Genomic DNA, 52,691 nt, shown 5'->3' with positions numbered 1-52,691 from the left:
AGATGCATGAGGGAGGAGAAAGATCTAATCAAAACGGCATCGAAAATCAACAATCTATCTATGTGCTCTATATAAATTACTTTAACATTTATAATATTTCACCATATATTAATGCCTTAAATTATCACTGTGAGCTGTGGAACAGTCTGCAGCTAAACAATAGCCATATGTTTAAATCAGTTAGTTAAGTCCTCTCTGGCTGACGTTAATGTAGCTCTTACTCTTCAACTGTTACGGTCTAATCTCAAACTCTGGCTGACGGCACCTGATCTGAGAGCCCTATGTAAAAACCACCCACACATGAACAAAAACTGATTCAAATTTCCTCAGTATCCCATAATAATGTTATTGATAGGATGTAGTGAGCGTGACTATAACCACCCCCAGCCATAATAAATCTGTGGGCACTGATTGCGAGCAAATCAAAATGCTAGAGAACCCAAAGTTTTCTTTGTCATTATGTCTGAATCTGGTCTAAAGTCAACAAGGAATCAAACTTGATCATATTAACTTTCATAATGCATGTTCCTTGTCTTAAATGAATAGAAATAAAGGGGGAAAAAATGCTGAAAATTTACTCACCCTCAGGCCACCCAAAACGTGGAGGACTTTGTTTCTTTATTGGAACAGATTTGGAGAAATGTAGCATCACATCATTTGCTCAAGAACGGATCCTCTGCAGTGAATGGGTGCCGTCAGAATGAGAGTCAATAGAAACTGATAAAAACATCACAATAATCCACACCACTCCAGTCCATCAATTAACATCTTGTGAAGTGAAAATCCATCGCTTTCGCCAAAATAAGAGTCCATAATCGATAATAAAAGTACTCTTGTCCTCTCACATAAAAATCCACCCACATATTTGTTTAGAAACATTTTGGATTGTTTTAGCTTGTAAACAGTGCTTGATCTGTGCATTATTTCTCTCTTAATTCAGATTAGATTACTTTTTCACTGAAGGAAACAATATAATTGAGGAATAAGAGAGGACTCATATTTTAGCCGGGAGCAATGTTTTGACATTGAAAATGTCTTAATGATGGGTTTGTTTCTTACAAACACAGATTTTTGCTCGGCAAGTCATTTATTCATGGCCTGGAGTGGTGTGGATTATTTGTGATGTTTTTATCAGCTGTTTAGACTCTCATTCTGACGGCACCCATTCACTGCAGAGGATCCGCTGGTGAGCAAGTAATGGAATGCTACATTTCTCCACATCTGTTCTGAAGAAGAAACAAACTCATCTACATCTTAGATGGCCTGATGGTGAGTACATTTACATCAAATTTTCATTTTTAGGTGAACTTTTCCTTTAACGTGAATATTTTATCGGTGCATGTTATCCCAAAGGTAACACCATAACTTGTTTTGTGTTTTAATGAGTTCACTGACGTCACTTATGCAGCACATGGCAAATATTTTTACTCAGTCAATAGCCTATTTCACTATTATGGAAGAAAAATGGCTTGTAAACTGCAACAACTGTTGACTTCATGCTTGAGTTTTTAAAACACTGGCTCATGTTTTTCTTCTAAGTGTAATCTATTTTGCCTTGTGATTTTTAGTACTTCAAACACACTCTCGCTCATTTGCACACACACACACACACACACACGCCTGTCGCCGAGTTTGTTGTGATTGCTCAGTGAGAACACGCATGTACACGCATGACCCCCATCGGCTGATACCATAGCTGCACGGGAAGGGAGGGAGGGTCTCCTCAGTGACCCGGCCATGTGAGGTAGATGATTTTGTGTCCGGGCTTCATCTGGGTGAGGAACCTTTCGGTTGCTTTCAGTCCCGGCTTTTCCTCCAGCGCTGGGAGTGACTCCCCCTTTGAGATGCTTCCTCCGGAGAGGATGACGAGCCCGACCGGCTCCCCTCTTCCTGGGACTGAGAGGAGGTGGAGGGGCGTTGGGGGTCCTGAGACGTGGAGGGGGACAGCGCCCTCTTGTGGGGACACTGGGCCACCATGTGTGTGACACTCTGACAGTAGTGACACTTCTTTGGCTGGGGCGGAAGGCCACACTCTTTAGCGTGGTGGTCCAGACCTCCACAGTTGTAACACCTACAGAGGGATGAAAAATGCGTGATTATATTAAAACATTATAGAAATGATACTTCTAAATTTTAGTATTTAGTATTTGAAACATAAATATTTTGTAACATTGTAAATGTCTTTTCAATTTATAGCATAAGAGACTTCTCTCAAAGACATTTAAAAATATCTTATTTATTTATTATTTTCAACCAGAGTTGTTTAAAGAAAATAAAAATATATATATATATAAAACAACTTAATTATTCCCATTTTTATTTTTTACATAACCATGGATTGAGTTTGTTTTTGGTGATTGTGACCAGAATAATGCTTGTTGTTAAGATAATGAAAATTATGGAGGAAAGTTTAATTATGAAAACAAAAACATATTATTCCTAAAAACAAGCTTTTTAATGCAAAACATTATTTTTCTTCCTTTTTTTTTTTTTTTTGGAATGTGACCTGGACTTTTCTGAGACTTTCTCAAACCCAGTGTTGGTCACTAGAGGGCAGTACAGGATAGGACTTCCTCCAATAACAAACATCCCTCATAGAAATACTCTTCTTCTTCTTCATGGAAAATAGGCACTGCAATATTTAATACATATTGTTTTAATCATATAAGAGTCAAAAATAAACCCAGCCCAGTAATTCCTACATTAAAATGTAACACTACAAATAAAAACACATGATTCACAGCCACAAACAATACAAATAAGATTCAAGAATACAGTTTGCAGTTCTTTTGTTAGATATGAGGGAACTAAGTGACTGTGAGGAATTGTCTAGTAGTTAACAGGAACCTTGTATGTTACCATGGAGCCTTCGGTTGCCAAGGAAATTCCAGTGCATGGAAACGAGAGAGTAGGAAATTACATTATAGATCTAAATATAGAGAATCAGATCTCTCAGTGCCACTAATGTGTGTGTGTGTGTGTGTGAGAGAGAGAGAGGGATATATTATTACACTGCTCTCTGGAATACTTGATTCTGATTGGTCGATCACAGCATTCTGCAGTCACAGTATTTTTGTACAATAATGGCAAATTACATCTGACTGCTGTCAAAGACAAAATATTTCTTACAAAACTGTTGCACGTCTCTCATACAAGTGCTCTTTTAATATTCAATGAATATTAATTTTGGGGAAAAGAAGGATTATATGAAGATCTTACACAACATATCTGCATCAAAATATGTGTGTATAAATATCTATTACAGATAAAACTATTATTTTATCAAAAATGTAAATGTAAACAATGTTTTGTTTGTTTGTTTGTTTAAAAAACATGGGACAACTTGCCCCAACCTGCATTTACGAGGAATCGAATTATTTTAATATGTTACAAGGTATTTTAAGGTGACGTTTTTACCGTGTAATTAGACAAATAAGAACGGAGTTATATTAATTAACTACATAACTTATAGGGTTAGGGTTAATTGCTTGCAATTATTCATAATTTACTGTTATTGCTATAGTAAGTACGTGTAACGTGTGTAACTACGTCTTAAAATAAAATATTACCTTATAATTTAATAGGGTTTAAACTAGGTGCTTGAAACCAACATACAATAAGCACTGCTTGAAAAACACAAATATTTGATTAAATTGGACTTTTGACGCTATCTGTCTGTCTGTATGTGCACTGACTGTTTTCAGCCTGTAGGTGGCGGAGTGGGTCAACTACAGCATAACAAACTTTACAAAACTCACATCAGTAATGAAAAAAAAAATTTTTTATGAATGACATTTGGATCATTTTGACTCCTCTCACATTCACATCTAAAAACACTATGTGCTCATGGAAAATGGAAAATGACCATATGCATAATTTTTTTTTACCTTCAATATCATAACATTGAAACATGAAAACTGTGGGAAAAACATCTTGACAGTATCATTTTCCTTATCACATCAACATGCAAAAACAAAACAAATAAACACTGATATAAAGATTTCTATTAACCTCATAATTATATTTAAAACAATTATTACATACTTTCAGCTACATATTTCAGCTACGTATTCACTGAAGATACAAGCAATATTTCTGTATTTTAACTGAAAAACTGACAGTTTTTTTCATTTTTGACATTCAGAGTACATCAAAAGAAAGAACTGTTAAACTAAACAATTAATTACCCTTATGTAACTTAATCTAAACATTTCTATTAATTTAATGATTGTATTTAAGACGATTATTACATGATCTTGAACTAACATAAAATCGGTTGTCTAAAGGTTGTGCAGTTAAATTTACACCATAAAATAACAGCATATTTGTTCTACATTATTTAATTTAATCTAAAACTAAAGATTTATTAAACTCATGTATTTAAGATGATAATTACATGATCTTGAAATTTGAGCTACAAATATTCAGTATTTGCCAAAAACACTGAAAATTATTGACATAAAATCAGCTGTCTGATGGTTTTTAGTGAAATTGACACGGTCATTGATTAGCTAGCATGTTTAATTCAATTATTCAGTGACTTTAGGGAATAAACAGTTTTTTACACATTTAGCAAGGTCATGTTTTAAGCCAATTTTATGAGCTGTCCTAATACACCTGTTCAGTTTCCAACAGATTAACGAAATCTGTCACCTGGCATTTCACTGTGGTCTTCAACAAAACTTCCATCACCTCATGTCTAGTATTTTGTTAAGCGTCTATAGTGATGGACTATGTGATAAATGGCTCACCCACACACAGGCGCATGTATATATGCTTATAAATAGCTTTAACACAACAGACTGAAAAGACTTATTCAGCTTGTTTTTTTTGCTTTGCTCTGATCACTACGGCAACAGGAAGTAGAAGACAGACTCCCAATGAATGAGTCCTGAACAGAAAAACTATGAGCCGTCTACATTGAAAAGTACAAGCTGTAATTCATGTGGCTTCACAGACCATCATCAATACTGGAACAGAGAAAAGGAGAGAATTTGAACCCTGAAACACGTCTACATCAAATCAAAAGCAGCGAGTCTGATGAAAATGCTTGTGTAAGATAGAAATAAAAGTTTTTAGATAAATAATCCTGTCTGCATATCAATCGTAAAATATCAAATTAATCATAAACAAATCAATTATTTTATATTAAGGAATATTTTAAATAAAGTAAATGCAGTATGTCATTATATAATTCCCCTGCTCTATTTTATATATTCATGTATTATTATTTATTAATATTATTATTATGCAATTTTGAATTAGAAACATTTAATACAAAATAAAATAAAACATTATTTTGGGTAATACTTTACAATAAAGGTCTCATTTGTTAACATTAGTTAATGCATTCACTAACATCAATTAACAATTAGAAATATATTTAATTAGCATCAAGTAATTTTACTTAACAAAATTTTACTGACATGTATTTTAGGTTTTGATTAAGATTTTAAATCAGTTTTTACTAATTAAGAAATTCCAATAGTTCCAATTCCTTAAATTAATCACTGCTATACTAAACAACACTAGTAGGTTAGTACTACTGCTATTATTATTATTATTATTAAAAGCAGACTATTGTTGTGACATATTCTGAACCACCTAAAGGTTTATAAAGACCGGTAAAGGCAAACTATAAATTTAAAGAACAAACTGTAAAGTTGACCTTCAGTTTAGCACATATTTATTATTAAATTGATGCAGAATGAATAGAACACAATATGAACTGTGAATAAATGAACATAATCCAGTTTGGTCCAGAGAAATCGAGACAAAACGTATTAAACTACATATCCCATCATGCTCTGCGCACTCACCGGTCTCCCTTTGGTTTGCGTTTGAGGGGCGGGGCCTTGCCTTTGGGGCGTCGGTCACTGCCGGAGCATGGGCCCCCGCCGGGCCCCGTGACCCTGAGAGACTCCAGACCTTTACTCGACCTCTTGAAGGTGAATTCAACCTGCTCGCCCTCCCGTAAGCTCCTGAAGCCCTCCATCACCAGTTTACTCTGAACACACACACACACTTGATTTAATACAATTACAAACACACTTATATCATCTAGAAAAATCTATATATTTATTTAAACAAAACAGACCAGTCATAGCAACAGAGAATAATAAACATTTCATGGCATATAATAAAATCAGGGAGGTAAAGATATAAAAAAGAGAATCTGTCAAAATCACCTTAATGTGCATTACATGTTAAAAAAATACATTTGACCACTTTTATTGCATTAAATGCACAATTTTTTGAACTTCATTTCTAAAATAAAAAAAATTCTTATTGAAATATTTGTAATAAACCCAGTGATTAAGGCACTAAACCAATGCAAATATCAGAAAATTTAAGAATATGCAAAAAACAACTAAAGTACATTTATTTAGTTTAATCACACCAAATATTAGTGTAATTGTCTTCAAATTGCTGCCTGACAGAATCTAATACATTTGGCTCCTACTTTAACTTTTAGGAGCCAAAAATGATGTAATTCTAAAATATTTATATAGATATCAAACAGACTGGTCATCGCTACAGAAAGATCCATCAAATCTTGAACATTTCACATCTGTCAGGGAGAGAAGGATATATAGATGTTCAAGAAAAGAAATGACTAGAAATAACAACTTGCAATCTGTCAATATCACATTAAGCTGCATTACAAAAGCAATGTTTAAAAACACATTTGATCTTGTTTCTTGCATTAAATGCACAATTTTGAAAACTAACTTTTCCTATTTAAATATTTGCAGTAAAACTTTTATATTGTAGAATATAAAAAAATATCAAAAAAATATTAGAGAACAATTTACAGCAAATATTAGTGTAATTGTCTTTAACTGCCAAATGACAGAATAGTTAAACTTTTTATTTTGATGTACTTACATGTAAAAGGTTATACTACAAAAGTAGATAAGTTGGCAATTCAACAAAATCTAAATATATATATATATTTACATGGTTAATATCACAATTCAGGAGAACTGTATCCATCATTCAAGATGATTGGTAGCAAATATAGTTGCAATACTTGTAACAATACTAAAGTAAACTTTTACATTAAAATAAAATTTGAACAAATGTGAATCATAATTTTTAATGAGTGAAAATGAATTCAAAAATCATCTACACAAAGCACAAAGCAAGAAAAAACCCCACGGATGTACATTTGTATTTAATCGTTCAGCAGTTTTTATCCAAATGAGGAACATTAAAAGCAGCTTATCACATGTATTATTCACAGTCAACACAAAGGTGTTTCTCCATCCTTCAATTTATAAGGTTTTCTGTCAAAGACCCTGAGAAAAGATCAGAAATTATGAATTCTCTTCATTTCAGTCAAATGTAATTAGATCACCACAAAATCTGTAATTTAGCATCGATTTGAACAATTTAGCCGTTTTATTGGATATGAATTGTTTCATCAGGCATTAGAACTGATTTGATGAATTTATTGTTGAAATAAGATCTAGTTTATGATAATGCTAAAAACACTACAAATACTGAATATGTATCTATGTTTAGGCATTTGTTTGTGATTTAATAAATAATCAACGACTTCATCAGTAACGGTGATTTAAGTCATGATTGTGATTCAAATACATGAATACAGAAAGCTGTCTGTGGTCGTCACAGAGGCAGTGCTACATGATCATACAATTTACATTTCAATTATTCATGAAATTAAAACAGCAGTGACGTAATGCATGAATCAAATGCAAGAGGCAAAGCGCAGCTGACATGTATTCTCATCATTTACATTCACGCTTAGAGAAAAGAAGTCAATAGATCAGAGAAATGACACGCTCAGCTTCACAGCTCTGTTTAATAGGTCTTTTTGGAAATATCAGCACTGAATCCACATCTGGACTGATGAATGACATCAAATGCACAGTAAACAGTGTCTTCAGCTCCTCGTTTATTTCAGTCACAGCTCTCACTGATTGCTTTTTGTCACGGCATCACGTTTAATTCAGCCGTGTGGGAAATTAATGCATTTAATTTCTCTTAATTGACATAATGGGCCCAAAAAGCATTCTGATTTAACACTTGCGACGGGGAGAAATTAAAAATCCATAGCATGAGAGAGAACTGCATTTATGAGAAAAGCCAGGAGCAAAACCCTTCCCACGCTCATATATTAGATATTTTCTATTGAAATATCAATCTAAACAGCACAACACACTTAACAGGATTAGATCTTGGTACACACACACACACACACACAAATAAATTAAACAAACACATATAATTTAGGCTATAATAAATACAATCTGTTAGTAATAATGAAGCAAAACCTGCGAATCAGTCATTATTATTATATTTTGTATATTAATATATTAATATAATTATATATTCATTGCAATTAAATATAAATATATTAACATTATCTATCAAATCATAGAATAAAAATGTGTCAGGATGTAGTCCAGTGTGTTCATCTGGCTTTTTTCTTTCTCTCTTTTTTCTTTTTCTTTTTTTTTTCCTATTTATCTTTTTTCTTTCTTTCTCTCTTTCTATCCATCTGTGTTTTCCTAGAATTTTCCCTTTCTATTTTTTCTCTTTTTTCTGTGTCTATTTTCTTTCTTATGTCTATCTTTTTTCTTTTTTCATTCTTTCTGTCAGTTTTTTTCATACTGTCTATCTTTTTTCTCTCTTTTTCTTTCTTTTTTCTCTTTCTATTTCTGTCTATCTATCTGTCTGGATCTGTAGTGTGAAAATAAACTGTAAACACTTAAATATTGTAAATAAAATGTTTTATTAAAATTACTTGTTTTGCAAGAAAATAGTATTTTTTCCCCTTTCTACTTTAAAATTGCACGTGTGATTCAATGCGTTACTTCATTCTTTGTAATGAACTCTTTTCTAGCAATTTCTGAGTGAAAATGGTTTCTACATCAAATGTGTGCTTTTATTTCCAGGTCAAAGTTCAGAGAGAAGCAGTGCGAGCAGGAAGATCAGGCAGCAGCAGACATGTTTCTGTCTGAACTCATCCAATAAAGCATAATTAAGAAATGTAATCCATGAGCACAGGAGAAGATGTGTCACTGCAGGAAAAAAAGCAGAAACACAAGAGACGGAAGACAGAAAACAGGGGGAAGAAATACGGCGCGCACCACCAAAGGGCCGGACGTATCGCACATCACCCCTCCTCTACATGTTTTCATCCTTCATTGTGACCTCTGACCTCTGCCCAACCCCCTTCAAACACACACACAGGCATCCCGTTTCCCTGCGTTAAATTAACAACACACTTCTGCTCTGACTACAAGACGCACACGCAGTATTTGATCTGCTGACACACACTACATCACTCCACACACACTCCTGATAGCAGCCGGATATGAGCTCTCTCTGTGTGTGTGTGTGTGTGTGTGTGTGTGTGTGTGTGTGTGTGTGTGTGTGTGTGTGTGTAAAATGCACACGGTCAACTTAAGTCTGATTGAACTACCTTTACATTTTAAAAATACCTTTGAGGATGATCACAGTGTTTATAAATGAGTGTGAATGTACAGAATAACAACAATTTTATGTTTGTGTCTGTTTATATTATGATGAAGCTTGAAAATAAAACATATGCACAGAAAACAAATAGAAACAGAATCAAACTGCAGTTTATGTTTGTCATGATTTGTTATTTTTTGTGTTTATTCGTTATAATAAAACACACCAATGTAGCTTATTGTCTTTTACTGACAGCTTGCTTATTTTCTTAAAAAGCAAACATAAACAGTTGTCTAAAAAAGTAAAAGAAGTCATAGCTTTTGGTATCTGGTTAATGTTGCCTTTTTCTAATCTGTCCAAACCATTTGACTTTCTAAACAGAACTCACTTTTACATTTGTGCTCTTGGCAGATGTTTTCTTAAAAAAGACACTTCATTTAATGAGTTTGTTATTTACTCAGGTATAGATGTGTCTTATGAGACCACAAATCAAGTCCTAAAATTAAACTAGCAAAATAATAAACAGAGCTTTTTTTCTTCTTTTTTTTCATTCAAGAACCAATTCATCCATTAAGCATTAATCAACAAGTCAAGCATTATTAAGATTATGAAATTATTTTAAAAACAGTTGATAAAAAATACATAAAATACAAAAAAAATATATATATACAAAATAATTATAATCAGATTTCAGTGCTACACAGCTGTGACTGAACTCTTGGAAAGCGAGCATTTGTTTGTGTCAGATCAGCAGCTGGCTCCGCCCACACACTCACTCCTTATATGGGCAGAGCTGAAGGAGGAAGTCATGTGACCTGCAGCTTGTGTTGAGATGGAGAAATGAAGAACTGAACAAATGGAGAAATGGAGAATAAAAGTGCAGGATGCAGAAGAGATCGAGCTCTGGAAGAAAAGAAAAGAAATGACAGTGAACTAAAAAGGTAGAGAGTGAGAGAATACTAAAGACAATAATGGAGAAAACATAGAAAATTAAAGCTCTGCAAGTAAAAGCAGAACTAAAGTTTAGATGAAAACAGAGAAACTATAAAAGTAAGATTAGCAAAGGATAAAATGAGAGAGAATTAAGGCACATAATGAACGGGTCATTCCTGTTATACAGTATTGGCATGTCCTCATTATGGGTCTTAACATACTAAATCAAATATTAAACTCATTTTAAAGATAAAATCATGTTCATTTCTGTTTTGTCACAACTACCATCACAACAGGGAATAGAAAATAAACAAAAAATATATATTTACATTTACTGCTATACATACAAATACCGTATTATTACTAATATTAAATTGGGAGTACATTGAATTTTAAATAAACCTTAGTTTAAGCAGATATTATTTTTGCAGTGCATTATTATTATTATTATTAAAAACATTAAAACAAATAAAAACAATTACCAACTGTTCCTGCATTTTTAGTTTCTCTATTCGAAATATTTCAAACTAAACTTCTCATTTACTTTACTTTAAATTAATTTATTGCTTTTCCTGAGTTCTCAATATCCCGTTCTATCCTGTTGTAAAAACTTACAAAACTGCCAAGATGAAAAAAAGGATTATGAAGGGATTTTACTGCTATTAGTTGGTTTGCATCACACTAAAACATTTAGTCTTTTTTAATGAAAACAAAAGTATGGAACTATAAAAATGTTAAAAGAATATAAAAAATATATATATTAAATTAACTTCAATTGACACTCATGCAAACAAACTTTAACCGTTGCTCTATTGTGTAAATCAAGTTATATTTAATAGTGTAAAGTGCTAATATTTTATAGAAACACTTCCTTAAATGACAACACAAACGTATTCAGTTTTCATGTTACAGAGCACAAACAGGAATGAGCATAAATGTATGCATCCATTATAATCCTGTGATTGTGAACCTGAATTATCTTATACACTCTATAAGACACTTGTCAGCTTGCTTGATTTAAAGAAGTTTAATTATTAGTTTCTTCTTAAATCTCTTTTAAAAATATTGATTTGACATAATAAACATTTTCCACTTTCATTATTTACTATAAGTGCGTTTTAGGAATCTCATCTGTTATCATATATTTCATCCTGCGCTCTAGATATCAGTCTTGGCATCAGCAGTTAAAAAACAAACGGATGGAGCACAGGATGAGGAGAGCAGCGTGTATGTTAGAGGAGGAGTGAGATCTGTGCAGCAGTGAGAGGAGGAGTCTGGTCCTGGATGAGAGCTTAATCTCACTAGGGGCCCAGAGAAACCACAACACACACACACACACACACACTTTAACTTAAGGACATACCACAGAACCCATCCCTAAACGAACAGCATTTCTACAATTAAAAACAGCAAACCATTTTTCAAGATTTTGCACACTTCTGGACATAAATTTGCCTTCAAGATAGCAAAGTGAGAAACAAGTGTAAATGCTGATTACATATTTAAGAACTTCAACCTGTCGGTTCATTCATTTTATTTCATTTAAGGTTCTTTATTGGCATCGACGGTTTCATGAAGAACCTTTAACATCCATGAAACCTTTCCATTACTCCAAAGGTTCTTTAATTAAAGTGAAAAAATTGTTCTTTGGGATTTTAAAATGTTCTTCACACTAAGAAAAAATGGTTCTTTTAAGAACTGTTCACTGAAAGCTTCTTTTTGAAACCCAAAATGGTTCATCTATGACATTGCTGTGCAAAACTCCAATTGGACGCTTTATTTTATAAGCCTATTTATTTTTACAATTGAGCTATAATACAATCTGGTATCGTAGCTCAGTGTAATCGACTACTTTTAACCAACAACCAAGAGATTAATATACAAGATAAAATGCACTGTAAAAAATATTTTTTTAAACTTCTGCCTCTGCCTTAAAATTGTAAGTATCATCAAACGAGTTACTTCAACTCATTTTTTTGAATCTCATATAACTTGCTATGACTTATTGATCATACCATTTCAGAAGAACAAGCCTTTCAGTAAACGGTTCTTAAAATAACCATTTTTACCTAACATTTAAAAAACCTTTTTCCACTTTAAAGAACCTTTTTGTGCAATGGAAAGGTTTCATTGATGTTAAAGGTTCTTCATGCAACCATCAAAGCCAATAAAGAACCTTTTTTTCTAATAGTGTAGAAACACATGAAATGATCGAGTCATACAGAGCGACGCATTTATAAACAACAACATGCATTCATGCAGTTAGACTCTCACACACACAAACACTGCAGGAGGTGCAGCATTCGGAAAAATCAAACACAAAGCTCCTAATGAAACACACACACACACACACACACTGCAGTGCTTGATTCGGAGTGTGAGGGCCGGCCAAAGCCACACCTCCTTTCCCTTTTTTGTCTTTAACGAAATTCCTCTTTTAAAGAATGTTAGAGGACCCCAACCCCCACCACACACACACACTCACGCACTGAAATCCTCTTTACACATACAAACAAAAAAACACACACACACATGCGTTCTCTTTTCTTCTGATTCACACTTTTTCCTGTCCTGGATTGACACAAAGTGCTCATGGATTTGTAGTTGATCTGAAACACAGGACAAACACTGGTGTGTTTCAATGAGGATACTGTATTGATGTACTGGTCGCATTAAAGGAGGCTAATGTAACAACGGTAACACTTTCCTTAAAGCCTTTATATATAATGCATTATAAAAGTATTTGAATGCATTAATTATGCCTTGTAAAGCAATTTATGATGCATTATATGATAACTGTAAACACAATTCTTATACTTATCTATTCATTGTTACACCTTTAGAAAGTGTAATGGATTAGAACATGACAAACAACCAATTTCACATGTAACAAGGAATATGCAAATATTATATGCATTTTAACATTCAACTTTAAAAATAATGCATTATAATGTGCATTATGAATAACTTTATAATGCATTATACATACTTCAAAGTAAATAGTAGCCAACTTTTGGTTCAAAAAACAAATGCATGCACCATAAGTAAAAGTACAATTAATGTACATGCACTGAGAAAGACTGCTTCATCAAATTTAATATATAACAAATTTTAAAAATGTAATTATAGTCAGTGCTGGAACTGTTGTCAGTTGAAAAACAGCAATAACCTACTTTATCTCAAATAATTCACATCACTTATTTGATATGATACTAATTATTTTAGCTATCATTGATGGAAAAAGTCAAATTATATGTTATAATTATCTTCAAAGAAAATATTTAAATTTCATAGCTCTAATAATTTATCAGAACTCAATGTAATCGGCTTCTTTTAACACCTACAGATCAATATACAATATAATATACTATCAATATCAATATACATATTATAAAATATGCAAAGAATTAAAAAAAAATCTCAAAAACAGTTTTAGCTGAAAATTTCTCATAAAGGGGAAAGACATCAATACATTTTCTTAGGCAGACATTACGCAAACAGCAATGCATAGCTACGGTAAGGTCATGGGTTCAATTCCCATAGCTGCATGAACTGATAAAAAAACAACAATAACAATCTGGATAAAAGCGTCTGCCAAATGCATACATGTATTGTGCTAAACCACAAAGTTCATTCTTGTTTGTAAGAAATGTACGGGGTTTTTTTGACGAACTGCCAAACAAAACATTCTGTTTCTATACATAATATCAGGTTTAGACACACACTAAGGGAATAATCAGCTGTACACTCTCTGCTTATCAAACACACACTGCATAACAGCTGCACATCCTAAACAACACACAAACACACACCCTGCGCAGCATAAAAGCTTTTTCATTTTCAATGTAGCATGAAGGCACATGTACATGCAGCATTCAGACACAAAGAACACAAATAAACCTCCGCATAGCAGCGAAATGCAAATCTTTATCAGAGACGTTATGGATTACAGCTTCTTTCTGCCATTAGTCTGTATAACACACGCAAGCAGCCTCAGCATCATGACCTGCGTCTGCATGATGCTAAAATTAGCTAGAAGGTTCAAAACATACAAATAATTAAGCAAATGAATGCTGCAATCAGTGAATACTGCAGCTAACCTGTAATAGACTAATATATTTAAGCATTTTGAGATTATCAAATAATAATTTGCTTACTTGGATGAGTAAAAATGCTCATGGATTTTGCTCATGCAACACCGCTGTGACAAGATAATGCACCAAAGTAAAATGTAAAGGCATCAGTGAAAACTCATTTGCTATCATTAAATAGTTTTATGCAAACATCGCCATTATATTATACACCCTGATCTCTGGAAGCCATTGTGTGTTTGCTGGTTTCAGGATTTTCATATAGAGGAAACACATTGACTGCACACAAAAATAAACCAAACAGCTCTTCCAGATAACAAACATGACTCTAATCAATACACTTTCCCATGCGATGAGGAAAAAGCAGGCTTCGTTTTCCAAATGCATTCGGTGTAATTGTTTACTACATGCGAACAGTATAGTACAAGATGTTCTTATAATAACTACTCTAATGCATGCAAGGTAGGAAATGTTCCATGCTTAACCTATGTACACAAATTTCACATTTAACATCAAGACAGCGTGATTTAACCTGTGCTTTACAACAAAGAGTAGGCCTAACAAGTGTATTAATTGTGTATTCCAACAGATAATTCAGTAGACAATCTGATGAATTTGCAAATACAGATGTGGAGATTTCATTTGATTTCAACCAGCTCATTTCTAACCATTTGCCTTAATTATTTTATATATATATATATATATATATATATATATATATATATATATACATATATATATATATATATTACATAAGCTATCAGTACGTTATTAAACTCAACTGCACGCATAAAAGTCTGACTGTGTATCTGGCTGCTGTTTGTCTTTCAGAATCAGAATCAGAATCAGAATGAGCTTTATTGGCCAGGTATGTTTACACATACAAGGAATTTGTTGTAGTGACAGAAGCTCCACAGTGCAACAGAAAGACAGCAACAGGACACAGATAATAAAGAATAATATACAAATAGGCAATGTACAAAGCAGCAAAAAACACAATATATAATATAGACAACTATGTATGTACAGGTCAAGTATGTGCAAATTAGAAATGAGAAAATAAAAATTAGTGAGTGTGGTGAATGGATAATGTATTATAGTTGTGTGTTCCACGTTTATTGTTGAGTGTTCATGAGATGGATTGCCTGAGGGAAGAAACTGTTCCTGTGTCTGGTCGTTCTGGTGCTCAGAGCTCTGTAGTGTCGACCAGACGGCAGCAGTTCAAGGAGGGAATGTGCTGGATGTGAGGGGTCCAGAGTGATTTTACCAGCCCTTTTGCTCACTCTGGATAAGTACAGCTCTTGGAGAGTGGGGAGGGTTGTACCAATGATTCGCTCAGCAGTACGGACTACCCTCTGTAGTCTTCTGAGGTCAGATTTGGTAGCTGAGCTGAACCAGTGCAGAGGATGGATTCAGTGATGGCAGAGTAGAACTGTTTCAGTAAGTCCTGTGGCAGGTTGAACTTCCTCAGCTGGCGAAGAAAGTATAACCTCTGCTGGGCCTTTCTGACAATGGAGTCTATGTGAATATCCCACTTCAGGTCCTGAGAGATGGTGGTGCCCAGGAATCTGAATGACTCCACTGCAGTCACTGTGCTGTTCATGATGGTGAGTGGGGGGAGAGCAGGGGGGTTTCTCCTGAAGTCCACGATCATCTACACAGTTTTGAGCGTGTTGAGCTCCAGGTTGTTAAGACTGCACCAGACAGCCAGCTCCTTAACCTCCTGTCTGTAAGCAGACTCGTCACCATCCTGGATGAGGCCGATCAGTGTGGTGTCGTCTGCAAACTTCAGGAGCTTGACAGAGGGGTCTTTAGATGTGCAGTCGTTGGTGTAGAGGGAGAAGAGCATTGGGGAGAGTACGCAGCCCTGTGGAGCTCCAGTGCTGATCGTACGAGTGCTGGATGTGAATTTACCAAGCTTTACTAACTGCTGCCTGTCTGTCAGGAAGCTGTTGATACACTGGCAGACGGAGGTGGGGACGGAGAGCTGGGTTAGTTTATTCTGAAGGGTTTCCGTGATGATGGTGTTAAAAGCGAAGCTGAAGTCCACAAACATGATCCTCACATAAGTCCCTGGTCTGTCCAGATGCTGCAGGATGAAGTGCAGTCCCATGTTGACTGCATCATCCACAGACCTGTTTGCTCTGTAGGCAAACTGCAGGGGGTCCAGTAAGGGACCAGTGATGTCCTTCAGATAAGCCAAAACCAGTCTTTCAAATGATTTCATGGCTACAGACGTTAGGGCCACAGGTCTGTAGTCATTAAGTCCAGTAATTTTGGGTTTCTTTGGGACGGGGATGATGGTGGAGCGTTTGAAGCATGAGGGGACTTCACACAGCTCCAGTGATCTGTTGAAGATCTGTTTGAAGATGGGGGCCAGCTGGTCAGCACAGATTTTCAGACAGGCTGGTGACACCGTCTGGGCCTGGTGCTTTCCTTCTTTTGTTCTTTCTGAAGACCTGGCACACATCTTCTTCACTGATCTGAATTGTAGGTGTGGGGGAGAGGTGTTCAGGGCGGGTGTGGGGTGATTTTTCAAAACGACAATAAAACTCGTTCAAGTCGTCTGCCAGGTGTTGATTCTCCAGAGTGCTGGGGGATGGTGTCTTGTAACTGGTGATGTCCTTCATTCCTTTCCAAGCTGAAGAAGGATCACTGGAAGATCTTCTTTGCCGCTCTGATCTCCTTTTCAGTGTGTATTTGGCCTGTTTGTACAAGACTTTATCCCCTTTTTTGAGTCTTTAAGTCTTTTTTGAGAACTGCATTTCCCAGAATGCACTAAGATTTAGGGGCGACTAGAACAAGAGGTTCATGTTTAAGCTCATTCACAAAAATTCATGTCCACACAAAATTTTTATTTAAATAAAAAATTAATGAAATTTGCCTAAAAAAAAATCTTGAAGATATTGTAAAACTGCCTGTTTTAAATCATTTCAAATAATTCTGTACATATTTAGAATGTCTGCTATCAATTTCCTTAACTGTGCTAATTCAAATTTTATTCTCTATTTCAACAATTTTATTTTTTAAACAAAACAATGCATCTAATATATCCATAAAAACACCAATCACAAGATAAATACGTAAAGCAAAATCCCTTTTACTTAAAAATGGTTTTCAGCAATTGGAATTTGGTTATAATAAAAGATTATTAAAACATTGTTGAATTTGAGAAAAGAATAGCACAACTGTAATTTTAATCAATCGAGATATTTACACTGTTTTAAATTATTTAAAAAATACTAGATAGATAGATAGATAGATAGATAGATAGATAGATAGATAGATAGATAGATAGATAGATAGATAGATAGATAGATAGCCACTTGTTTCCTGTGCAAACTAGCTGTTATGTTATTGAATTTCAGATTTAAAGGATTATGCAGATGTGTTTCGTAATAATGGAAATGTTAAGTCCCAGGAATCATTAACATCCAGCAGTCAACATAACACTGCTTGACAATATTATCAGCAACAGATAACAAGAACACATTGTAACAGAAAGCAGCAAAACTGACATCAAAACAACAGTGCAGTGAGCTTGAGTGCTAATAAAACTCAGAAGAAACCTCTGCTTTTGTTCTTTAAGTTTGTGTCTGCAGTCTGCTATTTTAAGGTGGAAAGCCTGGAAAATGATGAAAGGAGATAATTTCCGGTTTAGTACATGTGTCCGTATTGATTTAGCTCTGAAACTGCATGAGAAGAAGAGGAAATATTGTGAAAGGGGGGCTGAACTACACCCATGTAAACACGAGAGCACATGATGTTCAGTACAACAGTTCACACCGAAATCGCTTGCCATTCTTCAAAAGTCTGCTTGTGAACGCCGTCGGATCTTCGTGTGCTCCGTGTGACACGTTTTCCGACATGGTGGCAGGTTTATGAGACATGCTCCTGTGAGCATATACTACTCAACATGCGTTCAATGCAACGATGTGTCTACAACCAGGGCCGTAACCACCACTAGCCTACACAGACGCCCCCTTATATCAAGGGCTACTCTCTCTATTCTCGTCCTAATAAAGGTTCCTTTAAGAGCTGCATCGTAAATACCTCCGTTTACTACTAATAAGCTGTTCGTCTGATAATATCAGTGGAGAGTGAAGATGCGTTTTTGGCGTTCTTAAAGTAACAGGGGATGAAAACACAAGCGCATGTTTACTTCTGCTTTCCTCGAGCACATCTGCTGCTGATGTCAATGAGATGCGACAGATAACGTGAAAAAGAGTCATGAGGAGAACATGCATTTTTGGACTTACTTGGTGAACGAACACGTCTAGTGGAGGGTCCACTGGCTTCCCCTCGCTGCTGGTCATCGATATAAATCCAAACCCCATGCGGACATTAAACCACTTGCAGTAACCCGAGCCAGCCAGAATCTGCGGCGACCCGACACCTTTGCGCGGCCCTCCTGTGCGGTCAAGGGAGAAAAGCCCATGATGTTGTGTGCTGGTGTTTGAGATGTAGCCTATACTTTGTTCTTGGTGTGTACACAATGACCGTGGGTCTGCGTGGCCAGTGTTTCTGAGGGAAATCCCCCAGCTACTACTCAACACCATGCGTTCAAATGCAACGATGTGTCTACAACCAGGGCCGTAACCACCACTAGCCTATACAGACGCCCCCTTTTCTTTATAATCAATAAATATTTGGGGGTTTCCATTGCCAGCCTGTTAAACTTTTACATTTTGGTTCCTTAACCTTATATATATTCTTACACCCTTGTCTACAACCCACCCTCTGGAAAACTGGAGAAACTCAATGAAAAGTATAGAGCTACACTTCAGATGGGATGGCGCAGTGCATTGGTATTGCTCAATATGCCTAGTTAGTAGCTACACTATGTAACTTCTTGCACCTCTACCGTATGTGAACCGCCTGGCGTGGGGCAGGTGTGCACACGGTACCCCCCACCCCCCCACTACCACTGGCTCTTCATTACGCGTACAAACAACGTAAACAAAGCGCGTTGGACAATACGAGTTCGCGTGAAAAGAGATGTTTAAAAAAAAAAAAAGCATCGTAACCTTCGGCCATGTTTCCCCGCGGACCCTTCGTTCCAAAGTTCCAGCGAAATCGTTTCCTCCGTGAAATGGGGTGATGCGCGTCACCGTCGATCCGACATCCCGATTTCCAGCGGGCACAAATTTAGCGCGCATGGTACGGCGTGCGTCTCCTTTTTGGATATTTTGTCATGTCTCTTTTAACATCTCCTATCCCCTCTCTCTTTCCCTCCCTCTCACATTCGCTCTCTCTCTCCGTTTCTCATTCGCTCGCTCGCAGCGCTGCACACGTGACTCCTCCGGGAGCCCGGGAGAGGGAGCGGACTCGGAACCGGGCTGGACTTCAGCTCTACAGCTACGTCACCTAAAAGCATCAGGTTCATCAGGTTTTGACGTCTAAAATCGGTTTTGTGCGTGTTCCTTAAGTCATTCGAGAGACCATAAAAAGTCCAGCATTTTAGTTTTTTTATTTATATGTAACAATTTTAATGATGCGTTATGTAACCAAATTCCAACCGCTGGTAACCACAGTCATAATACTTTATATAGCCTTTTGAAAGTAAATAGTTGTATAACACTTCATTTTTGATGTTCTCGCTTGTTGTAGCGAAATGCAACAACACAAGTTTTCCAGAATTTATCTCTTTATACAGTGGGTAGTAGATTTTTCTAGAAGTGTAGCCTACTATTCCATTAAACTGTAGGCTAGACTAATAATCGTCGTAGCCTATTACATAAAGTTGTTTTAAGCTATACCTTTATGTCATTAACCAAAAAGAGGAAACGTTTCTTATGCACACATTGGATTTCCTTTCAAATGTACAAAAAATATTTTTGTTCTTCTGCTGCTGCTGTCTTTCTGCTTTTGTTTAAACGTTTCCAAAACATTCAGTATTATAGTTTGGGAGAAATGAGATCATCACTAATTATTGTTTGTTGAAGCACACTGCAGTTTGCATTTGTTGTTTGCTGCAGTACAAACGTCAATGAGACTCATTTAGAATAAGAAGATCTTTATTGACCAAGTCCTCACACACATGGATTTTTTTCTGGGTTACATCAGCTTTGCGCACTTGAAAATATATACATGAGGATACCTAGCTACATCAATGTAGAAAGAACAAACATAAAGACATAAAATAAACGTATATAGAGTGTATTGCAACAGTATAGGCTATAAATATGTCTGGCCTCCAAACTACATGATCTGTTGATTCATGAAAACAGAGCATTGATCCAATTAGATTTGCTAAACAACTAGCAAATCACCCCACTTTTTTCCTGGTATATAAAGTGATAAAACACGGTAAACATAGTATGAACCCAAAATGTAATATAGCCCAATTGAATGTTCTAAAAATTTAAGTATGGAACGGATTAAATGCAATCTTACTTTCACAGACTTTTTTTGTTTCTGTGCTTATTGTGTTGTTTTGAATTGTATCTTGAGTGATCAGTACTCAAAAAACTGTAGTCAAATGTGCATTAAACCAACAAGTTGAAATGCAAAGCTTAATAGGAAAATTGACAAGTGAAATAATTGTCTCCTGTTAAAAAAAACGTAATGTTTATGTTTCTACAAGACATTCGTTCAGTAAACGATTCTGACTAGCTCATGATCAAACCTGATGCCTTGGCAGAGGATGTTTTTCTCTGTCTTTGAGTCAGAGGAAAAACACGTTGGAGAAGTGAATCAACAACTACCCCCACCGCTTCTACGCTCCGCCCATTTCACCCACCCATCCATGCCGACCACCCTCCGGAATTCACCCCTGCCCCCAATCCCCCACCCCCTGCACCAGTTCTGCTGTCGGAGATGCTGTGTGTGTGTGTGCATGTTTATGTGGTTTATGAGGACACAAATGTGTATAATGACATGGGTATGACAGAGGTATTACAATATGAAGGTGGTTTATGAGGACACTGCCTATGTCCCCGTAATTCAAAAGGCTTAAAAAACATACTAAATGGTGTGTTTTTGAAAATCTAAAAATGCACAAAGTCTCCTGTGAGGGCTAAGTTTAGGTGTAGGGTTGGTGTAGGGCAATAGCACACACAGTTTGTTCAGTATAAAAACCATTACGCCTATGGAGAGTCCCCATAAACCACAAAAAACAACGCGTGTATGTGTGTGTGTGTGTGTGTGTGTGTGTGTGCTGGTGTGTGGAAGAGATGGATGGTGGTTGTGCCATTACGGCGCAGGTCACGGATGTTATGGAGTTTCTCATTTCCTGCACGAGGGTTTCCCATCCACCATTCATAAAACTGCCCCGCGAGCTCCGGGAAACACGTCCCACGAGGTCACGGACACACCCTAAATGTCCCCGTTTGATCCCGTTAAAGTCCGCAAGCATCGAATAAATTCCAGGGCAGACAGATAGCCTAAAAAAAGATGTTCCTCGGTGGTTTATGTCTAGCTACTGAAACGCAAAACGGGTCCGCATGACTTTAGAAAGTCATTTAAATCAACAGCACTGAGGAATATTGATCTGAAATATAAAAATACGCGTGTGAGTGTAAAATAAAACAGGAAAAAAACTAGGCGTAATTCATTAGCAGGTCATTCAAACTTGTTATTTTTAATTCCGATGAATATTAGGCTACATATAAATGTTAATTGATTTTGACTTGAGTTTAATGCTGGACTGAATAACAACACTCTAAAAACTTTCCTAAATAGATGTACCGATTATATAGGCTATAGACTAACAGTCATGAATGCTTTAAGATTAAATTAAAGCTATATCATTAAATCCATGACATAATACTTTTGTAATTCAATTTACATGTAAAATTGTGCATAAAGGAGATCAACCAGTAATAGTCCACATACTAAATCTAAATATTACTTTCAATTTCAATTGTTTCAGTCCTAAATTGTTCATTAGCAAGAGTTAAACTTTTCAAGTTTAACATCTGAAGGATCTCTTTTTTTCTTTTGAAATAAACAAACCAAAATGTTTCTCTCTATCAGAGCAAAGTTTAGACACTGATTCTTCAAATCCAAACTCATAATCAAACACCAGAAGAATGTTTCCCATGTGAAATGATCTTTTAAATCAGGACTATGCAAATAGGTGCTATTGAAATGCAAAATGGTTCACCAATTGAGTTCATTCATAAACTCCATATATGAAAAACAAAACTGAATTTCACTTACAAGAACTTTCAAACACATACTGAATAAGATTAACCCTAAAAACACTCCCTTGGGTCTTCAGATTAGCCATTTATTTAGACTTTGCATCCAAAGTGAATATGAAAATATTCCTTTAATCTTAAATTAAGATAATGCAATTGAACTCATTTTGTCAACATTGCTAGGAGACAACCCATCTATAAAGTGAGTTTGCAGCTGATTTGTGCTTACCAAACCACCAGATTGGAGGGTCTGTTTGGATGTATTGAGCATACCTTCACCTCACCCACCCCCACCCAGCTGAACCCCAGAGGAAACGCATAGATGTCAATAGAGTTCGCAGAGTTTATTCAGCTCTTCTCCTTTCTTTTGGTTTAATGCTGCATTCTTTCAATTCCTCTATCTCTTCAAAATTATCCACCGAAGCCAATACAAACCCGACGGTTTTTTAAACCGATTTGAAATGAAATATCAAGAATGAGGGGTGGATATTTTTCATTCTCAGTTTTACATGTGAAGCCTGCTTCTACATGTTCTTACAAAGATCAATACAATTGAGGTTTCATTATAAGGTAAGGACTTATTCTATTCAAAACACACACGATATTCGAATTATAATTAGATACATTCATTTTTAAAACAGTTTTATGTGCACTATATGATAAACTGAAGAGAGATCTTCAAAAAGGGATTTTCTACTAAATTCCTATGCAGTGTCTTAATTTTCAGAGCTCGATCATAGTTTAAAATATTAGTCTTTATCGTAATTTTGGCACATTTTTGTCACACAAAAAGAGAGATGATCAGTTGTTTCTTTTGCCAGGCTATATTTTTCGTTTCGATTAAATTGCAAAAACGTTTTAAAACATTATACGATTTCAGGTTTATTTCTGTTTAAAAACGCAAAAGATAATGTTTTAGTAGAGGCTGTGCTTATCACAATTTTTAACTACAAAAAAAAAATGTTACAATTTTTGTCTTCTCGATTTCGGTAGCTACATAAAAATGACCCGTTAAACAAAACCGAAAGCTTGTATTCATTCATTTATGTGTATTTTTTATGATTTTATCCGGGTTAGTCGTTACAACAACAACAAAATCTAAATGAACTGGCTTCATCTATTAGCTATCTTTACTGCAAAATAGCTAATACTCAACAGATAACAGTGAATACTTTTAAAATATTGTATTAAACATTTTAACAGCTTGCAGCAACATTCCCTGTAAAAGAGTAAGATCTAACGTGGCGGCGGAACGCTCCTTTATTACGTCACAATTAAATCATGACGTCGAACGGAAGTGTGAAAGGAGCATTCAGGATTCTTTTCCTCTCCTTCTGTCTTTCATACGCTCCCTGTAAAAGGACCTTTCCCCCGTTTAAATAGTTTAATCACAATATATGATCATGTTATGATTGTGAAAGGTTCAGCTCTCAAACAGGTAGCACTGTTGATCTGCAATGTTCACAGTCTAGAAGACACACTTTATAAACTCACCTGAAATGGAGTGCACGGCCATGCTGTGTGTCTGACCCTGTGAAGAAGTCCAAAATAGTGCAATGGTTATTTTTCTGACGCAACTAAAGTTCTTATGTTGTAGGTTTTATGCTAATGCACCGACCGAGGCTCGTTTGTTTTAGTTTTTTAGTAAAAAATGAATATTTCATAGCGCTTGTGAAATATAAGAGGAGTTTAAATCGCTCCTTTAATCCAAACCGCGAATAATAAATATGGGAAGCACGCGCTTTGATTTCAGACACACCAATTAGCCTACTATTATATTTAAATAGAATTATTATTTTAAGCGGGTGTTTTATAGTGATGCGTTTAAGTTAAAGTCAACAGCTAACATAGCTAGAGTAAGATGAAATTATATACCTGTATATGATGTGATGTGTAAGTTTCAAATCCAGATTGATGGATAATAAAACGAGAAAACTTCTGATAATCTTTGTAAAGCCCATTCGCGTCAGAATATCCCGTCAAATACCTGTAGAACAAAAAAACAACCCAGTCTGGTCATTCCTTCTCTTTTGATACACGATTTCAAAATATTCCGACTTCTTTGTAAACGTCTGCGTTTATAGAAAAGCCACTTTGAATTTCTAGCTCAGCAGAACATTCAGTGTTGCTTATAAACAAATGAAATTATGACATTAATACTGCTATTCTTGTGTTCATAAATATTTGTTTAAACTGTCAAGTCTAATAACCGAACTGTATTCATATTCAAATAAAACGTCAACCACCATTAACAATTTCTCTTATGCTTTTTCAGTGAGGATGTAAAAAATGTCTTTAAGATGATAGACACATGATTGAATGACGGAGTCTGATTGGCAGCCATTTTGTGTGAACCTTCCTTAAATTCAAGACAAAACCCACACAAGGAAAATATCAAACTAACTAAAGGTCACTGGATTTATATTTTAAGCGTAATAAAATCAAAATGACTAGCTTGCGTGTCTTCATCATGTGAGGCCAAATAAAAACACATCATATTGTCAGGGGTTGATGTGGTTCAGTCTGCTGCAAGGTTACAGTAGGAAGGATTTACTTCCAGCAGCGCCCTCTGGCTGTCAATCAGCACAATAACATCAGTGCTTCTGCTATGGCAAGCCGTTTTATCGTAAAATATTCTCAGCGTTACTCGTCGTATTTGCATTTTTACTAGTAACAATTGATTTGTAGAGCTCTCTAATTTTAATTCTTACTAGTAAAAATTCAGTTGTAGAGCTCTGTAGTTAAAAATGAATTGAAGTCAATGGAGACATATGACTAGTAAAAATTAATTTGTAGAGCTCTCTAATTGGAATTGTTGCTAGTAAGAGTTGAATTAGAGAGCTCTGTAATTGGTATTTTACTAGTAATAATTGAATTAGAGAGCTCTGTAATTGGTATTTTACTAGTAATAATTGAATTAGAGAGCTCTATAATTGGTATTTTACTAGTAATAATTGAATTAGAGAGCTCTGTAATTGGTATTTTACTAGTAATAATTGAATTAGAGAGCTCTGTAATTGGTATTTTACTAGTAATAATTGAATTAGAGAGCTCTATAATTGGAATTTTACTAGTAATAATTGAATTAGAGAGCTCTATAATTGGTATTTTACTAGTAATAATTGAATTAGAGAGCTCTGTAATTGGTATTTTACTAGTAATAATTGAATTAGAGAGCTCTATAATTGGAATTTTACTAGTAATAATTGAATTAGAGAGCTCTATAATTGGTATTTTACTAGTAATAATTGAATTAGAGAGCTCTATAATTGGAATTTTACTAGTAATAATTGAATTAGAGAGCTCTATAATTGGTATTTTACTAGTAATAATTGAATTAGAGAGCTCTGTAATTGGTATTTTACTAGTAATAATTGAATTAGAGAGCTCTATAATTGGTATTTTACTAGTAATAATTGAATTAGAGAGCTCTGTAATTGGTATTTTACTAGTAATAATTGAATTAGAGAGCTCTATAATTGGTATTTTACTAGTAATAATTGAATTAGAGAGCTCTATAATTGGTATTTTACTAGTAATAATTGAATTAGAGAGCTCTATAATTGGTATTCTTAATAGTAAAAATTCAGATGTAGAGCTCTGTAATTAAAAAATAATGGAAGTCAATGGAGACATATGATTAGTAAAAATTAATTTGTAGAGCTCTATAATTGGTATTTTACTAGTAATAATTGAATTAGAGAGCTCTATAATTGGTATTTTACTAGTAATAATTGAATTAGAGAGCTCTATAATTGGTATTTTACTAGTAACAATTGATTTGTAGAGCTCTCTAATTTTAATTCTTACTAGTAAAAATTCAGTTGTAGAGCTCTGTAGTTAAAAATGAATTGAAGTCAATGGAGACATATGACTAGTAAAAATTAATTTGTAGAGCTCTGTAATTGGTATTTCACTAGTAATAATTGAATTAGAGAGCTCTGTAATTGGTATTTTACTAGTAATAATTGAATTAGAGAGCTCTATAATTTGAATTTTACTAGTAATAATTGAATTAGAGAGCTCTATAATTGGTATTTTACTAGTAATAATTGAATTAGAGAGCTCTATAATTGGAATTTTACTAGTAATAATTGAATTAGAGAGCTCTATAATTGGTATTTTACTAGTAATAATTGAATTAGAGAGCTCTATAATTGGAATTTTACTAGTAATAATTGAATTAGAGAGCTCTATAATTGGTATTTTACTAGTAATAATTGAATTAGAGAGCTCTGTAATTGGTATTTTACTAGTAATAATTGAATTAGAGAGCTCTATAATTGGTATTTTACTAGTAATAATTGAATTAGAGAGCTCTGTAATTGGTATTTTACTAGTAATAATTGAATTAGAGAGCTCTATAATTGGTATTTTACTAGTAATAATTGAATTAGAGAGCTCTATAATTGGTATTTTACTAGTAATAATTGAATTAGAGAGCTCTATAATTGGTATTCTTAATAGTAAAAATTCAGATGTAGAGCTCTGTAATTAAAAAATAATGGAAGTCAATGGAGACATATGATTAGTAAAAATTAATTTGTAGAGCTCTATAATTGGTATTTTACTAGTAATAATTGAATTAGAGAGCTCTATAATTGGTATTTTACTAGTAATAATTGAATTAGAGAGCTCTATAATTGGTATTTTACTAGTAATAATTGAATTAGAGAGCTCTGTAATTGGTATTTTACTAGTAATAATTGAATTAGAGAGCTCTATAATTGGTATTTTACTAGTAATAATTGAATTAGAGAGCTCTGTAATTGGTATTTTACTAGTAATAATTGAATTAGAGAGCTCTATAATTGGTATTTTACTAGTAATAATTGAATTAGAGAGCTCTATAATTGGTATTTTACTAGTAATAATTGAATTAGAGAGCTCTGTAATTGGTATTTTACTAGTAATAATTGAATTAGAGAGCTCTATAATTGGTATTTTACTAGTAATAATTGAATTAGAGAGCTCTGTAATTGGTATTTTACTAGTAATAATTGAATTAGAGAGCTCTATAATTGGTATTTTACTAGTAATAATTGAATTAGAGAGCTCTATAATTGGTATTTTACTAGTAATAATTGAATTAGAGAGCTCTATAATTGGTATTTTACTAGTAATAATTGAATTAGAGAGCTCTGTAATTGGAATTCTTAATAGTAAAAATTCAGATGTAGAGCTCTGTAATTAAAAAATAATGGAAGTCAATGGAGACATATGATTAGTAAAAATTAATTTGTAGAGCTCTCTAATTGGAATTATTACTAGTAACAATTGAATTAGAGCGCTCTAGAATTCATTTACAGAGCTCTGCAATTAAACATATCTTTAATGTGGTTTTTACTAGTAATAATTTAATTGGAGAGCTCTCTAAATTGGAATTATTACTAGTAAAAGTTTATTTAAAGAGCTCTCTAATTGGAATTCTTGTAAAAATTAAACTGTAGCTCTCTAATTTTAATTCTTACTAGTAAAAATTCAGATGTAGAGCTCTGTAATTAAAAATTAATGGAAGTCAATGGAGACATATGATTAGTAAAAATTTATGTGTAGAGCTCTCTAATTGGAATTGTTGCTAGGAAGAATTTAATTGGAGAGCTATACAATTGGAATTCTTACTAGTAACAATAGAATTAGAGTGCTCTCTAATTGGCATTGTTGCCAGTAAGAATTGAATTATAGAGTTCTCTAATTGAATTGCAACTAGTAAAACTGCAATTTCAACGAGTTAACACTGGGAGTGTTTTAAGCTAAAGCGGCTTGCCATATTCTGCAGCAGTTTTGGGAGCGGATGAGCCTCAGCTACAGGTGATGCTGAAGTATAATTGAGATGTTTTCAAAGGCAGAATTAGGGCCTATATCATTTTTGCATTGTAAAATGTACATAAACGACTTGGTCAAGTGGGCAGCTCAAAATAAAAGTTTGTAGAAATGTGAAGTTAACATGGGAAGATATGACTAAAACCTTGCCAATGTAGTGGCAGTGCTTTGGTTTATATTAATTTTTTCTGAAATTGGCCATTGGGCCTTCCATGGGGTTCTCTTCTGGCCTGATGCGATCTCTTAGTGTTTCAGTGACACCCTACTATAAATCCAAGACTCAGATAATAAGAATTAAATTGATTGTTTGTAAATTTGAATGTAAAGACATCATGATGAGTCACCTATTGATTTTACATTCTTGCAGTTTCATCATATGCCGACATGCGCAATCTTACCTTTCATCCGCCATTACCGGGGCGTCAGGAGCACGGGTGTGTGTGTGTGTGTATTCCGCAGCTGTGTTGATGTCTGCAGGCGGAATTGTGCAGCGGCGGAGTTCTCTCGGTTCCGTGAAGCATCTCAGCTCGTCGCATCCTCCATAGAGAGCGCGTGAGTGTCTCTAGTTGCCATGCGCAGATTCCACAAGAAACTTTACGGTTGTTTCAAAAAACTCAATAAATAGTGTTTATTGCTTGACTTACTAGAGTAGCGTTCTTGGTCGGTATAATTGATTTTATGTAGCTATCTAATAGGCTTGTGTTCATCACATATATTTGTTGCAGATGTTTGTGATTTTGTAACTTTTTTATGTAATGTGTTTCAAGGGAAATAAAAACTCAGACCTTCACAGTAGCTAATCAGCAGCAGTCATCATTGCAGGAAAATGTATTGCTCCATCTCCTGGTTATAATCAGGCAGTGCAGCAATTTGAAGTGTCTGTCAGAGTCGTGGAGAGTTGAGAAACACGATAATCCTGCATGGCTTGTGTCAATCACGTAATTGACATAAGATTCATTCATTTTTATGAAACAATTTTGCTAAAATAAATCAAATAAAAAGCCAAAAAATATGAAGGTTGTAGGCAAAAGAAATGGAAAAAGTATTTTAAAAATAAATTAAATAAACATTGAATGGCAGAAATCTAATCGAGATTACAGAAAAACTTTTTTTGTTCGTTTTGCTCTCTTGGCAATTAGTTTTCTCTTATATTATTTTTTTGTTTTAATTGAGGCAATATTTTGGGTTTTACATTCATAGTTGTTTTAAAAAGGTGATTATTTATAGACAATGTGTTTATGAACGATAGGTTTTATAGCGCTAAATTCTTGAAGCTCAATAGAATTATTTGATCGTTAATAAAGCTACTGATTATTTAAATAGAATCATACTATTATGACTGTTGTTGTTGTTGCATACAATAATTTCATTTCTCAGAGCTCCTCATGGTTTCGTTATAAACAGTGAGAATTAAAATGTAGTTTAGTAGCTTTTTGTGGTTTTTGACAGTTTTCTCTAGCAGTGGTTTTGCATGTTTGATTTACAGTAGAATAATATTTATGAATTCTGTCCTCCTGACTAAAACTCGAATAAACTCGTAGTATTAATATTTCTGTGGGTGAACAAGGGAGCACAATAAAACCACCCTGACATGTTTTAAGAGACAACTATTCTTTTAACTGAGAGATTGAAGATGTATTCTCAAGAGTATTTTTCATAAATGTAAGGTTGGGGAAAACTGACACTTTTATATCGGGCTGGTTTTCTCGTGAATTCTCTTGTAGTATTTTTATACAGTTTAATGATTAGAATATCCGTTGGCCAAAACTATTTTTAGAATGTTTGTTTGACGTTTGAATGGTTCTGTTCGTCATAATTCTTTTACTGTTTGAATTTTGCAATAAAGGTTCCAAATATGACGTTCTGAAGCATTTGTTACAATAGATCAAATTGTTAAACGAAAAGTCGTATTTTAGATAATGCTTGAATTGTTTTGTAATAACATAATTGTCAGTAATTTCATTAAAAATGCTGGAGTAAAATGTTGCTTCGAATGTTTTTATGGCCTCTATAATATCTTCATATGTCATATTCTGTAATAATCTATTAAAGCCACAAACAGTTTTGGAAGGTAATCTTATGTCTTTATATCTCTATTCCTGGTTTCATCAAATGTTTTATTCTTGCCGTCTCTCTTTTCAAATATTTAATGAAAATGTTTTATGATTGTTGACTTTACTCATAATTTTTCACCTGTCATAATTCCAGGGGTGTTAATCAATAATCAATGAAAATGAATTTGTAGTCGATGCTGAAGGCTGCTGTCAGCTGTATTCGCTTCATCTTAATATAAACTCATAACTTCACTTCTGAAAATATGGACAAACGTGGCGATTTTCTTTTGTGTGCTGCCATCGTGTGGTGTTATATGATCAACATCTAAACGACAAACCTCGAAATCTAAAACACATTTATATTCCGCATATAGGCTAATTATGCAGTTCATATATATTTTTATATGCATTATACTACTTTCACAATTTATCATATATAACCGTGACTTTATATATGATTTTTTAGGTTAGTTAATGTAGGCTATCATGACCGGAACCGGAAAATGCGCTACAAAAAAAAGTGTAAATAAATACAGCATACACACTGTAAAACAGAAAGCCTAAACAGTTTATCTGTTCAAATTTCTGTTTGATTTTAAAAAAATTACAAAAATAAATCATGCATCTTTTGAAAACTTTTAGCCTAATTGTCCAAACTGCAATTGTTTTAAATTTATCGAGAACGCAGTGACAAAGGGAACGTCCTAGATAATAAAATATTGTGAAAAAAAATCATTACACTACCAGTCGTCTTAATATTATGCATAGGCTAATATTGCATTATATGCTGCTTTTATTACAGGCCCTATGTATTTTAGTTATTAAATACTCCTATTTAACTTAACTTAGTCATCTTCGTCCCAAGTGAGACATAATGCTACTCCTATTTACAAAACGTAATAATAATAATAGCTAATATTTATAATAGGCCTACTTAAAAAGTGTGTTATATTTTGAGTAAGTAAAGAAAATACAAGTAAATTGAATGCAACAAAGTATGGTCTCTAAATGTAAATGTTTTATATTAGCAACACTTCAACTTGAAAATACAACTTCCAAAAAATCTTTCAGATGATTAATTTTTAATTCATTTTACACACACGCACAAACTTAAGGCTTGAATAGCTCTGCTCCCGAACACTGGAATATAGAAAAGAAAAAAAAAAAAGTGTTCTGCATCAGTATTTCTGCCTTGTTTTGGTGCAAATGTCTAAAGATTCATAAATCAAAATACATTTATCTGAGAATTACATAAAATAAGTCTTGTTTTCTGAGGAACTGAAGCAAGTTTGTGAGTAAAACAAATATCTTCCAATGGGCTCAGAAAAAATTATTCAAAGGGAAAACGAGTTTTAATTCTCTACTGACATATTTGTTCTTGTTTTAAGCATAAAATCACTTAATTTTGTTCAGTTTCTCAGAAAACAAGACTTTATTTTGCATTTCAAGGAAATGTATCTTGATTTAAGGATGATTAGATATTTTGAATCTGAACATTAAGGCCTTAAATTTGTGGAAGAGTGAATTAAGACTTTTTAAAACACACACAAACACAACTACAAACTGTCTATCTTCAATAACCAAGACCAAAATGTAACTTAAACAAGCTTATTTTTAATGGATCTGCAAAATCGTTTGAATTTCCAAAGAGAACGCTCCCCTCCCTGACACATGTGTGGACTAGAAGAGATACTTCCTGTGAATTACAAACATGGCAAAACTTACAAAAGACCCCAAAAAACCCAAAGAAACCAGCATGCAGGAGAGAATGAGTAACTGAGTGAAGGAAAACAAAACAAAACAAAAAACATACAGAGGAGATTCATGAAACAAGTCATTCTGAAAAATAAACAAACTAAATAAAAAAAAAACACTAAACAAATATATATATATAAAATGCCATTCTCTTGTGAGCAAACAGGTTGAATCCGGATGGTTCCACTCAGGCGTGTTGGGTTGAATTAGCGGGTCAAGCAGAGAGGAGAGGACCTGTGTGTGTGTGTGTGTGTGTGTGTGTGCGTAACTGTTACAGAAAAGTGGTGTTTAAATGTGTGTGTTTGGGGGGGGGGGGGGGTGAGCTCTATGGCTCTACATTAAGGCACCGGACGAAAGAAATCAAATCAAATAACAAAAAACCCAGCTAGAGAAGATCTCTCACACTAACACACAACACTAACCCCAAAAACACTGGACAAAGTCTTGTCTAAAACGCTACGCCGCTCCTCTGTGCCGACGGACAGCGTCTCCAGGTCCACTGACGGTCTCCATGTAGTGGTGAATATGCTTTTTGTTTAAATTCATTTCTTTCTTTAAACTTTAAAATAAGAAGAAACATGACTTTTTTTTTTTCCAGAAATAAAAATGTCAGCAAGCAATCGTGAGTGTGAGAAACGTTAGAGATGTGTTTTACGGAGAATCCCGTGAGAAGGACAGAACGGAAGAGTGTTAGAGAGAAATGAGGGATGAGAGAGAGAGAGAGAGAGAGAGAGAGAGAGAATGAGAGAGAGAGAGAGAGAAGAACAGATTGTGTGTGTGTGTGTGTGTTTGTGTAAAGTGTGTGAGTAACTGTGTGTGTCTGTTCAACTGCAGCACTTGGTCTTCCATCCTGTGACTCCACCGCCAGTGCTGATGTCCACATTTTCACTGTTGGGCTCTTTTACGGGCGTCTGCGAGAAAAAAAAAAAAACACCACAAAATAGATATTAACAAACATTTTGGATTTGCAAACATCCCATTTTGAGTTTGTTCTGATCACTTTCTGGTGCCAAACTCGCACCACTTGAGTCGCTGCTGCTGTCCGGCTGATCAGGATGCTCAAACAAACAGAGCCGTGTTTTGATAGTGTCACGGTGTTCATTAGGGGTGTGCGATAATATCGTAATTGTTGTTTTAACAATATGTGATCTGACATTATCGAGTATGTATGCATAAAACACATCTTGAAAGGCCAAAAGCATTCACTGCATGATGAAGCCTTTTAAAGAGTTAGTTCACCCAAAAATTTAAATTCGGTCATTAATTACTCACCCTCATGTCGTTTCAAACCCATAAGACATCCGTTCATCTTCAGAACACAAATTAAGATATTTTTGATGAAATCTGAGAGCTCTCAGACCCTCCATAGACAGCAAGGGTCCTTCCATGATCAACATCCAGAAACGTAGCAAGGAGATCAGTAAAATAATCCATGTGACAGCAGGGGTTCAACCGGAATTTTACGAAGCTACGAGAACACATTTTGTATGCAAAGAATACAAAAATAACGACTTTATTCGACAGTTCGTCTCCTCCGTGTCACCGTAGCACCATTTTGGATCATTTCCGCGGCATGAGGGCGAGTAATTAATGACAGAATTTTCATTTTTGGGTGATCATTAGTCAATGATTCAATGATCCATTCATAAAAGACAGTCACTTGACTCCTTTCTAAATGAATCAGCCATTTTGAACGAATCGTTTGAAAGAATGAAGAGACTTGCCGCCACCTACTGCCGGTTTTAGTGCCATAATTATCCATGGCAGGCCTAAAGCACCACATAAGAACACACTCAGAAAATATTCGTTATTGAAAAAAAAAATTATAATTTCATAATATATATCCCAAGATAACATTTTCTGTCAATATCACACACCCCTGGACTTCTAAGAGAATCCACCTAAGAATGATTTACTTATACTTGTCTCTACATATTAAGATGGGAATGGAAACATTAATGGGGTTTTGGGGCTATTTCAAAGCAATTCAGTGAGTTGATTGTGCCTTGTTTTGTTGCATTGGAATTCAGAAAAAAACCCATACAGACTCATTTATGCTCTGTGCCACTATTAGAAATGGAGTATTCTATAGAAAATCAACAACTGTGGAAAATCAACAACTGGCAGATGATCTGAATAAATTCTACTGCAGGTTTGAAAAAACACCCCATACCTGCCCTGAACACCTCTCCACACAACTATTAACGCCTCCAGCAACCCCCCTCTCCCCCACACCTGTGGGGGAGAGGGGGGTGCGCCAGGTCTTCCGGAAGCAGAAAAGGAAAAAAGCACCAGGCCCAGATTGTGTTACACCAGTCTGTCTGAAATGCTGTGCTGACCAGCTGGCCCTCATCTTCACACAGATCTCCAACAGATCACTGGAACTGTGCGAAGTCCCTTCCTGCTTCAAATACTCCACCATCATCCCCATCCCAAAGAAATCCAAAATTACTGGACTAAATGACTACAGGCCTGTGGCTCTAATGTCTGTGGTCATGAAGTCTTTTGAAAAACTGGTACTGGCCCACCTGAAGGACATGGACCCTTCCTGGATCCTCTTCAGTTTGCCTACAGAGCAAACAGGTCTGTGGGCGATGCAGTCAACATGGGACTGCATTATGTTCCGCAACAGACAGACCAGGGACTTATGTGAGGATCCTGTTAGTGGACTTCAGCTCGGCCTTTAACACTATCATTCCAAACCTCCTCTTGCCCAAACCAACTCAGCTCTCCGTCCCCACCTCCGTCTGTCAGTGGATCACCAGCTTCCTGACAGACAGGCAGCAGGTAGTGAGGCTGGGAAAATTTACATCCAGCACCCGTACAATCAGCACTGGAGCTCCTCAGGGCTGTGTTCTCTCCCCACTGCTCTTCTCCCTCTACACCAACGAATGCACCTCTAAAGACCCCTCTGTCAAGCGCCTGAAGTTTGCAGACAGCACCACACTTATTTGCCTCATTCAGGATAGTGACGAGTCTGCTTACAAACAGGAGGTTAAGGAGCTGGCTGTCTGGTGCAGTCTTAACAACCTGGACCTCAACACGCTCAAAAGAGTGGAGATGATTGTGGACTTCAGGAGAAACCCCCCTGCTCTCCCCCCACTCACCATCATGAACAGCAATGTAACGACAGTGGAGTCATTCAGGTTCCTGGGCACCACCATCCCCCAGGACCTGAAGTGGGACATTCACATGGACTCCATTGTTAAAAAGGCCCAGCAGGACCTGCCACGGGAACTGCTGAAACAGTTCTACTCTGCCATCATTGAATCCGTACTCTGCAAGGACCAAATCTGACCTCAGAAGACTACAGAGTAGGGGTGCTCCGATTGATCGGGTACCGATCACTATCGGCCGATAATCGCCTGGGGATGTTTGATCAGCGGTCTCTATAAAGGGCGATCTAAAAAAAAAAAAAAATGATCTCAAGCTGACGCGCCTGTTGTGAGAGATTTGGCATGACATGCAGTGCACCGTCTCAGTCTTTGTCCGGGCGTGGGTGAAATAATTATAATGCTGAAGGTGAGGTACAATTCATATTTCTTCATTAAATAACTTATGAAATAATTTGAAAACCTTATATGAGATGTAATTTCACAAACAGCGTGAGTGAATCATAGCGCACGCTCTCTCTTTCGCTCTCAAAATGCGCAAACGGCTTCAAATCAAATCGCGTCTGCACTATAAGCGAGCTGCACGCTGAACAGTTGACAGGAAGTGTCACTTGCACAATTGAGGCAGGGTCGAGTCGTCACTATAGTTTCTAAACTGCATTTCTTTTTACTTCTTGCAAACACTTTTTGGCTAGGTTTAAAGGGAAAGAGCACTTTTAGATAAGGCAATAATAAATGGTACTCTTGGAGGTAGAAAAACAAAGTTCTTTATGAACCGCAGGATTGCTTGTAATAAAGATTTAAATGCAAAAGGAGAGGCAGTAGAGCTGACCGTTTCTGTCAATGGTAAGTTTCCGATAACGTAAGAAAAGTAGTTTAAATGTTTTGCCACTTGAGCAACTTAATATATAAATCTAGAAGTAAATGCAAAAGTAAAAAGCATTGAATAATGTGTTGCTTTGCTTATATTTATTGTATAAGACTGAAATAGACTGTATTATTGTACTGTGTAAAAAAATAATCATAATGCTGAAAAAGCATTTTCAGTGGCAATGTTTGGATTTTAAATCAAAATAATGGATAAATGTTGTGTTTGTGGTAAACAGCCACAGACCAGTTGCAGACTCCTGTGTGAACGCACAGTCAGTGCTGCTTCTGCACCGCTTACGTACCGCACATGGACTGCATACACACTGCAAACGGAGTAGGTCTGTGTGTGAACCTGGCATAAAAGGCCACCTCATATACAGATCACAAAATCAGGCTTGTGCTGTGTAAGCTATTGCACGATTGTAAAAACAGCATGATCAAACATTTAGGTGAGCATTTTTTTATTTGAGGCTCCACCCCTCAAAAAAATCTCCTCACACAAGAGTCACCTAAGAGGGAAATTCATTCTCAAAAATGAAATTAAGGCCCTGAACAAATGTCTAAAAATCATGATTGGAGTATCACTATAAATAATTCTACATAATAAAAAGAAGACATTTGTTTTTCCCTGCTCTTTTGCCCTGCAATGTTTTTGCTTAAAAGCATTAAGCACAATGGTGTCATCAGTCAGTCATTCCCGAACTCACCTTTCTGAGAATATCTTCTGCTAACGTGAGGAACGCCTTCTCGATGTTGATGTTGGCTTTTGCACTCGTCTCGTAGAAGCGAATCCCGTGTTCTCTCGCGATCTGAGGATCAGCACAAGAACAGTGAACATTCGTTGTGTTTGCTGGCCTGAACTAATATGTATGGACCCATTTGAGGATGATTACACAAGTTTCTTAGAAATATGAACACTTAGCAGAGTGCTTCAATAGAGTGACAAATATTCAACAAATAAACTGACTCCTAGAACAGAAAAAGAAAGAAAAAAAACTTAAATGTCTCAACTAGTGGACAAATTGACCTTCCTGATTAGGGCTGGGTAGAGAGACAAATTTCACAATGTGTTTCAATTTTGATTCACAAGCTTGTGATTCAATTCAATTTCAATCTCGATTCATTTAGATGTATATGTAGTCAGGGACAACACGTCAAATTGTTTTTGTTTTGTTTTTTTTTCAAGGAAAAATGTCTTAACTAATGCTGTAAACTAAAAACGCTGTCAGTTGGTACATTACTATGTTAAAGGGATCTGTAAATAAACATTTAAACTGCACAAGGCAGTTTTTATAATAAATTGAGTGATATAATTGTTACACATTTAAACAGTGGATGTCAACACTGATAGTTTGTTTCAACACCTTCTGATTTTTATTCATGTATATTTGGTGCAGTAACTGGTAGTAAAGAGGAAGAGATGATAAGTTCACATGCCGCGTCTAGACAGTGATCTGTCATGCAACATTAAAGAGCACCAAAACGGTATTTATTGTTTGAATTCATAATACAATTGACATTTTCATAGCTGACACATTCGTAGCAAAGCTTATTGTAATTTATTAAATGGGAGTTGTGCAAAAAATAATGCTACATTAAATTGTTCACGAATCAACTGAACACAACGATTCTAGGGACTTAAAAATACATATTGGTTCATCAAATTAAGAATCCGTTAAAATCGATATTTTCAACTCGTCCTAATTCAAAATCCATCCACAGTGTTTTACCTGTTCCCCCTTGGCTTTTGGTACAATACGTTTGTCCTCCATGTCACATTTGTTGCCTAGCAGCATCCTCTCCACATCCTCGTTAGCGTGCTGTAACAACATACACACATTTGGGACGATGCATTCTTACAAAATACTGATGTTAAGACTGACAGCCTAAACTAAAGTGGCTTCAGAAGTCACAGAAGAAACAGTACTGAAGAACTGAGTTTGCATCAGTTGTGCAAGTAACTTGGATTTGTACGATAGGCCACCAAACACACAACCACATCCCTCATGGAGTCTCATGTTATATGAATTCTCTTGAAAGTGCTGATTGTTGGGAAATTCTGCATGAATCATCAGACTGAAAATCAAACAGTCAGCAGTTTCACTACATGATTATGTATCTTTAAGTTGGTGTTTTTACAGCACTGGAACTTCAGAAGTCCTACACCAGCGGTTCTCGACTTCAAAATGGGTCGCAGGTCTGTTCTATTTATAACAACAAACAATAAGATGCAACTACCCATGTGATCATGCATAGTCAGGCTAGTAAAATAAATGGGCTTATTCATTTTTAAAAGTTAAGAGAAAACACTTCCCATATTGTTTTTCATTGGGGTCAAAAGATGCTTGCCCAAACAAACTCTGTATTTGAATACAAATTCATGTCTCAAACACCATGAACAAAACTATGCAAGATAAAGGAAAACTGAATTCAATATGGTTTCACTTGACCAGAATGTGTTCCGAGCAGTCAATTATTGGCCAACATTTTCCTATTCAGCCCATGCCATAATCATCACTGAGCCGGAGTTAACTGAAACCATACTTTATGGTTTTAGTTGACTTCGTTATTTTAGTTCCTCAACTTTAAATGAAAATGAGAAATTTGAAAATGATTTTGTTTTATATTCCAGCTAGCTGCCAAGGCAACATTTCTCATTTTACTTTAGTTAACAGTAATAAATTAAATTTAAAGAAAAACTAATAAAGATTACAACAATAATCCATTTCAAAATCTTAACAGAAACTATAACAGTACATATGATAATAAATTTAAAATGTTTAAACAAATTTTTCTACTATTGTGTATGTCAATTGTAAAGTTTTAGGTAGGTTTTAGGGTAGAACTAATTAAGAACAACTCTACGCTACAAATCACATTATTTTCCATTCAAAGCACAAAAATGTGTCACATTCCCGAACCTGTATGAATTTCTTTCTTCTGTTGAACACAAAAGACGTTATTTTGAACAATGTTGGCAACCAAACAGTTTCCGTTCCCCAATGGCTTCCATAGTATCTTCTTGTTTTATGATCAACAGATGAAGGAAATTCACACAGGTTTGGGAAAAGTTGGTGAGCAAATGATGACAGAATTTACATTTTTCAGTGAACTGTCTCTTTAAAACACCATCCCCTGAATAACTGTCTATTCTGATGCTGTCTGAGGGGTGCAGTAAGGTTGTGTGAAGACTGACCTCATCAATATTTCTGAGCCATTTGCTGATGTTTTCGAAGCTCTTGGCGTTGCTGATGTCATATACGAGCATGATTCCCATGGCCCCTCTGTAGTAAGAGGTAGTGATGGTGTGAAACCGTTCCTGCCCTGCTGTATCCCTGCACAAACACAATGACAACCACAATCAAACACTGCAGCAGCCCAGACGCTCGTGGACCCAATGGATTATATACAAGAGAAGATTCAAAATTAACTTCGCTTGGCTGGTGACCATCGCAGACTAGTTGTTAAGAGCCACCAGTTTTTAACCAACCAATATCTATCTCAACAACTGTTGCCATCAATTATACTGATGGAAAAATGATCATCTAATGTCCTTGTGTTTCATTACTCTACAAGGCAATTTCACAGAAAATATCCAAAATGGGAACACAAGGTGCAGCGGCAATAAGCCTAAGAAACAGACTGAAATTTGATTCACAATTCAATGAAAATCCACCAAACCTGTAAAACATAATTCATTCAGATGGATTCAGATTAAAAAATGGAGACAAACGTCATTGTTTCTCACATGCAACTGTCATTTCATTAAAAAAACATTTTTGCTCCAGAAATAATATAATTATTTGGGTGCTTTTCTCTTTCATATTTGAATTACTCTAGGATGGTAACATTCCTGGCCACAAAACACCAAATGAAACTATGAGGAACATTATCCTTGTAGATCAGTCTCTGAATTGCATGCTAACTTGTTGTCAATTAGCATGAGCCATTTGGACGGTAACTCTTAAGGTCACTGCACACCGAGTCTGAAATTTTCGCAAGCGTTTTTCAGTTTTTTCCCCATCCTTTCCTATGAAAATGCATGCTACAGATGCGAAAACGCAGAAAATCGAACCTGATCTGAATTTTTTTGACGGACGAACGTTTCGGAGGCAGTGTTGACACAAAGTGAGGTCGTATTTATTTTTTAACGTGCGAAAATTTTGTACTCCGTGTGCAGTGGCATTTAGGCTAACTCGTCAATAACTTGTTTTATTTTCTGCATTTACATGCATTTGACGCTTGGCAGGTGTTCATTTTGTATCCTGCATATAAACAAATGTTACAATATATAGAAACTAGCGAAACATCGCAGAAGCCATATGCATATCACAACAGCTTGCAATAACTGAATGATTTCAACAGTTCAAAAAAATGTCAGATTAATGCATCTTTATTACCAAGTTGAGCAAATTTGTGGCATTTAAATTGTTTTTTGATTTGTTTGTTTACTTTGTTAAAATGACATTGTCAGATTTCTAACCTTTTTTGTAATGCTACTGTAAAACACTGCAGTTTACTTTTTTTTAACAGTTATGTTAAGTTACATAGTGATGCTTTCTTCTCCTAGAAAGAACGTGAAACGTATGTTGGTTATATTTTTTTAAACGTATTTAAATATCATTAAATTGATATAAATTATATTTAATTTAAATTGGTTTTACACACTTAAAGCATGGTCGTAATGTAACTGTACTTACCATATCTGTAGCTTTATCTTCTTTCCTTGCAATTCAACTGTTTTGATCTTGAAATCGATTCCTAAAAGGACAACAAAAGACAGAAGTTGAACAAAAACACTTAAAAGAAACAGCATTCACAACCTATTTTACTTCTGTGAGTGACACAATATTCAATGAGAAAAATGTTGCATGGCAGAAATTTTGTTCATTGGAAATTGATTGGATCCACTTAGGATTTTAATATTAAAATGGAGTCAGATCTGAATGTGATGGTATTCTCTTCCTAAGGCACTTTTAGGACACACTTTCACCAGGACGTTGATGCTGAAAGTCAAGTCAGAAGGTCCAGAGCTTCTCCACATATCCCAAAGGCTCAAGCAGATTGTTATTTGCTATTATTGCTGTACTACTGATAACATGTTAGAAAGCTTGTATTATGTTCCAGAGGCGGAAACAAGTTATTACATTTAGGCCTGGATTCACAGACAGGGCTTAGGTTAAGCCAGGATTAGGCCATAGGTTCAATAAGGACATTTAAATATCTTTTACGAACAAATATTACTGGTGTGCATCTTGAGACAAAACAATGGCACTGACATTTTAAGATCAGTTAGTGCAAGTTTCTTTCAGTTGAAACAGCCCAGACATGTATTTTAGTCTGGGACTAGGTCTAAGCCTTGTCTGTGAAACCGGGGGTTAAAATATTATGAAGACTAACATTTTTCTTTGTTTAAAATAACATATACTGATAAATCATACACAATAAGACCAGGAACATCTATTAAGTGGGAACGAGGGTCATTTTCATTTACTGTTGACTTCAAGGCCTGTTGATAAGTCTTGAGAGACAAAACTCAAACTAGTAATTATTTTTTGCACTCAATAGCCCCAATGTTGAATCTTTATAAAAGTTTGGGATGTGTAGGCATACATTAAATTGTCCTCTAAGGCTTTCTAGCGTGGGAGAAGCTTTTCCAAATGAGAAACAAACCCGAGTATTCATTGTGACAGAAAATCGTCAAGAAAGCACTACATTGCATATTGCAAAAACAGTACTGACTGGGCATTTTTATTGTATTTTCCATTTTAAAAGCAAAAATTTACCACAAAAAATGAGGTTTTGTAGACACTCTTGCAGTTGAAGTAGTAGTAGTATATTTTTATTTAATGCCATGTCAGCATCTTAGGCTATTTTCTCTTGCAGTTAAAAGTAGGGTCATAGCGTCACAGTTCATGTAGTGGATGAAGGGTAGAGAGATATCTCAGCAGCAGTGTGTTGTTGAGACTAGCACAGACCAACACGGACAGGACGGGCAGAATGGAAAGGTTCATCTGTGAAACTGCTGAGAGTTTAATGGCCCAACGGCACAGTAAAAGCATTCAGACAGAAACTCACACTGGAAAATGTCCTGAACTGATAACTGGTTACCGTGCTTGTCCTGCTGCACAACTTTATTAGTGACTTGGACTGGTAAGAGACTCCCACAACACCCTGGCAACCATGAGCAATGTGTCCAAAAAAAAAAAACACACCTTAGCAACCACAGTGACAACCGAAATCACTCAAAACACCATGGCAACGGTAGTAATGTCCTAAATCACTCAAAACACCTCAGTAATTCCACAGTAACAAGCTAAATAACTGAAAACACCTTTGCAAGAGCATAGTAACAACCTAAATAGGCCTACCTGAAAATATCTTATATTTATATCCTATAGTAAGAACCTAAATCACTCAAAACACCTTGGCAACCACATAGTAACAATCCAGAACCGTTGAGAAACAGAGTTGCGACATGCTTTGATCTCGCGGTTCATGGAGCGCTCAATAGTTCCAAACATCTCCGCGCTGTCAATATGTTTGAATTGGATTAATCGGGACAGACAGCAGTTTATTTGCAGCAATTTCTACATAATGGGCATTGATTGTGTATTGAAAACTATGCTGACTTCGCTTATAGCATACAATAGCATTTTATTCTGGGGAGTGATAAAGAGACCGTATTCATATTTTTCTAATATGCTTATTATTTGTATTACAATTAGAGGAGTATTTAGAGTTAAAATAGTGAAAGCGTTTTTAAATTCCAGTGCAAAAAAGGCAAATTAGAGGCGTTTGGTGGCCAGAAAAATAATATTCATATGCAATGCCATGGTTTATCCACCAGATGTATGGAGTCAAAACAACGCTGCATATATTTGCAAGAGAATTGAAGTTTTGCAAACGAAAATGAAAGTATTGAGAAAAAATAAGGTACTTTTTGCAAATAAAAAGAATTGCAAAATATAAATGAAACAGACCAAAAGCAATGATTTTGCAATACATATTTTCCATGGCCATATCTACTCATTTATTTACTAATTCGGCATGACGTGCCATTTTACATTTTTCTGGTTAACCACTGTGCCAATACTACCAGCTGCCTGATGATTATTTTTACACATTACTGTGCGATCTATTCCTTGTTTAATATTGACCAAGCACCATTTAATTCAAATGTCCACTTAATATTTAATATTTGGCCATTTCTTTAGGACAGAAATGCTATAGCCACTGTAATTAAATGAATGTGGACATCAAAACGTGTAAACTCAGAGGGTGAGAGCTTTTATTTTGAAACCGCAATGTATTCTCTTGTGTTTGGGAGTAGATTTATAAATGATTTACCTTACAAATCTGATGAAATGGCGCACGTTGCGTTCCCAGATGAATGTTATAATAAACACAAATTCACAACAACATGCAGAGATGGAGTTTGAGATTTCTTGTAAGTCGATAAAATCCATTGCATTGAACGCCATCGGAGATGCTAAATTCATAATCATTCGGAGCATTATCCCTGCTGGCATTCACAATCAATCCACAAGTCATTCTTATAGGTTAAGATATTTGAATTCAGTTCGATGTAAAAACAATAGGCTAAGAATGTCTTTCATCCTTTAATGTTAGCGAACATTGAAAATAAATTGGTTGCAAAGCGGTATCCACTCACGTTTAACTTTTTGTCTGGTTGTTACGGTCAGAAAAAAAAATTGAATCACATTACTAGATTACTGTTATATCCTACCCAATGATCACTAGATTTTATACAGATGTTATTATAATGATTCTGTAAATGGTGATCAGCACCCTATATAATGTGGAAGTTACTGCCTTTTGCCTTGGCGTGACATCTCACTTTTTGCAGACAGTGCAAAAGAAGAGTACAATATCAATATAGCGGTAAAAATTAAGTTTGAGATCATTTTCCTTAATTATGCGGAACTTTAAGGCTTAATATAATTTAAACGGATGAGCAAAATCAGATTCACTACATAAAACTGTTTTCTGTTAGATTGTTCATACTCAACAAAACCCAACACTACATCTTTCCAGAACAGAATACATTCATTATAAATGTTACTCCTAATGAAACTTAAAACATCTTGCCAAAATGTCTTTGTAATTGGACAGCTCCAAAAGATATGAACAACAGTTTCATCAGAGTCATCACAAAAAGAGCAACTGGAGGAAATATCACTTTTGAATTTTTTCATATAATGCTTTGCAGGATAGAACTTATGGATTATCTTGTAGGAAATCTCCTTTACTTTGTTAGTTAGTAGAAAGGTATGAGGAAGCATCCACACTTTTTTCCAGCAGATGTTACCCACAGCATTATTCCAATAAGCAGACACAGCTGGCAGAGTTACAATATTCTGCTGAACTTTGCTTTTTGACGTTCGTCCTGTTTTTTGGCTGTCTAGCGTTTTCGACTCGTACATTATACGTCACACGATGACGTCACGTGTCATTCCGGGACTTTTACAGGTTGTGTGTGAACGCAAGCACAGATTCCGGGAAATCACTGGCAGTGTGAATGCAGCAAATCTAACGACCCGGGAATAATTGCCGGAACACATTACCCGTGTATTTTCCGGAATCTCTGTGTGAAAGGGGCTTATGGGACTGACTCCCTTTTGGAGCCAGCCTCTAGCGGCCAGTCGATGAATTGCAGTTTTAGTCACTTCCGTGTTGGTTTCAAGAGAGGGAGCGGGAGGTTGCCGCTTGGTAAATACATCTAAATGCCATTCAGATTCTACTTCTGCAAAGATTAATTTTGTTGATACTTGTTTCATTTTTTTGGTAACAGCCTAAATGTCTTATCATTCTAATTGACTGATTAAATGTAACAATTTGACTCAAAAGATGCAGTTTTAGAAAAAAAAAAAAAAAGAGGCTTTTTTTAAAGGTAAAGTTGCCCATAAAAGGTAAAAATCAATTCAAGTTTATTTGTATAGCGCTTTTTACGATACAAATCGTATACATTTATATATTGCAGAACCTTAATATATTTAACTTATGGCAAAATTTGGTAATTCTGTATGTTGTCTGAGCATTGGCAAAAATCAATTTTAAACTTATATGATAAGATTAATTTCTATCACTGATGTGAACTGACCACACAATATGAAGAATACCAAAAACTGCAGCTGTCCACGGTAGTCAGATATCAGCACAATAACACACTCGGCAAAATATCGTCTAATTATCGTTATAGAAAAAATCCCCAAGAATATTGAGATATCACTTTTTTTCCAATATCGCACACCCCTACTCAAAACAACTTAGAAACAGCATCGGAACGAGCGAAACCAATCAAAACACCCTAGAAACAGCATAGTAACATGCTAAATCACTCTAAACACCTTAGAAACATCATAGAAAATAAGCTAAACCAATCACAACACCTTAGAAACAGCATAGTAACGCGCTAAACTAATCACAACACCTTAGAAAACGCATAGTAACGAGCTAAACCAATATAAACACCTTAGAAACATCATAGAAAAAGCTAAACCAATCAAAACACCCTAGAAACAGCATAACAACGAGCTAAACCAATCAAAACACCCTAGAAACAGCATAACAACGAGCTAAACCAATCACAACACCTTAGAAACAGCATAGTAACGAGCTAAACCAATCACAACACCTTAGAAAACGCATAGTAACGAGCTAAACCAATATAAACACCTTAGAAACATCATAGAAAAAGCTAAACCAATCAAAACACCCTAGAAACAGCATAACAACGAGCTAAACCAATCAAAACACCCTAGAAACAGCATAACAACGAGCTAAACCAATCACAACACCTTAGAAACAGCATAGTAACGAGCTAAACCAATCACAACACCTTAGAAAACGCATAGTAACGAGCTAAACCAATATAAACACCTTAGAAACATCATAGAAAAAGCTAAACCAATCAAAACACCCTAGAAACAGCATAGTAACGAGCTAAACCAATCACAACACCTTAGAAACAGCATAGTAACGAGCTAAACCAATATAAACACCTTAGAAACTGCATGGTAACAACCTTAAATTCTCAAAAATCCTTATCAACTGCATAGTGATAAGCTAAACCGCTCAAACCACTTTAGAATCACATAGTATAGTATGTTCTATCCAGGGGTGTAACAGTATACAAAAATTACAGTTCTATATGTTGCTCGAGTTTGAAAAAAAAAAAAAAAATTTTTTTCATTAAGCGTGATTTACCAAACAAATTATCTCTCCGTCTTTAAATGTAAAACAAATGTCAATACTTGCAGCATACTCGTCATACAGACTTTGTGGTGCTGTTGTAAATTAGTAAAATTATTTCAAGTGCTTCCACTTTTGGATGCGAAACATTTAGGCAAAATGTATATTTTAGTCTGCTCTCCATATGTTAGTCATGTATCTGTGCGATTCGTCGCTTACTGTTAGGATGATCCTTTATGCAAAAGGAAATACTGGCGTGACTTTCTAACATTTACAGATAAGGAGACAACCGTAAGATGCAAATTATACACTGAAAAAAAACACATCTCAAATGCATTAAGCAGCAAACGCATGTGACAGACGAACAAGCCGCTTCAAACCCTATACTTATGAGTTACGTTGAAGCCCTTAATATAAAGCACATCTCACGTTTAGGACTACTTAAATCATGAACTTTTCCCACAGCAGCTTATCTCTGTCCTCCATTATATTTCTGACGTGTTTATGGACATGCGTGCCAAACCGAAAAACCCGTACCTGTTCCGAATACATGTACCGTTACACCCCTAGCTGCACAAAGACTGACCAACATATTTAGCAGTAATGCTAAGCAGAACTCCAACCACACACATACACACACAGCTGCACTATGGGTGGGAGCCGCTTTATGAAATGATACACAAATATGCAGCCAAAGACTGAGTCACTCTCACACAACACACACAAACCACCACATAGGCAGAACAGAGCCTGAAAGAGACATGAAGAGAATAAAACGAGAAAACTCTGCAGATGTGAACGACACATGAGAATATAAAAACAGAGAGTGTGAAAGTTATAGCAGAGGACACACACTCATAGTTTAACCTCTGAAAACATGTCAAAGGACTTTTGACTGAGCCTTCACACTTACACACACTGCAGTTGGGTATTTTGGGCCTTAAAAGCAGAAAGTTTGAGCTAAGCTAATGCCACATATGGCTTTAAAAGGAACAACTCACCAAATATGACAATTGTGTTATCTTTTACTTAACCGTCATGCTGTTACAAACCTGTATGCCTGGAATGCAAAAGAAGATCTTTTGCTACTCCATTTCATACAATGAGGACAAAAGCTGTCATTTTTTGGCAAAGTAGTTGACAATAAAAAGAGCAGCCCGGATATTCTGCCCTACATCAACAAAGGAAATTAATACTCTGGTTTAATGTGACATGAGTAAAGGATTCCTGCAACGTTTTAAGAAGCCTGGATTTGGCCACTAAATGTGAGACTGGTTTAAAACTTGGTTTATACGAGAACTGAACACAAAGGACATGGAAGGGTTCCTGACAGGCAGCCAATCAGACCCCTTCCCATGAGCCTCTGCAGCTGTGGGGCCCCCTCAAGGGTCCAGAATGAAGCTCCGCCCAAATGAGCCAAGATCCTGTCAGTCAAAGAAAGAGAATGCACTAGTGCCAGACAGAAAGAGAAAAGGAAGAAAATGTCTTTTTTTTATGCATTTATAAAAGCTTAAATCAAGAGTTTAATAGTGAAAATATGGTTACGGTGTGTATTCGTGTGTGAGTGTGTAAGGTGATCTTTCCCTTGAGACTGCAGGGAGTTTCCGGTGAGTATTTTAAGGCTCTGAACTATAGAAAGGAGGGAGAGAGAGAGATGCACTTCAAGTCAACGTGAAATGGCATTCATAACCAAGTGACATGATGTTGAACAAGGGGAAAAAATAAAGCGGGACTTTATTTTATCCTGTAGAAAATTATTAAGAACTTTCCTTACGAAACTAGTCTGTCATTGGTCAAACTTAAGCGGCCTTGATGATGTCATCAATAAAAGAATGTCGTTTTAGAGATGAAGCATGTTGATACTTTTTGATAGATTGGAATACCGTAGAATACTAACAGGAGAGTGCATAAAGTGCAAATAGTGTCAATTTTGATTACATGTTGATTTAAAAAACACTAAAACTGAAAGAAAAGAAGAACTGGATTAGAAGGGGAGTGAGTGTAAATCCAAATTTTCACTCATCTGATGACTTAAACCACCATTTCCTGACAATTCAGAACATGAACCCTTATGCTGACATAGTTCACAACTGCCACCTGATCACAACAGGAAGCCACAGGTGTGATGTGGTCACCTGACACACCATGAGCGGTCATGTGACTCATAGCAGAGAGATAAAAACACAGTCGTAAATGTCACACACACCCTTGCCTGTCCAGTAGGCAGGTTAATATTCAGTTTTCATTCCTAATCATGATAATTTCCAGGTTTTATCAGAAACATAATAAATGACGGCAACTTTATTCAACTTACAAATGCCATTAAAAACAAGCCTATTATTTCACAGATTAAACCATTTCTTGTTAACTAATACTCAATGTCAGCAGTCAATTCTAGAGGCAGCACAAGTTATGAACTATATATAAAACGAAAGGCTTTTTCTTTGGAATAACATGCGGTGATGAATCATTCACAATAACCAGGAATAACCAGGGTGTTATGAAAATTAGGATACTTAATGTACAATTATACTACCTACTAATTTAATTTTGATTTAACGTAAACTTGAATACACGCTCAACAACCAAAGGTCTACAAATGCAGGACATTTCTTCTTAGAAGACAAAATACCAATGAAAGAGCATTTAGGATCAGTTCTTTAAAATAAATGGACTGTGTCTAAATTTGCCCCATGAACCGGCGTGGCGCTGAGATCTCCTGTTACCCCCAGAGAAATGACCCTGCCGTACGTAAACCGAGTTCAAGAGCATCTGCTAAATGACATCTACCCACGCCGTTCTCAGTGAATACGTTCATGCGGTTCCTGTGATCTAACAGGTACGGCATGCTTCTCATTTTAACCCACTGAATGTACCTTCCAGGCATCTGAACACAGAGAAAGAGTGAGGAGAGGAAGTGCGTATTATATTGCAACAATGGTGTTCAAACATCTGCATCAATCTGAACAAGCCGTCTATCTTGCATGTACATGCTTAGTGATGTTTTTCAGGTGACAGATGATGGATCTGGGTTAAATAAGCAGGTAACTAAATAAAATGACAATTAACTTAACATTCATTACTTCCCAATCTAATGTGGTTTATTTATGATGCTCATCTCCTTACAAAAAGTACCATGGTATTACTATGGACACCACAGTCTACTCAAAAAGTACCTTGAGAAAAACCCTGGCATAATAATATAGCACTGGTACAATGGCAGCTTCAAAGTGCTTTTTTATGGAAGGGTGGAGAGATTGTTTGCAACTCTCACACCTGGCCATAACCCAAAATCTACAGGTCAAGCATATACACTAACGACCACGAAAATCCCATTTCAGATGTGCCTTTCCCATGATATCATGCAGAAAGCACCAAGAGGTAGTGAAATGATGTTTAGCACAGAGAGAACACAGTTAGGCAACTGCTCTATTGGCACGAGACGACTCGCGCATGCGCAGTAGCGCAGCCCATGACGCCACACTAATTAATTGTTTATGCTTTTTTAAAAAAACTTATGATCGATGATTTTAACAAATTCGTCAGTTAAACACACTAGTGACAGTATTACGACGCATTGTTTTAATACGTTAACAGGATTAATCCTCAAAGCGATGGATTTTGGGGTTAACGTTACTCCATGTAACAGGCCGCTTGAACCTTTAACGTTTAATCTAATTTAAACCATACACAATGTATCGATTACCTCATCTAGACAAATTAGAAATTACATATAAAACACTGTCAAGCCATTACTTTGTTTCCTCCGGCATCAAATTATTATTTGTCAGTCAGCCCGCATGTTAACGCAAACTTTAGCAAAATAACCTCAACAACTAACGTTACAATAACATTAATCCAAATATACAGATGAACAGAACGACGTTTATTAGACAACCAAAACAACCTTCTGAACTCTATAATATGATTCTGAATCAACTGATTTCAGGTAATTCACTCAACTGATAGGAATCAGTTAGCGTTAGCCGGTTAGCATGCTAAAGCCCAGAATCAAGGCCTAGTTAGCACATACTCACACATTTAATAGCATTTCTGACATAAAACAGTGAATAAACCCCTCAGACCGGGTGGATTCGGGTGTGATTCTCACCTATAGTGGAGATGAAGGTGGTGTTGAAGGCGTCATCTGAAAATCGGAACAACACGCAGGTCTTTCCCACCCCAGAATCACCAATCAAGAGCAGTTTAAAGAGCAGATCATAGGTCTTCTTCGCCATCTGAGCTCTTATAAACACACACTGCTGAGAAACCGATAGAGACTGAGTGTGTGTGTGTGTGTGTGTGTGTGTGTATCCAAAAACACACACCGGACAGTCTCCTCACAGCTGAATTGCTTTAATTTCCTCTGTTGACTATTTTTTTAAACTCCAAAGGAGATGTTTAAGATGTGCGTTTCCTCTGAAAGTGTGGTGTCTGGTGTTTTTAATGTCTCTGTCTTTCTTTCTCTCACACTGTCGGGACAAAATGGCTCCTCCGCCCGACTCTCTTTCTTCAAACTACACCAGCGATCTGATTCAAATGAAAGATATTCCGCTTCATCCCAGCGATGCCGAACCGCACAGATCTCGTTTGACAGCTGGATCCGAACCGACAGTCTGTACCGGGTCCGTTTGTGGAGTTTAGAAGAGGACAAACACAGAGACGACCGACCAACCGCCGTCGCCTTCGAATGGAGCCACCACGGCGACACCCTAGATTTCAGAGCCACGCCTCTCTTCCCGCCCCTATGTTAGCGCCTGGCTTTGTGATTGGTCGAAAGCGCCGTTTTTCAAATCCATCTCGAACGCTGATTGGACAGAGAGCCAACAGTCTGAAGACATTTGGGGCATTATTGACGTAGCTCTTTTGGGTAGTGTGAATGCATCTGGCGCAGCCCAGAGCCTGGCCCCTAACGACACTTCGTGACCCTACAGTCGGTTCCGTCAGCCCCAAGCAGCGCTGCTGGGTGTGATTGGGTCACCGTGACGAATCCAGATGTGATGTCAGTCCGGGCGTGGCACTTTTACAACATTTCCATATGTGACCCCAGAGCACAAAACCAGTCATAAGGGTCCATTTTTTTAATATTGAGATTTATACATGATTGGAAAGCTACATAAACAATTTCCATTGATGTATGGTTTGTTAGCAAATGCCAATTTTTGGCTGAGATACAACTATTTGAAAATCTGGGCTGTGAGGGTGTAAAAAAAATCAAACTATTGAGAAAATCGCCTTTAAAGTTGTCCAAATAAAGTCTTAGCACTGTGGTTCAGGGTCACATATGACAGCGCGAAAGTTATCCGCTGACAATGCCAAAACGTGGTATTGTGGTATTTTTAACATAGTAATAGTACTGTTATGGTATTATCATGCACTTACAGAAATATCCTTATATTAGCATGTTCTTTGCACATTTAATGTGGTTTTCTTACTTAGTTAAAACCAAACATAGTGCATAAATTTACTAAAGTATTATGGTGAAAATAAAGTTTAAGACGGGGTTTTTTTCGTCAAAATGCAATAGAAGAACATTTTGGGTTCCCAACCTTTCTGCAAACAGTTCAGTTTTTCCTCAATTGCTTTGGTTTAATAGGTTCAGAACAAGTAGCTTTCTTTAACCACTGTTGAAATCTGTATCTAAAAGGCTCAGTGTGAAACAAAAGCATATAGACAAAACTGACAGTGTAAACAAACAAAAAAAGAGATAGAATAAATATTTAACTTGTAGCCTATAAAACAATGGCTCACACGAGTCACGATTTTGACTATAGATTTGCGATGAGAAAGAACCATTTATTTATAATATTTTAATAATCTGCAAAAACTTTTTCCCCATAAAGGAACTTTTTGTACATTGGAAAGTTTCATTAAATGCAGGTAAAGATACTGTGGAACTATTAATGTCAATAAAGAGAGAAAAGTACCATGATATTACCAGTATCCAAAATGAAGAGAATAAATCAAAATGCCCCATTTCCAAACTATCTGCAGACCACAAACTGTAAGAATCATCTCATTTTCTTGCTGGAATGAGTTCTGCTCTCATGTCCCGTGAGGTTTGAGGAATTCGGCTATTGTTTGCAAGTCATTGGGCAACATTTTCCCTAATGCAGCTGTAAACATGCAGAAACCTGCTGTGACTCAGACAAGCATGGCTCAGAGCTGCTGGAGGTTTTATTCCTTTATATCTGTCAGTGAGTCACTCCTGGAGCTCCATTCTCCTGTTTCCAAACCTTGCTGCTC

At 35.8% G+C, this 52,691-nt stretch overlaps 2 protein-coding genes across 2 annotated transcripts; both read right to left on the bottom strand.

Annotated features, from left to right (window-relative positions):
- Nucleotides 1-1,797: 1,797 nt before the first annotated feature.
- On the bottom strand, nt 1,798-19,030 carry LOC306880406 (protein lin-28 homolog A-like; the record flags this gene model as incomplete). The annotated part of the gene is made up of 3 exons (XM_079433894.1): nt 1,798-2,071; nt 5,820-6,007; nt 18,731-19,030. The coding sequence occupies 3 exons, from the start codon at nt 19,028-19,030 to the stop codon at nt 1,798-1,800; spliced, it is 762 nt and encodes a 253-aa protein (XP_079290020.1).
- Nucleotides 19,031-31,492: 12,462 nt separating this feature from the next.
- Nucleotides 31,493-51,184, bottom strand: LOC306880601 (ras-related protein Rab-10-like). The gene is made up of 6 exons (XM_079434228.1): nt 50,557-51,184; nt 40,931-40,991; nt 39,427-39,565; nt 37,961-38,050; nt 36,938-37,039; nt 31,493-33,158 (listed from the first exon to the last, which is right to left on the bottom strand). The coding sequence occupies exons 1-6, from the start codon at nt 50,681-50,683 to the stop codon at nt 33,072-33,074; spliced, it is 606 nt and encodes a 201-aa protein (XP_079290354.1). The 5' UTR covers nt 50,684-51,184; the 3' UTR covers nt 31,493-33,071.
- Between the last annotated feature and the right edge of the window lie 1,507 nt (nt 51,185-52,691).

The sequence above is a fragment of the Barbus barbus genome (genome assembly GCF_936440315.1).
Source record: "Barbus barbus genome assembly, chromosome: 14".
In the NCBI taxonomy this organism is placed as follows: Eukaryota; Metazoa; Chordata; class Actinopteri; order Cypriniformes; family Cyprinidae; genus Barbus; species Barbus barbus.
The sequence above is the reverse complement of the archived record's forward strand: the minus strand, read 5'-3'. Positions and strand labels throughout refer to the sequence as shown.

Excerpts from the sequence above, each read along its gene's own strand:
- LOC306880601 (XM_079434228.1), bottom strand. The coding sequence starts at position 50,683 with ATGGCGAAGAAGACCTATGATCTGCTCTTTAAACTGCTCTTGATTGGT. Across the intron at positions 40,992-50,556 it reads CACCTTCATCTCCACTATAG|GAATCGATTTCAAGATCAAA; the intron begins GTGAGAATCACA and ends TTGTCCTTTTAG. Across the intron at positions 39,566-40,930 it reads AAGATAAAGCTACAGATATG|GGATACAGCAGGGCAGGAAC; the intron begins GTAAGTACAGTT and ends GTGTTTGTGCAG.